The sequence below is a fragment of the Ovis canadensis genome, chromosome 3 (genome assembly GCF_042477335.2).
Source record: "Ovis canadensis isolate MfBH-ARS-UI-01 breed Bighorn chromosome 3, ARS-UI_OviCan_v2, whole genome shotgun sequence".
NCBI lineage: Eukaryota > Metazoa > Chordata > Mammalia > Artiodactyla > Bovidae > Ovis > Ovis canadensis.
This window is the reverse complement of record NC_091247.1, coordinates 61,280,687-61,352,274: the sequence shown is the minus strand read 5'-3', so window position 1 is coordinate 61,352,274 and position 71,588 is coordinate 61,280,687. Positions and strand designations below refer to the sequence as shown.

Sequence of the window (71,588 nt, the reverse complement as noted above, 5' to 3'; positions counted from 1 at the left end):
ACCTTCTGTTTGCCATTCAGTTGCCTTTACTCTCACATTTGTCTCCTTGTGGCTGCAGGAAAGCTGAGCAGATCTGGGCTGTCTTCACAGAGCAACATCCAATACCTGGGGAGAGAACGGTCCCCCTCTGCACGACTTTCTAATAAAGAGGAAAACCTTTTTACAGATCCTCTGCCGCCACCACCATCACCACCAATGGTGAATTTTGCTCAAAACTTTGGCCCATTTTTAACTGGATTCTTTTTTTTCTTATCATTATATTTTCAAAGGTCATTGAATATTCACAATGCCAGGTCTTTATCAGATATTTGTTTTGCAGAGATTTTCCACCAAGTGTCTTTTCTACAAAGCTTTACAAAATACTGATGGCAGAGCCTCGTCCCCTAAGATTTTGATTTTACTGGTCTAACATGTGCTCTCAGCATACAGATGTTTAAAAGCCCCCCAAGTGATAAGAAGCTCCAGATAATAGCAATTAAGACATACATCCTTGGGGCTGGAGAAGAGCCCTGGAGACACAGGACATCCTGATGCCAGAACAAAATTGAGTCAGCAAGATTCCAGTTGAATATGAGGTGGCCCTAATGGTAAAGAATCCACCTGCCAATGCAGGAGATGCCAGAGACGCAGGTTCTATCTCTGGTACTATCCTTGGGTCAGAAAGATCCGCTGGAGAAGGAAATGGCAGCCCATTCCAGTATTCTTGCCTGGAGAATCCCACAGACAGATGAGCCTGGGGTCGTAAAGAGTCAGACACAACAGAGCACATACATACATACTTTTAAAAAATAATGACATTTGTAAGCATCAGTAACAGGGGTAATGGGGTAAAGAGATGTCTTTTAAGGTGTTTGTCTGCCCCATTATAAATGACCCCTCTCTGCTGTCACCAGGGGCAGGGGTTGATCCAAAGGAGCCGTGTCTATGGAGTGTGACAGCACCAAGAAGACTCTAACTAAATGATTCCCCAGGAATTGTAAATGGAAGTGAGAAGCGTGAATCCTGAAGTCTGACCTGAACTGGAGACATTGGTTCCCCCATAGAAAGTGCACAAGACAAAGAAGACTGCAGCTGGAAGGCCAGCCCTCACCTTCACAGCTACACAGACCAGAGAATTGTCAGCCCCACTGCTGAGTTCTCTCTCCAGGGGCCAGTAGCATGGGAAGCCCAGTCATGAGATTCTGTTTTGCACGTGGCATCAGCATTATTCCTTGGAGACTGAAGTGGTAGCCTGGGGTGTCTACAGCCCCAGAAGGGAAGTATTATCAGGCTGTGTGGACATGACAAGGAAACAGGGTCTGGACACCTGGGAAACAAGAGTAGATCAAGTTGGGGAGTTTGGCTTTGGGTCCACGTGGAAAAGATTCTTCTCCTTTACGCTTCCTCTGGTAACTGACCTGTCCCTTCCCCTGGACCCCCTACCTGAGAACTGTGATCAGAAACTAGGGACACCCATCTTCTCCTTGCTCAGCATCCCGACTCACTCCACTGGGTCCTCAGAGCTTGTGGGGTGGTCATGTGACACCGGGCAGCCAATCAGCATTGAGGGGAATTAGCCGAGGCCTCACCTCCCAGGTCCTGACTCAGCACTGAGACCTTGCTCCCACCTCCTGGAAGATGCTTCCTGCACTAGCTGAGAACAGCAGACATTTGGAAACCTTGAGAGGGGTTCCTGGTTTAGTCCCTAAGTCTTGTCTGATGCTTTTGGGACCCCACAGACTGTAGTCTGCCAGGCTCCTCTGTCCATGGGATTTTCCAGGCAAGAATACTGGAGTGGGTTGCCATTTCCTTTTCCAGGGGATCTTCCTGACCCAGGGATCAAACCCAGGTCTCCTACACTGCAGGCAGATTCTTTACCATCTGAATCACCAGGGAAGCCCCAGTGGATTGAACAGTGGTCCTTAAAAAGTTATGTCCAAGTCCTAATATCCGGAATCTATGAATGTGGCCTTGTTTGAGAAGAGGGTCTTTGCAGATATAATTAAGCTAAAGATCTCAAGGTCATCCTGGATGACCTGGATGGGCCCTACATTCAATGGCCAGTGTCAAGAGAAGTGCAGAGATCAGAGTGACGCAGCCACAGAAAAGACTACCTGGATTCTGCAGAAATGAGAGAGGTGAGGAGCGACCCTCCACCAGAGCCTTCAGAAAGAGGGAAGCCCTTCTCAACCTTGATCCCAGACTTCTGCTTCCAGAACTGGGAAAGAATAAATTTCTATCATGAAAGTCACAATGTTTGTAGTCTTTTTTTTACAGCAGCTCTGGGAAACTACTATAAAAGCTAAATAAAAAACATAGTTTGCAAAATCATTCAAAATTTGGGCTATAGGAGGTATATATTAATACCTAAACCCAATTTCTTGTTTGCATTAAAGCTTGGTCTGACATTAAAAGAATATTCAGCAAAAGGCTTGGTGCTCATCCAAAAATATTTTCTTTCAAGCAAAGCCAGATTTGGGGAAAGAATTGGCCTGGTTTCCCAAACTAGCTTCGAATCCTATTTTTTAAATCAAAAGCGATGTCATTTTTGACTGCCACTAGAAGGGGTAGAGGAAGATCATTTCAAAAGGAACTTTTATCTTCAAATGGATTTCAGATTTCTTATGTGGGATCTCCAACCATGTGAGTATTTTGACAGACGAACTTAAGGCATTTAAAAGTATTTTCATTGTTTGGTTTTCATATTCTTACCTTACAGGCCAAGATAAAACATGGAGAAAGGGTGAAATTGCTATTATCTTTCAGGAAACAAGGGACAGAGTCTCCTCCACACGTTTAAATTAGCTTCATACTTTTGCATTTTTCTAAGGCTTCCAGCAACCAAAGAGCAGAAGTGACACTTCCCTCTTACAAAGCATCATGTGCTTCCCAGCTCAGAAAGCATCCTATGTGATTATAGGGAAAATTAAACAATTATATTTTCAGCTGATCCATACAATGCCAAAGTGTGGCAGTCAATATCATTCCCCCAAAACATTCAGTGGCTCAGAAAAGGACAGAATAGCATTCTGCATTCGAACACCAGGTCCTGCACTTCCCTGGTGGTTGAGTGGTAAAGAATCTGCCTGCCGATGCAGAGGACACAGGTTTGATTCCTAGTCCGAGAAGATCCCACACGCAGCAGAGCAACTAAGACAGTGCGCCACAACTGAGTCTGCACTCTAGAGCCCACACATTGCAACTACTGAAGCCAGCAAACCCTTGAGCCCCTGCTCCCCAACAAAAGGAGCCATCGCAATGAGAAGCCCAAGCACCACAACTAGAGAGGAGGGCCTCCTCGCCGCAACTACAGAAAAGCCTGAGCAGCAACAGAGACCCCATGCAACCAAAAGTAAATAAATAAATAAAACGCATTTGTTAAAAAATAAAACAGAACACCAGGTCCAGGTGTGAGTTTACTCATCCGCATGGCGCCCTCATCAGGTTGAATCCTCTCCCTTTCAAGGTAAATCTTCAGAGGGGCTCTGCTTGTCCTTCAGCGGAAGCCAGGAGACCAGTTCAAGAACAGTCGTAGGAGGGGACACCTCTGTGATGACTAGAGACCCCAACCCCACCCGGCAGTGGCTCCAGGTCGTGGCTTTGTCTGAAGGTGCCTCAGAGAGAGGAGACTTGGGTCACTAGAGAGCATGGGGGCCTGTCCTTGAAGAAGATAGGAACAGGGAGCGTTCTCACCAAGGGCAATGGAGGTGCTGAAACGAGACCCAAGGGAGATAAGAACCCTCCTGAACCTTGTTCTTGCAACAAATACAGGATCACAGAGGGAGGGCTCCAGTTAAAAGGGGCAGTTTTCTCATTGAGTATTTCAGATTGTGCTTAAATGTGCCCGGGGGCTTTTCTGTGCCTGCTGGACTGGTGGTACTGATGCTATCATGATGGTGCTCTGCCCATCCCCCATCAGACCTGGCCATGCAGCGTGCCAAGCTGACCTCCAGCTGCTGCCACTTGATCCCCATGCCTGGGGGCTTCCTCTGGCAGCTGGAGTCCCTCTGGGCAGTATCAAGGAACTAACACTGCCCGCCACCCACACCCACCCCTCAACGCATTCCTTGAAGGGAGACTGGCACATCAGACACCCCAGCTCCACTCTGAGCTCAGTGTTCTCTGCTGTTGCCAGGGACCCCACAAGATGGATTGTGGGGGCCCACTCTGGTTATCTGCTTCATGATGCTCTTTTTATCAGCTGTCTCTGCTTACGGGCCTTCCTTCCCCAGGCTCCCTCCGAACGGATGTTTCCTGGGGTCACCTCCACTTGCACTTGTCTGCTTCTGGGGAAACCAAACCACAACAGCTGGCAGAGTTCTCTGCAAGCAGAGCCTCTCCTCTGTCTAACGGCTGCTGGCTCTGCATCCACAAAGGCTGTCTCTGTTCATGGCACTATCTTATTCCCGCAGGAAAAGAATCAGCCAGAACAGTTATTTGGTCTAAATACATCATTCCCCACCCAGCTTGTGAGTTTATTGGTGACAGAGAAATACTTTTAGATCTATTATTTTTAATACACTAAGAAAGAACAGTATATCAGGTGCCAAGGTGGTGCCAGCAGAGTGCCAGGGGAGTCACCTAAATCTCCACCTCCACCTAGAAATTCAAGGAGTCCCACAGTGCCCCCAAGGAGGTCACACGGAGACTCTAGACCACCACCTGGGAGTCCCAGGGTGACATCCGCTTTCTCCCACTGGAGAGGGGTCAGAGGAACCCTACCAAGACATTTAAATAAGACCCTGAATCATATACTGTCCCAAATATCCAGGTTTTAATTTTAAAAATCACTTGTCATACAAAACATCAGGAATATCTCCAACTAAATGAGAAAAGACAGCCAGTAGACATCAACCAACACCAAGAGGACATTCAAATGTTAGAATTCTCTGACACAAGCTTAAAGCAGCCATCACAGACATGCTTCACTGGCCAAATATGGAAAACAAATTTTAAAAATAGAAAATCTCAGAAAAGATGGAGAAGATACAAAGAAGAATCAAGTAAAAAGTTTAAAAGTGAAAAGTGGACTAGCCAAAATAAAATGCTCATCAGTGATGAGATCATCAAGAGAATGGAGAGGAAATAAGAAAGAGTCAGTGAACCTGAAGACAGAAGAATAAAAAGGACCACATCTGAATGATACAGAAAATAGATGGAAAAATAATTGAATAGAGTCTCAAGGACAAGTGGGGTTATACCAAAATGTTTAACTTCCATGTTGTCAGAATCCCAGGAGATCAAAAAAGAGGATGGAAATTAAAGATCCTTAAAAAAAGACTGGGGACTTCCCTTCTGGGCCAGTGTTTAAGACCTGGTGCTCCTGACTCAGGGGGCATGCGTTCCATCCCTGGTCAGGGAAGCGTGCCCCAAAGCATGACCAAAAATAAAAAATAAACAAACAATATTTAAAAGTTAGAACTGAACACTTCTTAAACTTGCCAAAAAGTGTAAACCTACAGAGCAAGCAATGAACAATCTTCAAACAGAAAAAAAAACAAAGAAACACACGCTAAGACATATTATGGGCAAACTATAAACACGTGTGTGAGACACTGTTTCCTTCAGGCATGTCCCGATGCACACGGTTGTGATTCAGTGTTAATGGGTCTACAGTACATTTTAAACCAGATGTCTTTAAAGAGAAACACATTTAAAAGGTTATCAATCGATCACCTCATGAAAAAGCTACAATCAAGAGCCTACAGGAACTAATCCTGTACTTCACCTGGAGCTGTGATTCAGCATTATTAATCCACCCCAAAATATTATGACGGCAAATAATGGGAACTGACTGTAGCTATAAAAGAATACTTATGAATCAGAGAGAAAAACTCTTTTAGTTTGTTCCTAAATGTCCACAAAGCTATGACAAAACTAGACAGTGTATTAAAAAGCAGGGATGTCGCTTTGCTGACAAAGGTCCATATAGTCAAAGGTATGGTTTTGCCTGTAGTCACGTGTGGATGTGAATGCTGAACCATAAAGAAGGCTGAGCCCTGAAAAATTGATGCTTTCGAATTGTGGTGCTGGAGAAGACTCTTGAGAGTCCCTTGGACAGCAAGGAGAACAAATCTTGCAAACCTAAAGGAAATCAGTCCTTAATATTCACTGGAAGGACTGATGCTGAAGCTGAAGCTCCAATATTTTGGGCACCTGATTCTAAGAGCTGACTCATTACAAAAGACCCAGATGCTGGGAAATATTGGGGGCAGGAGGAGGTGGGAGTGGCAGAGGATGAGATGGTTGTATCACTGACTCAATGGACATGAATTTGAGCAAACTCTGGGAAGAGAAAGAAGCCTGGTGTGCTGCAGTCCATGGGGTGGCAAAGAATCAGACACCACTTAGTGACAGAACAACAAAATTGGAATATAATTAGTGGATTTACAATGTTGTGTTAATTTCTGCTGTAAAGCAAAGTGATTCAGTCCTAACCTATACATTCTTTTTCATATTGTTTTCCATACTCCCAAAGACAGTCTATGAAATCAACATCATTCTGATACTAAAACCAAAGACACCACCGAAAAAAAAAAATTACAGACAAATATCAGTGACAAATATAAATGTAAGTATTGATCTTAAACTGTGTTAAAGGAGACTTAGAAATATGTTGGAAAGAATAGGTTTAATTGAACAAGAGAAGTATCAGACAACTTAGTACTTCTTTAAAAAAAATAGGGTTGGATTGAAAAAAAAAATGGTCCACAGGGAAAGAGACACAGATGTGTATAAGGGACTTTTGGACTCAGAGGGAGAGGGAGAGGGTGGGATGATTTGGGAGAATGACATTCTAACATGTATACTATCATGTGAATTGAATCGCCAGTCTATGTCTGACGCAGGATGCAGCATGCTTGGGGCTGGTGCATGGGGATGACCCAGAAAGATGTTATGGGGAGGGAGGTGGGAGGGGGGTTCATGTTTGGGAATGCATGTAAGAATTAAAGATTTTAAAATTTAAAAAATAAAAAACTAAAAAAAAAAAAAATGGTCCAAAGTTTCTACTACATATTCATGCTTCTGCTGTCTCCTGAAAACCTGAAAGTACGTTGTTCAGTCATGTCTGGCTCTTTGTGACCCCATGGACTGTAGCCCACCAGGCTCCTCTGTCCATGGGATTCTCCATGAAAGAATACTAGAGTGGGTTGCCATGCCCTCCTCCAGGGGATCTTCCCCACCCAGGGATCAAACCCAGGTCTCCAGCATCTCAGGCAGATTCTTAACCATCTGAGCCACATCTTTCAGCATCTGCTATCTCTTAAATTCCTGCAATTATTACCCATTAGTTTCTATAACTAAAGCTATTTTGTACCATTTCTATCACTGACTGAAAAAATGTTAAATGAATGTAGGATTTTGACTTCTGAAATAGAATGCTGTTTTTAACTCGGTGGTAATTGTGTTCGGTGCAGCCTGCTTCAACCTAAAATGATGAGTGTTTTGTGAAAGACAGATAACAAATTGCAGAGCTAATCAATGGGAAAATTAGCCAGCAGCAGAGGTAGGTTCTAATTAATGATACTGCTCGCTTGTTTGGAAAGGTCTCTGAAAAGGTAATCAAAGAAACATCACATATGGGCCGTTTGTTCTCTGAGGACTATTTTTAAAAAGGAAATTTCTCGACTAGTTTTCAGTCCTTTGTCAAATCCTTCTAAGGATCGAGGATGGAATTACATGTCCTTGGCAACTTTCTGATGGGTCTCCCCTCTCCCTATGTGGAAACAGATGAAGACCACCCAAATGAGGACCAGTTAAGGCTATTTATTCAGAGCTGGTGATAGTAAGGGAGTCAGCAACCATCAGGCTGCCCTGATAGCTCAGTAGTAAAGAAACTGCCTGCCAACGCCGGAGACACAAGAGACGTGGGATGGGTCCATGGGTTGGGACCATCCCCCAGAAAAGGAAATGGCAACCCCTCCAATATTCTTGCCTGGGAAATCTCATGGACAGAGGAGCCTGGCAGGCTACAGTTCATGGGGTCGCAAAGTGTTGGACACCTACGGAGCAACTGAGCCCATTTAGCTTGCAGCCCTGGGCTAACTGGTAATCAGGCATCTTATGTGGCTGATTAGGGGACCATACTTGGCTTCCTAAGGACAGTGTGCGTCAGAAGTAGGGAAAACACTTGAGAAGCTAGCCGTTATGAACCCTGACTGTGGGGCCTGAGTGTCCACAGGCCGTGGTTTGGCTTCGTGGCCCAGCTGCTGTGAATGGTGGGGCGGAGTGTTACTGTCAGATGCTGTCTGATGTCATGGGTCTGTACATTCAGTCTCCATGGAAACACAGAAGCCCCTGTCTTGTCATTGGCATCTGTGTCTGCAGGACCCTGGGAGAGTGCTGGCACTCAACAGTGGCTGAATGAGAGGGCTCATAGTCAGAAGGCTCCCTGTAACATGCATCCTTCTCACTCCCTGTACCTGTGTCTTCATATCTACAAACCAGCACACTTCCACCCTCTAAGAGCAGCCGTTTATTGAACAAATTGCTGGACGTGCAATTAGGGTAGGCACTTGAAAGTCACATGGAGCAGCCCTCTGACTTGGCTGACTGCTCTCATTTCACAGATGAGGAAATGGTTTCCAAGTTATCATCTTGCCCAAGTTGCGGCTGATCACTGGCCGTGTGACCCAGGACAGTCTGCTCTCTCTGTCTGTGACCTTTCTGTTTCCTCTTTTGAAAGAGGGAGACAAAAACACTGACATAAAAAGCTTGTTATGAAATCAAGAAATGGGGGAAAAAAGAAAAAGCTCTTCCATGTGGCAAAATGCCAACCACACCATGTAAATGATGGATGGGATTAGGAAAGCATCATCCTTGCAGGGGAGAATCTAAATCAGAGGCCTAAACAGGAGAGGAAAAGTTTGAGGAGAAACAGAATATTTACATATCCTCAAAGCATCTCGACACAAATTACTTTTAATGATAAAGGAAGGAATAGTAACTTCACTATGGAGAAAACTTGCACACCCCACCTTAAGCAAGTAACAAAAGTTAAGTTCATTGTTACTGGAACGAATGAGCACAGTATGCAGTTTCCAAACGGATGCTCTGTCACACTGGGGTGTTTCTGGCCAAAAAGAAAAAAAGCATAATCTGAAGCTAATCTGAATTTGATTGTGAGGAAGCATCAGACAAGCCCACCTGGAGGGCACTTAACACTAGAAATGATCTGAACTGTGCAAAACATGGGAAAGTTAAGGGAACTGTTTCAGATGAAAGAGACCAAAGAGATGATACAATGAAATACAACAGATGATTCATGATGGGCTCCTGGGCCCTGTTGTTTATTATTATTATAAAAGACATTATTATTATTATGTTTATTATAATAAAATGTATATTATGTAATAACATATTATTATATTGCTTATTATTATTATAAAGGACTTCCTCAGGACAATTAGTGAAATGTGAATAGAGTCCGAGATGAGATCACAGTATAATAATATCGTTTCCCTAATTATGTAAGACAATGTCTCTGTTGTTGGAAAAATAAAATATAGATTTGCCCCAACTACGTGAAAGTAGCTCATCGCCAGGGATGCTTTCACAAGTGGAAACAGTGTAAAGCGAGGAAATCACTTACGATGGGTCTTGCTAGCAGTCTCGATATAAATGAAGAAGCACATAGATGTTCCCAGACAGGGTTCACAGCCCTGGGGACCAGATGCTGAGATGCTCAGTGTGGTTCCAGGAAGGAGCCTGGGGAGGCCACTCGTGCAAAGCACATGCCAGACACAACTTTCACTTTTGGCCCTTTTTCATAAAAGTGAAAAATGCTCCTAAGACTTCTTTCTGTTTGCAAAGACAGATACTTGTATTTTTTTCTAAAAGCAAAGTGGCTTAAAGCCACTTCAGAGTACCTGCATTTGAGGGGATGGAAAGGGCACGATGGATGCAACTTGCTCTAGGGAGAAAACATTTCAGGACAAAACAGAAACAATGGGGGATGTGACAACCCCAGTCAAGTGCCAAAGTCTGGGGAATCTGGGGTAGGGTATTAGTTCTCTAATTTTTCTTTAAGTTTGAAATTATTCCAAAATAAAGTTTTTTAAATCCTTGTTATTAATATTAAGTGAGTCAATATGTATAAAGGGCTTTGTATGCAGGCCTTAAAACATCAGTGTTAGCAATGATTATGATGCCCCAATTCAGAAGTAACAGGGCCATCTCTAGATGGCCTTATTAATCCCCCACTTCTTCACTTCCTACTTCAGAGTTGAGGGGAGAGAAGCCTTTACATAAACTGTGAAGTGCAGTACACTTGTGGATGTCTGTGAGCTTGTGCAGTGAGCTCCCCCTCCTGCAGGTATTTGTGAAGTGGGTTTAGTTTGCATCACTGACCAGGTCGTGGAGGCTCAGAAGGTTCAAACAGCTTCATGAAGGTGACAGGGTTGGTGGAAAACCCAGATCTCTCTGATGAGTCTTGTCCTTAAAAAAAAATTTTTTTTAATTTATTTTTAATTGAAGAATAACTGCTTTACAATGTTGTGTTGGTTTCTGCCACACATCAGCATGAATAAGCCACAAGTACACATATGTCCCCTCCCTCCTGAACCTCCCTCCCAACCCCCAATCCCACCCCATCCCACTCTAAGTTGTCATTTCTGAGTTAGTTCTAATACAGTGAATGAACCTAGAGCCTGTTACACACAGTGAAGTAAGACAGAAAGAGAAAAACAAACATCGTATATTAACGCATATATATGGAATCTAGAAAGAGAGTGCTGACAAACTCATCTGCAAGGAGAGGCAGACACAGAGAACAGACTTGTGGACATGGGGTTGTGGGCCAAGGGAAGGAGACGGTGGGGTGAATAGAAAGAATAGCCTAGAGACATATACTTTACCATGTGTAAAACAGACGGCCAGCGGGAATTTGCTGTATGATGCAGGGGACTCAAACCCTGGGCTCTGAGTCCTGTCCTTTTAAATTTTAGGCCGTGGATTATACGGAAAAGTTTGCAAAAGGGAAAATTCTTTCACATCCTGACTTGTTTTCACCTAGGTTAGTTCTGCAGGTGTGGCTGCGACCCCCTGACCCTGCCCAAGGCTGCTCCATTTCCAGTTGGAGTTCCAGGATAGGGAGATGCAAGCTGGATGGCGGCAAGAGACAACCATGCCTCAGTGTCTTCCCGTACAGGCTTCTTATCTACTGAAGTAAAGTGTTAGTCATTCAGTTGTGTCCGACTCTTTATGACCCCATAGGCTGTAGTCTGCCAGACTCCTCTGCCCATGGGATTCTCCAGGCAAGAATACTGCAGTGGGTTGCCATTCCCTTCTCCAAGGGATCTTTCCAACCCAAGGATTGAACCCAGGTCTCCTACATTGCAGGTGGATTCTTTACCATCTGAGCCACTAGGGAAGCTCACAACTGATGAAAAGAAAGATCTTTTTCTCCCCATCTGAAAATATGGAAGGGTCACTGATGTTAGCTCCTGCATGTCCGGGATTCTAACCACAACATCCATCCAAAATCCTAAGCCTGCTTCTTCTTAATGGTGGTCGTCTTCCTATTAATATTTCTAAGACTAAATGACAATTAGAAGAAAACAAAAAAAATAGCTTGGTTAGGAAAAGAATGTTTTCCTGATCCTAGCATGGTTTGCACGCTTGCTAAGTGTTTTCCCAGTCCGGGGATCGAACCCACGTCTTCTGCATTGGCAGGAGAGTTCTTTATCACTGAGCTACCTGGGAAGTCCTAGCAGTACTTAATGGACCCCAAACAAGTGAGTAGCCAAAACTCATTTTTGCATGGCCCACACACACGTTTGTCTCACTGATTAAATATGAAGAACATGTCTGTAAGTTATTTTCTTCCCTGAGGTACTAATTTCATTTACAGAGTGAAAATTTCAGAACTGAAGACATAATGCTTAAAGAAAATGATCCTAGAAAAAAAAACCTGTCAGCCTCAGTTTCCACATCTGTCAGATAATCTGTGGGTTTATTGTAAGAATGAATGGCATAATAGGACAGCAATTTTTTTCTACAAACAGTAGTTAAGTGGAAACAAGTCCCCCAAATTCAACAATGATACAGTTAGAAAATATTTACCCATTTCCTATCCAAACCCAGATACTTCTCAGATGGGAGTTCACGGAACTTCTGGATTTGACTGCTAATCAAGGACAAGTTTCAAAAGAGGGAAGGAATGTTTCCTGTGAACACATCCGTCATCTGACAACTTTGGATAAGAAAAAGGATAGTGGGACCCTGAATTTAAAAACAGAAAAGGACATTCAGCTTATTAGGAGGAAATGGGTATTACCAAATGGGTTTTTGATGCTTAAGAATAAATTTATTCTGGCTTATTTTTTTAAGGAATGGAATATTAAAATGCCAGAAGAGCCAGTGAATTTTTCGCAAATCTGTAGACTAATAAAAAAAACACTAAATAATCTGTTCCTACTTGAGATGCCTCTTAGCAATTAAAGCATGTCAAAATATTTTATTTACCATACACTTGGACAGAAACGATCATCAGTTGATACCTTTACGTCTATCAACTAGCTTTCTGATTTCCTTAGGAAACAATAATTAAGTCAATTTAGCCCCACTTCATTGATTAACCCAACCATAAATAATAAGTGCACTTAAAATTTTACAATGATTTGCATATTTGCCTGCAGGTGATAATTTTTCTACAAGCATAAAGTTAATTGTTATTTGGCTACTCTTATTTAACTTCTCATTAAAATTTCCTTAAGGTAATCAAGGCACTAACTTCTGCAGCATTTAAGTATGTATACACTATAGGAAGAGTATATAAATTATTTTATATTTCATGGTTAAGGGATTTTAATAATGGCTACTATTATATATTAATTACTACAATTATTAGACATACCATTTCAGGCACTAGGGAGACATTTCAATACCTGATCTCTACTCTTTTATTTTTTGGCTGTCTGTGTCTTGGTTGCTGCCCGTGGGCTTTCTCTAGTTGTGGGAGCAGGGGCTGTTCTCCAGTTGTGGGAGCAGGGGCTTCTCACTGCTGTGCTTTTCTTGTTGCAGAGCACAGACTGCAGGGCAGGTGGGCTTCAGTGACTGCAGCTTCCTGGCTGTAGGACTCACAGGCTTCAGTTTCACACCTGGGCTTTTAGTTTCACACCTGGGCTAGGTAGTTTCTGCTCACTTAGTTGCCCTGTGGCATGTGGGGTCTTCCCTGTCCAGGGATCAAACCCGTGTTCCCTGCACTGGCAGGCAGTTATCCACTGCGCCACGAGGGAGGTCCCTGAGCTCTACTCTCAATGATAAACCTGGAAGGTAGGTACCCTTCAGTGCACTATGCAGAAGAGAAAATCAAGGCCCATAGAGTCTGTGACCTGCCAGGGTCCCTCAGAGCAGTGGTCCCCAATCTTTCTAGCACCAGGAACTAGTTTCCCGGTTCCCGAAAGGCAATTTTCCTATGGATTGGAGTAGGGGATGGTTCATGAGGATTCAAGCGTGTTACATTTATTGAGCACTTTATTTATACTGCCTTACACCAGCTCCACCTCAGACAGTCGGGCACGAGACCCCGGAGGTTGGGGACCCCTCTGTCAGGGAACAAGGGGTGGATTTTTCTGCATTACTCCCATCCCCACCAGGCCCAGGACCCCATCAGGTCACTTTCTTGCAGCCATATTGTCGGTGGTTCACATTCATGGCTCTTTTCTAAGCCCATGTGACGCACGATCCCGTCACCGCAGCTCCTCCCAACTCCAGGGGTCAGAAACCATCACCACAACTGGGGAAACACAGGGGGAGCGTTTTTGGCCCCCACTGTTGATTGAGGGCAGCGCGTCTTGCCCAGTCGGTTTTAGTTGAACACGTGGTGACGGTTTAAATTTCCGCAAACTCCCTGAAGGCAGGAAAGAGGTGCTACTCAGCTTGCTTGTCTACTGCCCCTTCTCCAGCCCGGAGTCCCGGAACACAGCAGTCACTCAGTAAATATTGAATGGATTGGATATCCAGTTCATTGTTTTCGTCTAAAAATCCTGAATTAGGTCAATGAATGTACATACGAATTTTAAAATAGTGTTAGTGATGGATTTGTGTCTCCAAACTGTCAGCTCCTGCTGGGACCTAGGATGGAGGGCTGGGGGGTAACCTGTCCCTCTGAGACGGCCACTACCAGGTGGCTCCCCCACCCCCACCCCAACAGCCCTCTGGGGCCGCCGGAGGACGACAGGGTAGGGAGCTGCCTACCGCCTCCGTCGCGCACGCGGGGAGCGCGTTGAAGTTCAAAGGAGCGTGTTTACCAGCAAAGCGTGTGGTGGTCCTGGTCCCAGACCAGCTGCGGTCCCCTCAGAAGGAACGAGGGCCGTGGCGACAAATGGACATTCCGCACGCTGGCAGAGGGACATCCGATCTGTTGCCCCACTCCCGGCTCCAGCGCCTGTTCGCGCGCGGGGCCAGCAGCCTGGGGGCCGCAGTCCTCCGAACTTTGCCGGCCGGGCGGGGATGGCCGGGCAGAGGGTGCATTAGGGAATTCCCAGGGGCAGGTGGCCACTCCCGCTACAACCCCGATCCCTGGCGCCTCCGAGGAGTTTCCGGGAGCGAGGGCCCGGTGGTGGCCCGGAGCCGGCCGAGCGGGCGAAACAAAGGGAGCCTGCGGGCCAGGAGGATGCTGCGCTCACTCCCCTGCGCCCCACCCGGCCCGCTCCCGGGCGCTGCCTCGCGCGCAGGTAGCCCGGCCTTCGGCGCCGCGGGAGGGTGTGTCGCAGCGGGGCCGCACCAAGACTCACTTCCGCGGAGTCTGGGGCCCCGACCCCGGCTCCGCAGCTCACAGCAGGTCCTAGTCCCTGCATCCCCGCCGTCGGCCAGGCCCGAGTGCCCGCAGCTGCGGCGCGCGGTGCCGGGCGGAGCCTGTGCAGGTGACCCTCGGTGGACCGGGGCAGGCTGGCAGCGGTGGCGCGGAAAGGCGTGCCTTTACAGGCCGCCGCGACTCCCCAGTCTACAATCACTCTGTGCCACCAGCGGGGCTCGGCTCGCAGCCGGGGAGCGCCCACCTTGTACCCTTTGCGCCGCAGCCGCCAGGCAGCGGGGCCCGGCAGTGGGGAGTGGTCGCGGAACTTCCCGAGGCCAGCTGCCGCCCGCTAGGTGAGCGAGGCAGCGAAGGGAGGCCGGAGGAAGCCTCGGAGGCAGAGGGGCGGGGGGCAAGGGGTGGGCGCTGGGGAGCGCGGGGCGGGGCGCGGCGCAGGCTCTGCGCGGGGGCTGGGAGCAGGGAGCCGCCTGGAACAATGAGGCGCGCAGCGCTGGCTGAGCGCAACACCGCGCCGGCCCGGAGGCCGAGTCCCCCGCGCTCGTTTTCGCCGCCCAGCACCGAGCGATCAGCACCGGAGCAAACCCCTCCGGCCGCCCTGGACGCGAGCGCGGACCGCCGGGTCTCTGGGGCGGCGCCAGGAGGCTGCTCAGCGGAGGCGGGCTGCTGCTGCGGGAGCCGCTGAGCCGCGCGCGCGTCTGGCGCCAGGGCCCCGGCTCTCTGCTCCAGTCGGTGAGATTGTGGGAGCGCGTGGCGCGCGCCCGAGCGGCCGCGGGAGAAGAAGATGTGACACGCTCGTCCCCGACTCCACGCCGCGGGGTCGGGCGCAGGGAGGCGCGGCGTACGGAAAAGGTGGGCGACCAAAGGCTCGGGGTCGGGCGGTGCCAGACGGCTGCCGCTGGGTCGCCGGAGCCTGGGCGCAGCTCGGCACCGAGTTAGACTCGGCGACCCGCTCCCAGACCTGAGGTGGGGTGTAGGGGGAGCGCTGAGGACAGTTTTTGGGGGGGAGAAGCAGGAATTCCTCGAGAGGTGAGACCACCGGAAGACTTGCGCTTCTGGGATAAGAGGACACAGTGTGCCCCGGTGACTCAGTGACCCTGATCTTTAATTTTGGCTCTGGAAGGGGCTCGATGTCTTTAATTGTCTTCTCGACCCCATCCGCAGGCACAACTGCGCTTCTTAAAGTCTAAAGTGCGTTGCACTGATCTCTAGTTTTCTGTAGCTGAAACGTTTGGGGCAGAAGGATCTTGTGAATCTTGAGCAGTGGGGTGTTCGTTCTTGCACACTGGCGCGAGGAGGGCGGCTTCGGAGTTGTCCCACTTTCCACCGTGTACCGAAAGGAGATTTGATGCATTCGGGGGTACGGAATGCAACGTCCATCTCCTTCGGATTTTGCGATGCAGGGGGATGGAGCGGAGTGAAACTCCTGGCTGGAGCGAAGCGGCTACTGCCTCCTTCCAGAGCGATCCGAATAGCTGTTTGAGAAGCCGTGCTTTCCAGGAATTTAAATGAGACTTTTTGCAAACGCCTTCCAGGTCTCTCCCCCGGTACCGTGTTTGTTTTGTCAGGCTGAACTTTCAAAGCTGTTTTATAATCCGAGAAGCACTTTGGGAGAAGAGTAATGCTTGGCTGGATTGGTTGTGAACGTATTTTTAGTGAGCAGGCTGAAAAATTGAGGAGAGGCAAACCATATTTGGTCGGAATCTTTGCTTTGTGTGCGGTTGGCGTTCTGACCGGGAAGGGGCCAGCTGATCCCCAGCTCTGTCGGCTCTATGCTTGGTGAGGACATTGCTGGGGGACTCGAAAGCATTTTAAGTACTTTCTGCACATTTTAAACGCCTCGGGCAGGTTGCTCGATAGTTACTTTTTTTTTTTCCAATTTTGGTCGACATACTTTGCCATATTGAAATAAAATTCATGACCCGTGGGTTTCAAAAATTGAAATGCTGTTGTTGCAAACTTGGGGTTGACGTTTTCTTCTAAAAGGAGAAATGATGTGTGGCCTTGAGCTTATTTTTACCCTGCTATTTTTCTGAAACTGGCAACCAAAATTTTTCCAACCCTTGAAGGCTCGCATTTCCCACTAATGCATCAGGAAAACTGTTGGCAGTAGGGAGTGGGGAATGCTGGAAATTAATGGAAGAACTGCCTTGAATTTTACAGCTGAGTTTAAGAAAAGTCACTCAAACATGTTGGAATTCTTGATAAAATTTTTTTTGTGAGTGAGGTAAACTGGGGTATTCCTTTCTGCTTGGTGTAGGTGAAGGTTCTGAAGCTTTGTGTTAAATCTAGGAAGTAAAGATAAAGAACTGAGGATATTTAGACTGGAGGATTCAAAGCTGATATAATTTCACATCTGAAAATATATGAATGGATTTATTATGTGGAGAAGAACAGGCAGCTCTGCTCCGTCTCTGATGAGGATAATTAAGAGAGAAAGGTTTACTCATGGGGTGAATATGTCAGCTGGGTCTGGGGAAGGATGTGCGGCCAGCCTGTGAGATTAGTTGAACAGTGAAGTGGTTGCTGAGAAATTCCTGTAGATGTTTCTTTCTGGAGCTCTTTTTTTCTGAGATTCTCCTTTTCCTGAGATGATGAAGTATGTGAATGCTTATACTAACTGGAGTTTTATCCTCTGTGTCTACAGTTTATCCAAGTGTTTCTCAGTGCTTAAGTCTTTCTATAAATACCAATTTATTTCTATACTTTTGTACCTATTGCTTAGGTAAGCCAATGACAAGTTCCTTTCCAGAAACTTGGAGCTATTTGACCTTTGAGAAACTTTTAATTAATGTCTGGATTTGGTGTATCATTCTTGATGCTTTGCATAAAAAAATGTTTTATAAAAAAATGTTTTATGCATTAATAATTGGGACAGCCTTTGTTTTAATATTCACCTAAGTATACAGTGTTTTTTCTCCCTCTTGGATCTTCTATTATATCATCTTAATTTTTAATTGCTTAAATTAAGTGAACTACTTTACTTTTCTTGCTTGAATGTCTTAGCAAAGATAGTGCCTTCAAGGTAGGGGTATGTCAAGCTTTGCAATTTTAATCATTGGACACGCCTTTAAAAAGAACTAGGGGATTAAATTGACAACTGACAGTAAGAGAAATAATTACATAGAATCAGATACTAATTTTGGAGTCAGGACTGTGCAGGTGTAATTTACACAGCAGTGTGCAATGTTCTTAACGGGTTGGTGTCAAGTCCAAACCCTGAGTGTGCTGGAAGAGGTGACCAGCTACTCTTATGCATAAACATCGGCCTGTGGATTACTACATCTGCCATTTTTCTACTTTTGAGCAATTTATGTGTAAACATGGGGCTTGGGCAGAAGCATGGATTTATTATGACTCTTAAAAAATGCTATCCTATCTTTGACAAAGGAGGCAAGAATATACAATGGAGTAAAGACAATCTCTTTAACAAGTGGTGCTGGGAAAACTGGTCAACCACTTGTAAAAGAATGAAACTAGATCACTTTCTAACACCGCACACAAAAATAAACTCAAAATGGATTAAAGATCTAAATGTAAGATCAGAAACTATAAAACTCCTAGAGGAGAACATAGGCAAAACACTCTCAGACATAAATCACAGCAGGATCCTCTATGATCCACCTCCCAGAATTCTGGAAATAAAAGCAAAAATAAACAAATGGGATCTAATTAAAATTAAAAGCTTCTGCACAACAAAGGAAAATATAAGCAAGGTGAAAAGACAGCCTTCTGAATGGGAGAAAATAATAGCAAATGAAGCAACTGACAAACAACTAATCTCAAAAATATACAAGCAACTTATGCAGCTCAACTCCAGAAAAATAAACGACCCAATCAAAAAATGGGCCAAAGAACTAAATAGACATTTCTCCAAAGAAGACATACGGATGGCTAACAAACACATGAAAAGATGCTCAACATCACTCATTATTAGAGAAATGCAAATCAAAACCACAATGAGGTACCACTTCACACCAGTCAGAATGGCTGCGATCCAAAAATCTGCAAGCAATAAATGCTGGAGAGGGTGTGGAGAAAAGGGAACCCTCCTACACTGTTGGTGGGAATGCAAACTAGTACAGCCACTATGGAGAACAGTGTGGAGATTCCTTAAAAAATTGCAAATAGAACTACCTTATGACCCAGCAATCCCACTGCTGGGCATACACACCGAGGAAACCAGAATAGAAAGAGACACATGTACCCCAATGTTCATCGCAGCACTGTTTATAATAGCCAGGACATGGAAACAACCTAGATGTCCATCAGCAGATGAATGGATAAGAAAGCTGTGGTACATATACACAATGGAGTATTACTCAGCAGTTAAAAAGAATTCATTTGAATCAGTTCTGATGAGATGGATGAAACTGGAGCCGATTATACAGAGTGAAGTAAGCCAGAAAGAAAAACACCAATACAGTATACTAACACATATATATGGAATTTAGGAAGATGGCAATGACGACCCTGTATGCAAGACAGGGAAAGAGACACAGATGTGTATAACGGACTTTTGGACTCAGAGGGAGAGGGAGAGGGTGGGATGATTTGGGAGAATGACATTCTAACATGTATACTATCATTTGAATCGAATCGCCAGTCTATGTCTGACGCAGGATGCAGCATGCTTGGGGCTGGTGCATGGGGATGACCCAGAAAGATGTTATGGGGAGGGAGGTGGGAGGGGGGTTCATGTTTGGGAATGCATGTAAGAATTAAAGATTTTAAAATTTAAAAAATAAAAAACTAAAATTAAAAAAAAAAATGCTATCCTGATCTTAAATTCGAAGCCCCGTCGCGCCCCCCTAAATTGATGGGGCAGAAATGCAATTCAAAATGCATGGAACACACCTGGCCTGTGGGTGAAGTGGTGGCCCTAATGTAAAGGGTGTGAAACTGGCCCAATCAGTCCTCAGCCGGTAGTTTGGTCCAGCCCTCACATCCAAGGTCTAGACCTGCCACTTGGTAAAAGCTGGGTTTCCTGCAGTGGTCTGCCTACTGTCTTCCATTGGCCCTAGGCAGGTTCTGGTCTGCCTCACAGCGCCAAGTCCCTCCTGCTTTGACGTGGAATTGCCCTTTGGATGGAATGACATCAGAGCACCGCCACCCACTCTCAGGGACTTGTCTGAATAGACCTGTCCATACCCCTCCTGCTTTCCGCTGCCCACTGTGGTTTTCTCCAGGAAAGAATCCCCAGTTCCAGGCAGATGTTTCTAACAAGTGTGAGGACTGGGTAGCAGTTTTGCACTGGACTTTCTCAGAGAATGAAGCAGCAGGGAGACCTCTCGGTCCCGAGTCCTGCACAGAGCTGCGTGGTTTTCAGGGCTGCCAGATGAAGACTCTGCTTATCTCCAAGGTGTCTTCCAGCATGGGGATTGCGTGGAATGGATAATTGTGTTTTCTGGCATATTGGAAAGCTGATTCCCCTGCTCAGAAGAGAAGGAACCTTTAGTTATCCATACTGGACATCCCTTCCAACAGCCCACAGTCCTGGGGAGAGCAGTGATGCCAAGAATAATCAGAGCCTCTGCTTTGAGACTTTTCATGCCCCACCCTGCTATTATGTCTGCACAGGGCATCAAGGGGCACCTTGGCCATAACCTGAGCCATGCTATGAGACTGAGCTCAGAAGCAGGAAGTGGCTGCCTCAAGAGTGAGAACAGAGCCGGGTCTGAACTTGGGCTTGGGTGTCTCCAAATGCAGATGACACCACTCTGATGGCAGAAAGGAACTGAGGAACCTCTTGATGAAAGTGAAAGAGGAGAGTGAAAAAGTTGGCTTAAAATTCAACATTCAAAAAACTAAGATCATGGCATCTGGTCCCATCACTTCATGGCAAATAGATGGAGAAACAATGGAAACAGTGACAGAGTTTATTCTCTTGGGCTCCAAAATCACTGCAGATGGTGACTGAAGCCATGAAATTAAAAGACACTTGCTCCTTGGAAGAAAAGCTATGATCAACCTTGACAACATATTGAAAAGCAGAGACATTACTTTGCCAACAAGGTCCATCCAGCTTAGTCAAAGCTATGGTTTTTACAGTAGTCATGTATGGATGTGAGATTTGGACCGTAAAGAAAGGTGAGCACCAAAGAAATGATGCTTTTGAACTGTGGTGAAGAAGACTCATGAGAACAGACTGCAGGAGATCAAACCAGTCAATCGTAAAGGAAATTGGTCCTGAAGATTCATTGGAAGGACTGATGCTGAAGCTGAAGCTTCAATACTTTGGCCACCGGATGCGAAGAACTGACTCATTGGAAAAGACTCTGATGCTGGGCAAGATTGAAGGCAGGAGGAAAAGGGGGTGACAGGATGAGATGGTTGGATGGCATCACTGACTTGATGTGTGTGAATTTGAGCAGGTTTTGGGAGTTGGTCAGGGACCAGGAAGCCTGGTGTGCTGCAGTCCATGGGGTCGCAAAGAGTCATACCTGACTGAGCGACTGAAGTGAACTGAACTTGGGTGTCTCCAAAGGCCATGCAGCAACATGAGATACCACTCTGAAGAAGAAGGGCACTGACTGGGAGCTCTCAGCCCCACCCGGGCATGCTGGCTCTGGAAGGTTGTCCAGGCTGCAAGCGCAGGGCCTGGAGCTCGTGTCTTTTGGAACCTGGAGGCAGACAGAAGCTTGAGTTACAGCTGAAAGGTGGCCCAGGCCATTTGGGATATCTGCTCATGCAGTAGTAGGATGAAATTCAGGCTCACAGGGTGTGACAGCAGTGACATTTCCAAAGAAAAATATAAGCTAAGATTCAAGACAATTACCCCTGTGCTTTGAGGCCTCCCCCATGGCTCAGACAGTAAAGAATCTGTCTGCAATGCCGGAGACCTGGGTTCGATCCCTAAGTTGGAAAGATCCCCTGGAGAAGGGAATGACAACCAGCTCCAGTATTCTTGCCTGGAAAATCCCCTGGGCAGAAGAGCCTGCCAGGCTACAGTCCATGGGCTCACAAAGAGTCAGAAATGCCTGAGCAACTAACACACTTTTGAGTTATTGAGTCAAAGAGTGCAAGCCTAGAAAGTAGTCTCTTGGGATGTTTAGAAATATATTGGCTAAAGCATTAGAGAATACATCGTAAAGAAAAATCCTGCAGTGTCTTGATCAGAAGCCTTTGTTTTTAGAAATTTAAAATTCACATACTTAGTCCTATGCTAGGCTGCTTCTAAGATTTGAGCCTGAGAGAAGAATGCTGTATTAACTTTAGAACAATTGGTTTTCTGCGTTCAAATTATACAAATTTTTCAAGTACAGGTTCTTGCATGTTGTTAATTATTGTGGCTTCTAGAATGTCTTTCCTAGATAGCATATTGAAAAGCAGAGACATTACTTTGCCAACAAAGGTCTGTCTAGTCCAGGCTATGGTTTTTCCTGTGGTCATGTATGGATGTGAGAGTTGGACTGCGAAGAAAGCTGAGCGCCGAAGAATTGATGCTTTTGAACTGTGGTATTGGAGAAGACTCTTGAGAGTCCCTTGGACTGCAAGGAGATCCAACCAGTCCATTCTGAAGGAGATCAGCCCTGGGATTTCTTTGGAAGGAATGATCCTAAAGCTGAAACTCCAGTACTTTGGCCACCTCATGCGAAGAGTTGACTCATTGGAAAAGACTCTGATGCTGGGAGGGATTGGGGGCAGGAGGAGAAGGGGACGACAGAGGATGAGATGGCTGGATGGCTGGATCACTGACTCGATGGACGTGAGTCTGAGTGAACTCCGGGAGTTGGTGATGGACAGGGAGGCCTGGCGTGCTGCGATTCATGGGGTCTCAAAGAGTCGGACACGACTGAGGAACTGAACTGAACTGAGAATGACTTTCTGGAGTAGGAAATGGCAAACCACTCTGGTATTCTTGCCTGGGAAATCCTATGGACAGAGGCGCCTGAAAGGCTACAGTCCATGGGGTCACAAAAGAGTTGGCCATGACTGAGTGACTGAGCATAGAATGAGTTGGCTCTAAATTACATTTGGGAAAAGGTAAATCTTGTAGGTACCCCAATAGCTTTCATGAATCAGAAATTAATGTGAAAAGTAGCTTCCTTGAAAGTCTATTGATGGCTTTTTTGCAGTGTGTTAAAACCTGTATATGTACCTCTGGCCACAGATGGGTAGGAAAAAGTGCAATTAATACGGAATTTGTTTTCTAAATGATACAGTTTATCCAATAGGTGCATGATTAAACAAATGAATTCGCTTTTCTTATTAGAAGAAGGGTCTTACTATGTAAATTATATTTTACAATTGGGAAAACTATACCCCTGAGAAGTCCCAGCGCCAAAAAAAAAAAAAAAGAGGACTATCTTTTAAAAGACGATGCAAGCACACACACACATTGGCACACCCTCACACACACTCACACTTAAATATGGGAGGAACACATCCGAGGACTGATGTGACTTTATGTCAGATATGAGGAGAGAGAATGTGAATTGTGACAAGTAAACATTCCTGGCTGGGATTCACGGCCACTGAGAAACAAACTCAGGATCAGAACCCTGGCCATCTGACTGAGAGAACACTCTTCTTCCTGTATCAGTGATCTCTGCAGAATTCCACACTGTCAGTGGAGTAGGAAGATCTCAAAAATGTTTAGGGTTTGAACTGCACTCTTAGTTTATTATAAGTAGACCATGTCTTAGGGAAAGAAATGGCAATTCACCCCAGTATTCTTGCCTGGAGAATCCCCTAGACAGAGGAGCCTGGTGGGCTACAGTCCAGGGGGCATCACAGAAGAGTTGGACATGACCGAGTGACTGCACAGCAACAAAGACTGCATGTGGGAACACGCGCTTTTTTCTCTCTGTGTGTAGTGTGAGGGTTCTTACAGCATCAACATCTTCGGGTACCCGGGTAGGTGCAGGATGTGTTTCATCCTTGGGACCAGATCCTGCAGTGGCATCTCCAGCAGGGCATCTAGGGTGCTGGGCTGGGCCAGGTGACTGGACTCCTGGTATCAAAACTCAAGTTCCCTGCAGGGGGAGGTAGATTCAGAACAGGATTAGAGGAGGAAGGTCAGGTGTGTGCGTGTGTGTGCTTGCTTTATACTTTATTTTTATATGGTGGATGAAAGCAGGACTGAGGGTTGCAGTTAGATGTTTCAACATTCCCCTTGTTTATCCTGTGTGCTTGCCAAGGACATTTTTGCTTAAAGTCAAGTACCTTGGGATGTCCAGTCACCTGTGTACCTCAAAACCAAGTGTCCCTCCTTTAGTGTCTGGCAGTTTGTAGGGAGAACAGAACGCAGGGGCTGTCACAGGCCCCCTTGCCTGTGTGGGGAGAACAGAGGACAGATGGTAAAGTTCACACCAAGATACACAAAAGTGAGTGTCAGTCGCTCAGTTGTGTCCTACTGCTTGTGATCCCATGGACTGCAGCCCGCCAGGCTCCTCTGTCCATGGGATTCTCCAGGCCAGAATACTGGAGTGGGTTGCCATTCCCTTCTCCAGGGGATCTTCCCCACCCAGGGACTGAACCTGGGTCTCCTGTATTACAGACAATTCTTTACCAACTGAGCAAAACCTTGAGCATCTGATGATCTCCAGGTGCCAGGGCAGTGACATCATGGAACATATTGGGTCTGGAGCAGGCCTTCCTTTTCTCACATTTTGTTAGCTACTTTAGGAAGTCAGACTTAAACCATTCAACCCTGTTATTTGTATGCCTCCCTGAATCTCACAGAGAACACCTGAAAAGTGCCTCTCTTTTCATAATGATCCCAGATGTGGTTGGGCATCTTTGTTCCTTTCTTTAACAGAGCATTCAGAAGTGAGGGACATGTGTAGTCTGCCGGTAATTAGTAAATAAATTGGGTAGGACCTTCCCAGGGAGAGTTTACAAAAGCACTCATCTCGGATTCATAAACGTATCAAATCCTAACAATCAGAGCACACACATTAGCAGCCCCTGGTGGGATAATAAGGCTGGTCCCCAGGGATGAGCTGGCAGTGGTTGTGGTTGGGCTGCATTTTTTTCCTGCTTGCCCATGAATCATCTGTGAACAGATATTAAAATTTGGGAAAGGTCCCTGGGCAGGAGAGTATCAAGTCTCAGCTGACCACAAGGAATTGCAAGTGCGGTGCTTTGATTCTGAGTTCTGGCCTTCCCGGTGCAGGTGGAGAAGGTGACACACACCTCTGGTGGGAAGCCGGAGACGGTACTGTGCTCTGTCCCCACCCGTGTGTCACACCTGGCCTGAGTGTCACACATGGCCCTTACACGTTCTGCCAGCACTCCCTGCAGGAGACAGCAACCCAGACTAAGGGCATCTTCCCGGGACAGAGGGTCAGCTGCATGTGGAGTCATGAGAGTTCATATGGCGCTTCCTGTATTTTCCAAGCATCTTCCCAGACTACGTCCTCTATGTGCTAAGCGCTCTGCATTGCTTTCCCTAAAGGTCGAGTGAGGGCTCAGGGCAGCCCTGGGTGAGTCAGTTAATTAAAGGAACTCTTTCCATTACTCTGAACTCAAAAAATAAAGTCTGACACTGTTTCCACTGTTTCCCCATCTATTTCCCATGAAGTGATGGGACCAGATGCCATGATCTTCGTTTTCTGAACATTGAGCTTTAAGCCAACTTTTTCACTCTCCACTTTCATTCAGTTCAGTTCAGTTCAGTTCAGTCGCTCAGTCGTGTCCGACTCTTTGCGACCCCATGAATCACAGCACGCCAGGCCTCCCTGTCCATCACCATCTCCCGAAGTTCACTCAGACTCACGTCCATCGAGTCCGTGATGCCATCCAGCCATCTCATCCTCGGTCGTCCCCTTCTCCTCCTGCCCCCAATCCCTCCCAGCATCAGTCTTTTCCAATGGAAAATAAAGACTGTCGTCAGTGGTTGAAGTTAGGGACTTCAAGTGATTCTATGTGGTAAATAGAACATTGCAGGAGTTTAATGAAAGCACGTGGAGTTTTTTTAAAAAATACATGGAGCATTTGAATAAACTGTTCTTGCTCCATTAAAGTATACGTAAGATACAAGGGATGACTTGCAAATGAACGGAGAGGTACCTAAGCGTGGCTTTCCTCTCACCCAAGGAAGTCATTTTAAATCGCTTTCATAATCCAGTTAAGCGGATTTTAATGACAACATGTGTGTTGGTCGTTAGCAGCCACGTTGCTGCCTGTGGCACTGCGGCAGCTCCATCCCTTGACAACCCCCAGCACCACCAACACTCGGCATCTCCACAAAGTCTCACAGACCCAGGTCTGTTCTGGACATACACACCTGGCAAAGGAAGCTCTTTGGAGGAACCTCCATCCACTTTGGGCTTCCCAGGTGGTGCTAGTGGTAAAGAACCCACCTGCCAGGGCAGGAGATGTAAGAGACGTGGGTTCAGTCCCTGGGTTGGGAAGATGCCCTGGAGGAGGGCATGGCAAATCACTCCAGTATTCTTGCCTGGAGATTCCCATAAACAGAGGAGCCTAGCAGACTATAGTCCACGGGGTCACAGAGAGTCAGATACGACTCAGCACTGCACCATCCACTGTCACAGGCCTGGGTTGACTCCCACAGCATTCAGTGCTACTGCCATTTGTGGTAATATATTAAAATTGAAAATCTGTGAAAACGGCTCCATTTTGTGAAGGACCTTAGCTCTCTGCACACCCTTGAGCCCTTTTAATTTTCCTCATGAGTCACGCTGTGCCAACTTAATGAGGTTTGCACTACCAGTTGGTTTCTCTGCACTTTTTAATTATGTTGTTGTCCTGGACAAGGTCTTTGATAACTGAAAGTGGGTAGAAAATTCTCTTACTGGGTTCTGAAATTCTGATGCCAGTCAGGAAGGCCTAAGCCTGTGATCAGACTAGCTCACCAACTTGTGCTGTGTTCTTCTGGGAATTCAGAACCATGGGTTATTGAAGCTGGTTTCCAGTGGATCCCAACATTTCAGGAGAGGGTGTGAACTCAGCCTTGACCTTTGCAGTGGGCTGAGTGTTTTGCTTGTTTGTTTGGTTTTCGTCTTTCCAACTGCTTTAGACTGCTTGAGAAGATTTACTCTCTGGCAGGGAACCTCAAAGTCAAGACAATTTTGTGGCCTCCTAGAAACTGATGATGAATAATTCAGATCTTACAAGAGGTCCTGCCTTTCCCTTGTTTGTGCTGTGTGTCTGCTCAGTTGTGTCAGACTCTTTGCAACCCCATAAACTATAGCCCCCCAGGCTCCTCTGTCCATGGGATTCTCCAGGCAAGAATACTGGAGTGGGTTGCCATGCCCTTCTCCAGGGGATCTTCCTGACCCAGCAATTGAACAGGCCTCCTGCACTGTAGGCAGATTCCTTACTGTCTGAAACACAAGCAAACCTGACAAACAGGTAAATAAAGATGATCTGTCTCCCAGGTGTAGAGGCCAGGCACCTGCTCTGTCCCTCTGAGCTGTGTATTAGGATGGGTGAGGGGCAGCTGACAGGGGAGGGGGTCCCCTCGGAGTTCGGGGGGTCTTCACTTTCAGCCTCATAGAGAGGATAATAGGAAAAGCAAGAGAGTTCCAAAAAAAACATCTACTTCTGCTTTATTGACTATGCCAAAGCCTTTGACTATGTGGATCACAGCAAACTGTGGAAAATTCTTCAAGAGGTGGGAATACGAGACCATCTGACCTGCCTCCTGAGAAATCTGTATGCAGGTCAAGAATCAACAGTTAGAACCGGACATGGAACAATGGACTGGTTCCAAATTGGGAAAGGAGTACCTCAAGGCTGTATATTGTCACCTTGCTTATTTAACTTCTATGAAGAGTACATCATGTGAAATGCCAGGCTGGATGAAGCACAAGCTGGAATCAAGATTGCTGGGAGAAATATCAATTACCTCAGATATGCAGATGACACCACCTTTATGGCAGGAAGCAAAGAGGAACTGAAGAGGTTTTTGACGAAAGTGAAAGAGGAGAGTAAAAAAGCTAGCTTAAAACACAACATTCAAAAAACTAAGATCATGATGTCCAGTCCCATCACTTCATGGCAAATAGATGGGGAAACAGTGGAAACAGTGACCGACTTTATTTTCTTGGGCTCCAAAATCACTGCAGATGGTGACTGCAGCCATGAAATTAAAAGACAGTTGTTCCTTGGAAGAAAAGCTATGACCAACCTAGACAGCATATTAAAAAGCAGAGACATTACTTTGCCAACAAAGGTCCATCTATTCAAAGCTATGGTTTTTCCAGTGGTCATGTATGGATGTGAAAGTTGGACTATAAAGAAAGCTGAGCACCAAAGAATTGATACTTTTGAACAGTGATGTTGGAGAAGACTCCTGAGAGTCTCCTGGACTGCAAGGAGATCAAACCAGTCAATCATAAAGGAAATCAGTCCTGAATATTCACTGGAAGGACTGATGCTGCAGCTGAAACTTCAATACCTTGGCCACCTGATGCGAAGAATTTACTCATTGGAAAACACCCTGATGCTGGGAAAGATTGAAGGCGGGAGGAGAAGAGGACGACAGAGGATGAGATGGTTGGACGGCATTACCGACTTGATGGGCATGAGTTTGAGCAGGCTCTGGGAGCTGGTGATGGTCCGGGAAGCCAGGCGTGCTGCAGTCCATGGGGTCACAAAGAGTTGGACACAACTGAGAAACTGAACTGAACTGAACGATGGTCCTACATGTAGGGCAGCAAAGGAGACACAGACATAAAGAACACTGGACTCTGTGGGAGGGGTCAAGGGTGGGATGATTTGAGAGAATCTCAGTGAAACATGTATATTACCATATGTAAGACAGATGACCAGCGCAAGTTCAATGCGTGAAGCAGGGCACCCATAGCCAGTGCTCTGGGACAACCCGGAGGGATGAGGTGGGAGGCGGGTTCAGGATGGGGGGACACATGTGCACCCGTGGCTGATTCATGTCAATGTATAGCAAGATTATCACAGTATTGTAAGGTAATTATCCCCCATCAAATAAATTAATTGAAAAAAAAAGACTCTGAGATGTGGGAACTTATCTAGTCTGCCTTTGTGTCGCCATCTCAAACATTCCTCCTGCAGATCCTGTAGATATTTGTTGAGTAAAAGTCGCTCCTTTCATGGCAGACTTGGGCTTGTTGCCATCAAGCAGTGGAATTCCACCCACTGCCTCTTTATCCTCAGGGCTGGGGAGTCAAGGAGAGGAGCCGAGGACACTCCTTCCATGAATTGTGCATCTCACAGGGTTGTTATTGTACTCGGTCCCTGGTTCACGCTCTTTGGCCACAGTTAACAAGTCTGGGAACAGGAACGTGCCTAGGCTAGACATTTCCTTCTTAGGAAGAGAACTAAGTTGGCTTCTTGTCATAGTCTCCGCAGCCCCCAGACTCTCCCCTGAGGGAGGGCGGATGAGGTTTCTTGTGCTGGATTCCGTGCTTCCTGCCATCAGCCTCCGTCTCCATCTCTTTCTCCGACACACACCTCATTGCATCCATACCTACAAGAGCACTGTGGGGGCGCGGCAGGGGATTTCAGTCCCTGACCTCTGCTTGGAAACTTGAACACTGATGCTTACTTTATTATAGCAGGTGCTAACGATTTATGAGCTGTGAAAAGTTTCTTTTCAGTGCACCGGAGGTCAGAACTGGACATTTAATTTGAAACCCATATGGCACGGACTTGACAGTATGGGGAGACCCTTTATAAACTGTAGAGGGCAGTCGCTGTGAGAGACATGATCTCTGGAGCCAACAGACTAAGTTTCAGATTCCAGGCCTCCACTTTGGAGGAACTTGTGGTCGTTATTCTTTTTTCTTTTCTTCTTTCTGTTCTACTTTAAAAAAAAAAAATTCAGACTTTTAGAGCAGCTTAAGGTTCCCAGCAAAATTGAGCAGAACATATGAAGACTTCCTGCCTCACACATGCACGGCGTCCCCTATTATCCGCATACCCCCAAATGGTATATTTGTTGCAATCCGATGAACCTACATTGATGCATCATAATGTCCCAAAGTCCATAGTTAACCTTTGGGTTCACTCTGGGGTTTATACATTCTATGTTCTTGATGTTGCTGTTGTAGTTGCTAAACTGTGCCTGACTCTTTTTTTACCGCATGGGCTGTAGCCCGCCAGGCTCCTCTGTCCATGGGATTCTCCAGGCAAGAATCCTGGAGTGGATTGCCATTTACTTCTCCAAGGGATCTTTCCAACCCAGGATCAAACATGAGTCTCCTGCACTGCAGGCAGACTTCTTAGCATCTGAGCTGCCAGGAAAGTTGAAAACTTATGTCCACACAAAAACTCAGCTGCTGGATGTGGATGAGTAGCAAGGACTGGTGGTCGCACAGGGGGCCCGCATATTCTCCACCTCTGTTCTGCTGGAGCACACGTTCCATGGTCCTGGTCTCCCTTTCAGCTTCACTTAGAATACACAGAATCAAAGACACAACTCTGGAGACCTTCAAGACACAGACAGGGGAGCAGGAAACCAAGGCTGGCCCTTTGCACGCGGGTTCCTGTAGGGTTCCCGGCTGTGTACCTTTGAAGTTGGCCCAACTGATGTCCCATGGACTCTTAACTTCGGTTTCTCATCATGAAACTGAGGCACTCATAGCACACAGCACACAGGTCATTCTTAGGTTTATCACTGACACAGCAGCACACTTGGAGCCTGTGAGCTCTACCCCTTCTACCACCGGGCGAGGCTTAAACACAGGCAGCTGGTCAGATGCAGCCAGTGTCACCTCCAGAACTGAACAGGCTGCCCAGAGGTTTCCATAAGTCACGGAAGATGAATCTTATTCAGTTCAGTTCAGTTCAGTTCAGTTGCTCAGTTGTGTCTGACTCTGCAACCCCATGAATCACAGCACGCCAGGCCTCCCTGTCCATCACCAACTCCTGGAGTTCACTCAGACTCACATCCATCGCGTCAGTGATCCAGCCATCCAGCCATCTCATCCTCTGTCGCCCCTTCTCCTCCTGCCCCCAATCCCTCCCAGCATCAGAATCTTTTCCAATGAGTCAACTCTTCGCATGAGGTGGCCAAAGTACTGGAGTTTCAGCTTTAGCATCATTCCTTCCAAAGAAATCCCACGGTTGATCTCCTTTAGAATGGACTGGTTGGATCTCCTTGCAGTCCAAGGGACTCTGAGGAGTCTTCTCCAACACCACAGTTCAAAAGCATCAATTCTTCAGCGCTCAGCTTTCTTCACAGTCCAACTCTCACATCCATACATGACCACTGGAGAAACCATAGCCTTGACTAGACGGACCTTTGTTGGCAAAGTAATGTCTCTGCTTTTGAATATGCTGTCTATGTTGGTCATAACTTTTCTTCCAAGGAGTAAGCGTCTTTTAATTTCATGGCTGCAGTCACCATCTGCAGTGATTTTGGAGCCCCCACAAATAAAGTCTGACACTGTTTCCCATGAAGTGATGGGACCAGATGCCATGATCTTCGTTCTCTGAATGTTGAGCTTTAAGCCAACTTTCTCACTCTCCTTTTCACCCTGGCATGAATACCCTTGCAGAATAGCCTTCTGGGAGGGGTGCGGTGCCCCAGTTTCTGCAGCTCTCTTGCCAGCGTTCAGGAACTCTGTGCTGGGTGCTCAGTCTCTTAGTCATACCTGACTCTTTTGTGACCCCATGAACTGAACCTGCCCAGCTCCTCTGTCTATGAGATTTTCCAGGCAAGAATACTGGAGTGGATTGCCATTTCCTCCTCCAGGGGATCTTCCTGACCCAGGGATTGAATCCACATGTTCTGTGTCTCCTACACTGGTAGGCGGGTTCTTTAACACTGAGCCACCTGAGAAGCCCCCAGGAATTTTGTGAGCTGATTATTAAATTATATTAAAAACAAAGATGGTCAGCTCTCAAAACTCATTGATTCCTAACAGTTTCATCACACCTTCTGCCTTTTCTCTTTCAGGAGTCCTCTGCATCTATTGCCTCTGTGTAGTAAAAATACTGAGATGAGCTTCTGTGTCTGTTCCCACCTCTGAGTTCAATAAGGACACATAAGTAGATTGAAATTGGCCGTGGTGGGAATATTTACACCATAGAAAGGCCAATGCTAAAAATCAGGTCTCCTCCCTACTCCCCTTGCCTGAGAGCCAATTTAAAAACTTTTATCTGTTCATTGCTGAGCAGGGATGGCATTTAGAGAAGTTCCTTTTGAAAGGTTTGTTACAAGCTGTAGTTATCATAGACCATTCCAGAATCCAGTAGAAAGTGTGGAAAAGGGAAAAAGGAAGAAGGGGTTACCATTCTGGGAGCACCCGTGCCTGGAAGCACATGGACTGTATAGAATCTAATAAAAATCCTCTGGAAGACCGGCTGAGCTGTGTGATGGCACTCAGCCTTTCAGAGGAGAGAGAATTGGTGTTTATGACTTAGCTCTTTAACATCTTCCTTATGTAGAATGGGAATCTGGGTATGATTTGCAAAGACAGTAGTGTTCAACGCTATGGGAAAGTTTTTGTAAGTATAATTACACTCTGCTGTTTCTTTTATTCATGTATCTGTGCCTCAGGTGTTAAAAGCCCCTTACCAGTGGGAGAAGCAGGCACAGACACAGGGCTGGGTAGCACAGGAAGCACCAGGGAAGGGTGCCCCAGCTGGTTCCTGAGGTGACAGCCCCCATTTTCCTGCAGAGGAAATGGCCCTCACAGAGGGAGCCTCAGCTGGGAGCCCAGTCTCGCTTGTGGGGTCCAGGGCTGCACAAGTCAAGGTGAGTGTGGCTGGTTTGGGGAGAGGTGAAGGGGATTAGGAAGCTGTGGTCACACAAGCATCTGTGGGTGGTTCTGTGGGTGGTTTGGGATTCCTGCCAAACCACCTCCTAACCGCATGGGAGGGCAGTGCCTGTTCTCTCTCTTGCCCTGAGGTTTTACTCACTTATGCAGCCATCCAAGGGCCAACATTCAATGCAGGCACGTGGCCCCTGCCTCTGGGATTTTGGTTCAAGTCTGGAGCAGATGCCAGGAGTTTTCATTTTTTTAATTAATTTTTGTTGGAGTATGGTTGCTTCACACTGTTTTGTCAATTTCTGCTGTATAGCAAAGCGAATATATATACATATGTTCCCTCTTTTTCGGATCTCCTTCCCATTTAGGTCACCACAGAACACTGAGTAGAGTTTTGTATGCAATGCAGTATAGGCTCTCATTCGCTTTCTATTTTATGGGCTACCTTGGTGGCTCAGACGGTAAAGAATCTGCCTGCAACGCAGGAGACTAGAGTTTGATCTCTGGGTTGGGAAGATCCCTTGGGGGAGGGAACGGCAACCCACTCCAGTATTCTTGACTGGAGAATCCCACAGACAGAGGAGCCGGGCGGGCCACAGTCCATGGGGTTGCAAAGACTAGGACACAACTGAGCGACTACAGCAAAGTGAATCAGCTGTATGTATACACAGATCCCCTCTTTTGGATTTCCTTCCCACTGAGGTCACCAGAGAGCGCTGAGTAGAGATCCCTGTGCTCTACAGTAGGTTCTCATTAGATATCTATTTTCTGTTTAGTATCAATAGTGTATCTATGTCGACCTCAATCTGCCAGTTAATCCCGCCCGGCCCTTTCCCCCTTGGTGTCCATCCATTGTTCTCTACGTCTTCATTGTCTCCCATGTGTCATCCCTTGTCTCATTTCTCATTTTTCACGTACATGTAGCACCACATACAGAAGTGTTGTTCTGTAACCTCTGTGTCTTCACCAAGAGAAGAGGATGCACAATAATAAGGCTCTTTCCGGCTCCACGACCCTCTGGCTCCCAGTCTCCATCTGTCCCCACGAACACCTTGTGAGACATTCAGAGCGGCTGTCTCCTAATTTTCCAGCTAAGAGAACAGAGACAGCACAGGTTGACTGAGGAGCGCAGGTCCCACCATAGCACGTGGGGCACCCATGCTTCTCTCCACTTGCCGGGGGTTTCTCTCGGGAACACAGACCCTGGAGGTCCTCCCTGGGAGCCCTGGGAGCCACCTTGTGGTCATCTGCTCCAGGGCCAACCTCAGACCCATCCTGCGATGAACAAGGGAGCACCAGTGTTCCCCAAGATACCTTGAGCTCTGCGAGGATGACTCGGTAGACTTTACAGCATAGTCATTCTATTCTTAATTTTCCTCCTGTTCAATTTCTGCAGCACTCTGTTCAGCTGCGGGACTTTATCAGATTGTGGATGTAAAATATGGTTCAGCCTATTTAGTGTCATTAGATGACAAGGAATGTGTTGCAGTAGGAGAGATTTTTGTGGGTTTTTAGATATTTCCATCTCCTTCCATTTCTTAATGACAGGAGAAGACAGAACAAGGGCGTGCACTTCAGCCCTGGGACCCCTGTTCTCATTGTGACCACGTCCAGCTTTGTATCCACAGGTAGCGTGCCGCATTTCCCTAGACCATGGGTTCCTCTCACTGGGGAGAAGAGGGGCTGAGTGGGTGAGGGGTGGGGGTGGAGAGATCATAGAAGCAGTACCACCGTCACAACCCCCCATTGATGCAGCATCTTCAAAATGCAGCTTTATCTCAACTCCGCAGAAGCTGTAATTTGAGTGTCTCACTCTCCTGTTTCAGTTCCCCTTCTCCTTTCCATCAGCCTGTGTGTGTTACTCACTCAGTCGTGTCTGACGCTTTGTGACCCCATGGGCTGTACCCGCCAGGCTCCTCTGCCCATGGGATTTCCCAGGCAAAAATACTGGAGTGTTTTGCCATTCCCTTCTCCAGGGGATCTTCCTGACCCAAGGATCAGAAAGGGTTTCCTGCATGCAGGCAGACTCTTTACCATCTGAGCCACCAGGGATAGTTTTTACCTCCCTTTGGGCAAGGGAAAACCGGCTCAGAAAGTATTCTTCCAAATTTTTGTCCTCCCCTCCACAGTCCTTGGAATACAGCTTTTGAACCTAAAAGCTGAGAATTAACATAAAGTGCTGCTAGCTCTTCTGTGACAGTCATCCTGGGTCAGAGGTCTGCTCTTTGTCCCTGTGAATTCAGGAAGGTACAGCAAAAGGGGAAAGAAAAAAAATCAGTCAGGATGCCTAGCATCCTGCCAGACTTGTGAACTTGGTTCTCCTTCCCACATTACTTTAGGCCTGGGGCGGGGGGTGGGGGTGTGTTTGATGTGTTCAGCATCGCATACCTGGACCAGCGCGTGTCAGGTGTGCGGGTATCTGTGGAGTTTATGAATGAATGAAGCAATGGAAAATCAGCACCGTGCTTGTGCGCACACACACCAGATGCAAGAACAATTGTGCAGCTCTCAGCCGGGGCACAGTGACCCAGTGACCGGCAGTGACCAGAGGCGGGTAGGAGCTAGAGTACGTTATCACGGGTGGCCGAAACTCAGAGAACCTTCAGAAACTATTTCATAACCTGGAAACATTTTACTGGTTCTGAAACTGAAAACTGGAGAAGCAGGCTAGACCAAAAACATCCAGACCTCGTTGGATTTTCCTGAGGTCCACTGAGTCCACCCTAGCCCCTCGCACCTTTGCTGAGGTGAGGTCTGCAGATGGAAGACTTGGCTTTGAAGCTCAGGGCAGAGTTGAAAGCTCCACACAGAGAAGTGTCTTTAAGGTCTCATGCTTTATATTAAATCCTCAAGTTGATTTCCTGTTTGACTCCATGATAAGTGTGTATGTGTGTTTTAAAACAAAAATTAATGTTTTTCTCACAGCCTGCTGTGAGCTCAGAGCTCGTTCACGTTTCCATAAATCATTTTAGCTTTGAGCTTTTCTCTTCCAGACTGATAACGTTGTCACATGAAAGTCCTCACCAAAGCTGGAATTCACTGTCAGATTTATATTTTGTGCTGATGTATTGGCAGGAATTATGACCCAAAGAGATCGGGAAACAGAAACATAAATATAAACACAATTAACGAGTTCTTATTCTTATTTTTACAACTTTCAGGACAAGTTTTATCTTAACAAATTTTGTTATGTTTGAAATCGTAAATACTTGAAATCTGTGTAAAACAGAAATAGTGTTTCCAAACTCAGACTGCACGGTTGTGAATATTTTGCCGTTTTACTTCAGACATGCTTGAGTGGTGACTTAAGGCCCCTCCTCCTCTCACCCAGGCCCTTCCCTCCCTCTTCAAAGGAGTTCTATCTGCCATTTGTATTGGAGTTGTCAGATTTTATATAAACAGTAGCATGTGCTGGGTTTGCTTTGCAGCTTCACTTTTGCCTCAGTGCTTCCGACATTTATTCGCACTCTTCTGTGCAGACAGAGCTAGAGCAGTGAGCTTGGAGTCTGAGGAAGTGGCTTTTGCCCACATGCACTCTGATGGAGTGCACATGCCTCGTGGGGTGTTTGAAGACTCTTGAGAGGGGGTCTCCGAAGCCCCCTCTTCTCTGGGCTCTTGGACGAGTGTTGCGTGCTCAGTCGTGTCTGACTCTTTGCAACCCTATGGACCATAGCCCACCAGGTTCCTCTCTTCATGGGATTACCCAGGCAAGAATACTGGAGTGGGTGGCCATTCCCTTCTTCAGGGGAATCTTCCCGACCCAGGGATCAAACTCAGGTCTCCCCCATTGCAGGTGGATTCTTTATCATCTGAACCACCAGGATATGTATAACCCCTCCCTCCTGAATCTCTCTCTCAACCCCCACCCATCCTTCTAGGTTATCAGAGCATGAGCTGAGCTCCCTTATACAGCTTCCCACTAGCTATCTACACATAATAGTGTATATATGTCTATGCGACTCTCTCAGTTTGTCCCACACTCCTTCCTCCCACTGTGTGCACAAGTCTATTCTCTATGTCTGCGCGGTGTTACTTCTTTACTTTTACACAATACCAAACCTGAGCTGAAAACTACTGTGTCTTGAACTCTCACTGTGGGCCAGGTACTGTGGTGAGTCTTGTAGACCAATGAGGGTTAGGACACATATGGTGCATGTTGAATGAAGAAGCTGAGGCTTAACGGATTTATCTAACATGACAAGAAGGCTCAGAACAGGCTGTCCGACCTCAGGGCCTTCTGGTCAGCTACACACTGTAGAGTCGTGGGTCTCACTGTCCAACCTACAGTCTGGACTCTGGGGCAGTGTCCCTGAGCTGCCCCTGGGTGGTGCCAGCATCCCCCACCACTGCATCCCGTCTCCTGCCTGTGATGCTCCGGACCCTCTCAGACGAGGAAGGGAGGCCTGCACTTCTTGAGGAAGTAGGGTTCCTGCTGGCTGGAGGCCTCCTCGTGAGGACCACCTGCCAGCCACTGATGGTTTCACCGCGAATCTGGGAGAAACATTACATCCCCATGCAGTATGCCATTTCCCATCCTTCCCATCACTGTGAATGTTGGAGCTACTTCAGCCATGAGCCTTGGCACATTACTGGTATAAAGTGTAAATATCTGAATGCTGATTATCATAAAACAAACAGACCACTGTGTCCGAAGCAGATTCAGGCAGCCAGAGACCCCAGCTGGCAGGCAGCTTGTGCATCTCTGAACAGCCAGAAACAGGTTTCCCAACCCCTCTGCCCTGCCACCACCTGCCACCCGCCTTGCAGAAAGTTCTGAGAGCTAAAACTGCCCAGTGCCACTTGCCCATGTGAACCTTTGCCTCTTATTTTTAAACTTTTTATTTTCTATTGGGTATAACTGATTAAAAGTGTTGTGATAGTTTCAGGTATTCAGCCAGCTATACATATGTATCCATTCTCCCCTAAACTCCCCTCCCATCCAGGCTGCCATATAACATTGAGCAGAGTTCCCTCTGCTGTACAGTAGGTCCTTGTTGCTTATCCATTTTAAATCCAACAAGTCTCTGCCTTTTCAACCATTTTCCATCTGCCCTGCTGCCAGAGGACAGATCTTGAACTGCTGAGGAAGATGGTCCCAATGAGAGGGGCATCCCACCACTCCTGGTCGCCTGTGTGCATACCAGACAGCCAGGCTCACCACCCTGGCCAGAAGGGTCTGAGCCCCGCCCCCACTCCACTCTGTCCCTCAGGGTCCACCTCTGGTCCCTTCCTCTTGGAAGCAACCAGGATGACTTCAATCCCAGTCGCTCTTCTGTCCACTCACCCATCTTGGGACAGTGAAGGCAGTCAGAATCATCACCTTGTCTTCCTACTGAGAGAGCAAACCACCTGGGATCAGGGACCTCCACACCTGGAGCTCCTCCAAAAGTGTTGGGAGCTGGCCTCCCCTTCTGATGGGCGGAATTCATGTGGTTGGCCAGCCGGGTGAGGCTCTCTAGTGGCTGCCAGCTCAGAGCTCTGTGGATTCTGTAAACATAAAAAAGGATGTTAGGGGAAACAGGATTTTAGGGGACCACGTGATCCCACCAGTGCAGGGACATAGGCTAGAATTCAGCATGGTATTTGTGGCAAAGAGAGGAAAAAAATTTCATTAAATTTTAAGCAAGGTGCACCATCTCCAGCTTTGAGATGTAATAGTAAAAGATGGGACTCTGGAACGGTGTAGAGGAAGGGAAACATTCAGAGCCAAATGAGATTAATAACGTTTGTAAGGAGTTTGTTATAAACATTGTGTGTGTTCAGTCACTCATTTGTGTCCGACTCTTTGCAGCCCCATGGACTGTAGCCCGCCAGGCTCCTCTGTCCATGGGATTTCCCAGGTAAGAATACTGGAGTGGGTAAAACAGAATGAAGAATTAAAATGAAACGGTATAGATACAGTGACTGGTTTGTAGGGGCATCTGCTGATAGCAGTGAGTGATGCTGGTCTGGTCCACCCCCCTGACATCTGCTGTTCATAATCCCCCCTGCCCCTGCCTGACCTAACGTGACCCCATGACATGGGTTTCCTTTGCTGGGAGCCGCTCATAGGATATCAAGTGGATCACGCTCTTCGTACTGACACTGCCCCAGCAGCCACATTTTGCTCTGAGGGGAAGCCTGGTGCTAAGGTTTGTAACTTACACGTTTGCCCAGCGAGCTCCCTCCGGTGGTCCAGCCCCTGGTAGCATCCTTCCTCCCGTCAGGGACTGCGGCATCCTTTTGAGGGCCTGGGATCACTGACCAGAAGCCGCCAGCAGTGGGGTGCCCTTCCTTCTGAGGATGAATTGCCCTCCTGCTGGTAAGAGAGAGACAGAGCAGGGGCTATCCTCCCACCAGGAGTTCTGCTCGACCTGGCTGACCTTTTCCTTTCTATTCTTCCGACATTAGCCTAAGAATGGGCTGAGATGAGAGAGGATGCCCTAAGGAGTGGACTGTTACTGGCCTTGAGGATTCCTCACATTTATAAACAATGAAAAAGAGGAAGCGGGTCCTCTGTGAAGGGAAGGCCTGAGGTGCTGAAGAAACAGGAGCACTCCCTCCAGGGCAGCCCCCTCCTGTGCTTGGCAGGCTGAGTGTTTTCTTGAAGATGTGATGATAGCTAATTTTAGAAAAATGGTTCTTGAAAGAAAATGACTCCTGAAGGCTGTTAAGATGCACGAGTGCCTCGCTGTAGCTCATACACCACGCCTTCTTTACTATCATCTCAGTGTTAAAACAAATACTTAGGTTTTAGACAACTACACACACACACACACAAAGGGCACAAGAGTTTCTCAAACCGAGAGAAAACCTGGCCAAACGGCAGCTGTGGCAGAGGCATCATCCATCAACGTGTGTGTTAAAAAAAAGAAAAGAAACTCTCCATTCAAGAAAACCAGCAACCAAGCTTGTCAACCTCAGGGGGTAGGTAGGACAGTGTTCAAGAAGCAAAACCCAGGAGTAACTTCTCTTTCATTGTTGTCATTGTTTAATCACTGAGTTGTGTCCTACTCTTGCAACCCCATGGACTGTAGCCCACCAGGCTTCTCTCTCCATGGGATTCTCCAGGCAAGAATACTGGAGTGGTCACCATTTCCTTCTCCAGGAGATCTTCCTGACCCAGGGATCAAACCCACATCTCCGACATTTGTAGGTGGGTTCTTTACCACTGAGCCACCAGGGAAGCCCTAATTTCTCTTTAGCCTTAATAAGATGGTATTAACCCTCGGCTCCCTCAGCTGCTGGAGAATCCCATGGACAGAGGTGCTTGGTGGGCTACAGTCCATAGAGTTACAAAGAGCTGGACACGACTGGAGTGACTGAGCACAAACGCACGCAATCCTCAGCTGCGTCGTGGTGTTGGTCTGGGCCGGCGCTTACATTGCATAATTTAATCAGACAACTTATCACAAATTGTGCCTTTTTGAGAATGTGATTTCTTTCTGAATGACTTGAAGGAGCATTTGAATACTCTGTGCACTTGTGGAACATCCATGCAGAAATGGGACTCATTTCTCTGAGATTAGTACATAAGATTTGGGCATCAGAATTCCAGAGCAGGTAGAAGCATCAAAATGATTTCTCGCAGAGGGTCACTTTTTTTGTTTTGTCTCTAATCCTTGTCCACATGTTACGTTTCCCAGAAGCTTGGCTACAAAGGTGACAGAAAGTGGGCAAAAGATAAGAACAAAGAAAATTGGTTGAAATAGGCAGAGAGCACCCAATTGGAACTTATGCCCTAGCACGGCCAGATGCTGATGTTGGAATCCTAAAAGGAAAAGAGAGAAATCCACACAGCGCAGGCCATGCTCCTCAACCTGGCCAGCAGGACCTCAACAGCCTCAGTCAAAGACACCATTCCAGAAAAGGCTGTGTGTGCTCCATCAAGGAGCCCCTTTTCATCACTGCCCAGGGACCAGTGATTTGTATGATGAGCCTCTATTCGTATGTCCCTGGTGCCATTCATGTCCCCCTGCTGATGAGGAAATAGGTCAGTGAGTTACAGACACTATCCATTTGAGCTGTATCATCACAGCATTTCAGGTGTACTATACTAATGGGGGGAAAATGTTTTTTCTATCATTTATCCAACATTTCTTCCTATTAGGCCATGTGCTCAGTTACTCAGTCATGTCCAAGTCTTTGCGACCCCTGTGGACTGTAGCCCTCCAGGCTTCCCTATCCATGGGTTTCTCCAGGCAGGAATACTTGGGTGGGTTGCCATTTTCTATTCCATTTTCTATTCGACCCTTGACACAGGGGGTCGAACCCACATCTCCTGCATTGGCAGGCAGACTGTTTATCACTGAGCCACCTGGGAAACCCTATTAGGCTGTATGGTTATTTTAAGGCAAAAACTGATCCAGGCTCTGACACTGATAGCATCCTCCACCTGTGTGTCCTGAATCTTTGCAAAAGTACCAGTAACTGGTACCATGACACATGAAATGATTTCTGCAGTCTGTTGCTAGTAGAGGATCTGCACCACCTTGAGATTTCATCATTTGGAGGACATTTCCTTCACTGGCAGCAGAGATTTGCAGCGACAGAGGCTGCAGGCACAGCTGCAGTTTATTAACAGTTGAAGCCTCACCCAGAGCGGAGGCAGCGAACCCATGCCTTCAGGTTATTACCAAGCATCAGGCATGGAAGTCTCAGCTGATGAGAAGTCATCCTGTACCTTAGGATGATGTTTGTTTCTCCACATCCAAGGCCTCACAGACCCGCACTTTCACCTCCCAGAGACCTGTGGAGGGAACCCCACATCCTCTAGGGTCCTGGCCTCTTGCAGCTCCGTCCGTCCTGCAGGGCTTCTCCTTTCCTCCTTTCGAGTCCCCAGACAGCCTCTCATCACATCCCTCCCTTTCACATCTCTCACCTCGCCATGAGGGAAAGGGTTTCTCGAGTCTTCTGCTGGGAGTCAGGCATATCCATATAAAGCAGGCTGTGCGTGTGATGCCCTGAGTGTGCCATGGGATGTGGCAGGTCCCCTCCCAGCTCAGTTCCCATGGCTTCCTGACCCTGCTGAATGGAGGCACCCTGCTGAATGGTGTTGTGCCGGCCCCCAGCTCCTCCTCAGGAAGTCAAGGGTTTGCCAATGCCAGCCCTGTGCACACCCCTCACTTTGACTCTGAAGCAAATGCTGAAATAAGAAGCTTCTGTTTCCTATTCTTTTTTTTTTTTTTTTACTTTACAATACTGTATTGGTTTTGCCATACATCAACATGAATCCACCACAGGTGTACATGAGTTCCCAATCCTGAACCCCCCTCCCACCTCCCTGTTTCCTATTCTTTAGTGACCTGCCAGGATTAGCTCAAAGCTATTCCCAGTGCAGCCAGCAGTAATGAGGATTTCCAGCCAGGAGCAGAAAGACTGCCTTTTAAATTAGCTACTACTGCCTTACTGTAGTACAAAGAATTGGTCTTTGTCCCAGGTCTAGAAATGGAGCTTCTAAAACCCTTGAAGTCTCCTGAGTTATAAGAGGGTCTTTGTTGTGCTAAAGAGGTGAGTCTTGGTGAATCTTCCAGGATGGGGGCAATTACCAGAAAGACCAATCCAATGATGAGATGGTGGGGGCTTTGGGCCAATCTGACCTCTGGAGATGGGAAGGCAACTGGAGTTTGAATTCAGTCACATGGCCAAGTATTCAATCAGTGCTGTCCACCTAATGAGACCCCAACTAAACTCGGGTCCAGGGCTCAGTGGAGCCTTGTGATTGGTCAACACATGCATGTCCCTCATGTGACATTCCTAGACCCCAGGTACAGAGAGCCTGAAACCTCTGCCCTTGGGACAACCCCCACCCAGCCCTCAAACTCTGTGTATCCCTTTCCCAGAGACTGTGATCACTGGTTTATATTAATATTAGTGCTTTCCTGAGTTCTGCCAGTCTTTTTAGCAAATCTGCAAACTTAAGGGTGTCCTGGGGAGCCCCCAGATCAATAGCCAAACTGCCAGAAGTGCAGGTGGCCTGGGGAGCCCACTCCAGGCTGGTGTCTGAAGTGGGGCCATCACGTGGGACTGAGTCTTTTCCCTGTGGGGGCCCTGCTAGCTGCGGTGGTTGGTGTCAGAGCAATGCGGCATGGCGCTCAGCTAGAGGAAACACAGGATAACTGTTATTAAGGGTAATTTTGTGATTGCTAATAGAAATGTTGAGATCCTAGAAACAGCTTTTCGATCATCAGGCTGGGGCATCACAGTTTGAAGCGCGGGCTCCTGAGTGGACAGGTTTTGTAAGATCATTTAGCAGTTTCTGCTTGGTGTGGTCCCTAGGCAGTGTCTGTCTGGGGACGCTGCTCATTGGCTGTCCCTCAGGAGTTACGGACAGAACTTGGTGGTGAGCCCTGAGAAGATTTTTCCAGCACCAGGACATTGCCAAGACTGTCAGGAATGGAAATGTATATTCAGAGTCCCACAATTTGGCATATTTAGTATAGACAGCCTCATCTGGTACCATCAGATGGAGTCAGAACTTAGCATTAAAAGTGTGAGCAGGTGGCTTTTTTGGTGCTGTCTACTGCGTGCTATCTCTGTAGCTTTGGGCAAGTTACTTAACCTCTCCAGGCTTCAACGCCCTCCTCTATAAAATGGACATAGCAGTGTTTCCTACTTACTAGGTGTGTGCTAAGTCACTTCAGTCATGTCTAACTCTGTGCAACCCCATGGACTGTAGCCCGCCAGCCTCTTCTGTCCATGGAATTTTCCAGGCAAGAATACTGGAGTGGGCTGCCATTTCCTCCTCCAGGGGCTCTTCCTAACCCAGGGATTGAACCTGCATCTCTTATGTCTCCTTCATTGGCAGGTGGATTCTTTACCACTAGCGCCACCTGTGAAGCCTGAGTAGGTGCTGGGAAGACCAAATAAGATAATGAAGGAAACACGTTAAGTGAGCACAGAGTCTGACAGAGGGCAAGTGCTGGCTCTATTTCTTGTACATTTGTTCGCTGGCATGAGTGTGTCTGGCTTGGTGAGACCATGCTCTATGTGTGGGTTTGATGTGTGGCTTCGAAGGAAATCTACAGCCTTGCTTTGATGTGTCAAGCAGACAGCAGCTGTTAGGAAGCCACAACTTAAAAAACACTTCAGTGAAAGTTTCTCTTCACATAATCCCTCTGAGAGGCTGGACTTGTCTCAAGGGTGCATGACTGTTGAGGCATCTGGGGAACTTCTCATCTGGCTTTTCTAGCAGAGCCTGTTCCAGTGATCGTTTCTGATGTAACGAATCAGCTCCAGACCTGTGGCTCATAAGAGCAACCTCTATCACTTTAAACCAGTGTCTTTATCACACCTGGTTCTGAGGGTTAACTGGCTCCACTGGGTTCCCGCTTGGGGTCTTACCTGCAGCTGCTGCCAGAGGCTGGACAGAACTGGAATCATCTGAACATTCCACTGGGCTGGAGTCCAGGATGGTAGTGGGCTGGGACAATTGGACACCCAGGGCTCAGCTGGGCATCTCTCAGTCCATGGAGAGATGTCTGCTTCTGCTGGTGACTACTTCCTCTCTCGTGAGCATTTTAAAGGCAGGACATGGAAGCTGCTGGACCTGAGCCTGGTAACTGGTCAGAGCACTCCCTCTGCTCAAATGGGAGAGACCCAGACTCACCTCTCTGTGGGAAGAGAGCGAAGGACCCATGTCCATCTGTAAGCTACAGGGCCATAAGGCGTGTGGGTTTCACACCCTGGCACATCATTTTTTCCACAAGAGACTCTGTGTAGCTTCCTCAGGTGACCACACTGATCTAGGGATCGCCCACTTGGTTTCAGTTCTTAACTAAGTAAAACCCTTGCCCTTGCATGAAAACCTCATCTGCTCCCATCTCCTCATATGCTCCCTTATTTAAAATTTCGATATTTTCCATCTTACTCTATCAGAGGCTGGTGATGAGGGTGAACATCTAGGGGTGTTTTGAGGTCCACAGACACCTTAACATAACCTTCCCCTGCAGCCTCAGTGGCTGGGTCATCACTTACTAGGGACTATCGGGGCACTGTACATACTGGGGACCATCGGGGCACTGTGGAGAAGTTTCCCTTAGAAGCACTTGGCCCTTTGTTATACAGGATCTTAGCTCTGAGCCAGTGTTCTGATGAGAGAGGGCGACCCGACTGAGGCCTGCTGCCAGCTTCCCCAAACTGAAACCTGGAACCAGCTGCGGGGAGGGATCGGGGAAGCCGGGCAGAGGGGAGAATTAGCCAGTCACGGTGGTGGGGAGGCAGACACATCACCAAGGTGCCTTGGGTAGTTCTCCAAGGTACACCGAGCTCACCTCCCCTCTCCCAAGACCCTGGGCTGAGGGGATGTGACTTCTTGTTCTGTAGGCATCCGGAGTGGGGCATATGAGTGCTGAATTTAGCCGGAGCTCCAGGCCATCCTGGTTTCTGATGCTCCCTCCAACCGTCCCCAGAGACCCTCTAGGATGGACTGTCCCCAGCGCTGTCCTGCGTGGCTCACTGTGACACCCTCTGTTTTCAGGTCCAGCCCGCCCCCTTGGGACACAAGCGCTGACCCCGTGGGCCTACCATGAAACCGCACCTGAAGCAATGGAGACAAGGAATGCTCTGCGGGGTGTTTGCGTGGGGGCTCCTCTTTGTGGTGATCTTCCTCTACTTCACGGACAGCAGCCCTGCCAAGCCCTCGCCCAGCTCCTTCTCCTTCCTGGAGACCCGGAGGCTGCTGCCCGTGCAAGGGAGGCAGCGGGCCATCATGGGGGCCTCAGAGGGCCTGCCCGACGGCGCGGACTCGCGGCGGGGGTCTCCCCGGGGACTCCCATCCGGTCCCCTGCGGACATGGGCCGGAGATGGCTTTGAACGTGAGCCAGAGTTTCTTTCGGCCCAGCCAGGGAGAATGTCCCTAAGCGCTTTCCCCCCGGAGGACTCCGCTCCGGGCACGTCGGGGCGCCTCTCCCCTGGAGACCCAGGCCCAGAAGGGGCTCGGCCGCCACGCACAGCCCCGGGACGGCGGGCGAAGCGGGGGCCCCGGAGGCAGAGCCGGAGCGCAGGGGGCGAGGACGGGGAGCGGCTGTACTCGTCCATGTCCCGGGCCCTGCTGAGACGGCTCTGGAAGGGCGACGCGTCGGCGCGCATGCTGCACCCGCGCCTGCAGAAGGCCATGGGTGCCTACCTGCGTGCCAACAAGCACGGCGTGCGCTTCCGGGGGCGCCGCGCGTCGGGGCGGAGCCGCACCGAGCTGCTGTGCGCGTTGCGGGGCCGCGTGCAGGTGCGCACCCTGGACGGCACTGAACCGCCCTTCTCTGCGCTTGGCTGGCGCGCGCTGGTCCCTCCGGTGCCACTCAGCCGGCTGCTCCCGCGCGGGCTCCGGACCTGCGCCGTGGTCACGTCGGCAGGCGCCATCCTCAACTCATCTCTGGGAGAGGAGATAGGTGGGTCCCCGCGGCCACCCGAGCGCCACCCCCAGGGTGGCCAGTCTGACACTGTGTTTCCGGAGAGTCTTGGGTCTCCTCCTTTCCCTGGGACCGAATGAACCCAGGTGGATCCCGCAGAGGTCTCCTTTTATTGTTGTTTACTCGCTAAGTCATATCGGACTCTTTCGGACCCCATGGATTGCAGGCAACGAGGCTCCTCTGTCCATGGGATTCGCCAAGCAAGAATAGTGGACTAGGTATTCTTACTGGAATACTGGAATGGTAGTCATTCCCTTCTCCAGGGATCGAACCTGTGTCTCCTGTGTCTCCTGCATTGCTGCAAAGAGAAAGGTTAATTTTAAGGCCTCCTCCCTGCCCTTGTGGGGGCTGGGAAGCCTGAAGGCCACTGGACAGGCAGGTAGGCTGGCTGGAAATGCATGTAAGGGTTGCTGTTGCAGCCTGGAGCCCCAAATTTGTGGGGCAGGCTGGTGGTGGGCAGTTCAGGAGGGTTCCCACATCTAGATACAGAGTCCCTTCTTCTCAAGAAACTGCGGTCTAGTTTCAGGCCCTCGACACCCCCAATGACCAGCCCAGCCAGCTGCAGCAGCGGTGACCCGGTAGCTCCTCCACTCCTTTGGCAGACACGAGGCCCCTCCTCTGGGCAGGTTTCTGTACCAGGTGCCAAGAAATCAAGTGCCTACTGGACGCAGCCTTGGCCTCGAGGCCAGATGTACAACCACAGCCCTGTAACTCCTCACAGCGGATGGTGTTAGCTCAGCCTCCCTGGACACAATCTGCAGGGGTCACTGCCCACTGGACAGAAAGGAGTCATTGCCATCTCTGGGGCCGGGGCATTTTCCATGTTCCCTAGGAGTGGCTGATGCCCCATCACTAGGCTCCACAGCCCAGACCTACTCCCACAGGGTCTTGGCAATGAGGCAGAATCTGAAATTTTTAAGAAGTTGAAAAAAAACAAAGCTCAAGCCTGGGCTTGTGGCCTGGAGTCCCAGAGTCCCCGTGCTAACATTAAGCAGGCTCATAATCACGTTGTCCGAGTGTCACAGAAACTTGCGGCCAGAGCTGAGCAGAGCGGCTGCTTCCAATTAGGAGGGAGCTCTGGCTCAGAGGCCCCTGGGGCGAAGTAAAGCCACACTTCCCTCTGGTTCCCAGGACATGATTAATCACGGAAGGAGGAATTTAACCAGCATGCTTTAAAGCAGGCGCCAACTTGCTCTTGGTTTTTTGGTTGTTTTTTGTTTTTTGGTTTTTTTTTTTGCTTTGCTTTAAGCCCCACTGCCTCCTACCTGTGGGTTTGCATTGTTTTCATCCATCAGGCAGAATTCCCTCACTCTTTATTCGGGCGTAAATATCCCCAACCAGAGTCTTGTAAATTCTCTTCTATTCGACCAGAGTCTTATAAATTCTTTTCTGTTCAGAATTCAGAAGAGAGTGTGAATGGGAATGGCACTGGGAATGTCATATTTCTGGGGAACACGATGTGTCAGTTATATCTTTCTTAGTTTCTAGCAACCAGATTTAATTGACAGCATCTGCGCTCACACAAAGGTTCATGATTAGAATCATAGAAAGGTACGTGAAGAACAAACACTTGGAAATTTTTTAAAATTCTCTATTGTTTTGCTTCACTTCCTTTGAATCCAGTTTTGTATCTGCCTTTTTAAGAATATATAATATAGCACAATTCCATTTGTAAAGACAAGAAAGAAGCCTTTCCTTTTCATAAGCTGGCATCTCTCAGCATCGGCCCTCGTGATGCCAGGTGCTGACATGAACTGAATGTACACACACTTATCAGCACACAGTTGTTAGCACCTCTCTTGATGAGAACAAAGTCACAGAGCCAATTTCCTCAGGAAGCTTGGAGTTGGGCGTGCTGTGTGTTAGTGGCTCGGTCGTGTCTGACTCTCTGCAACCCCATGGACTGTAGCCCACCAGGCTTCCTTGTCCTTGGAATTCACCAGGCAGGAATATAAGAGTGATAACCATTCTCTTCTCCAGGGGAGCTTCCTGACCCAGGGATTGAACCTGTGTCTCCCTCATTGCAGGCAGATTCTCTACCATCTGAGCCACCAATAGGGCATGCTGTACTGTTTAACTAAATTCATCTTAACCCCTAAGCATCTATTGTACTTGTGAATTGGCTAAGTGAAGATCAGAAGACTTGCAGGAGGTTGTGGTCTTATGAGGGCAGAGCTAGAAAATCTCCCCAAGCCCCCTCCCCAAGGGAACCAGGGGTGCCCCAGGGTTGCCTGCAGCTGTCCCCTCAGCAGCTCCCGCTCCTGGCTGCTGCGATACCATGGCGTTTCCCCAGTTCTGTTGCACTGAGTCATACCTTGTCATTGTTTTTGAGAACAGTGTAGCAGCTGTAAACACCTCCACTTTGAATATGTTACTAAAAAGCAAAGTGAACTGTTTTGGAAACATGGAACACCCATTGCTAGAGTCATGAGATGATCTTGTTTCACCTGTTCTGTAAATAACAATTATTCGTGAGCTCACTAGCAGCCATCCTGGGGAAGCACGCTCTAGACAAGAAACGCCTGCCCTAAGCTAACAGGCATCGCCTCGAATGCGAGATCAAGACTGTTCCTTGAAACTCAGATTCCGGCCAGTGTGTGGGAAATGGGAGGATGGAGAGAAGCCTTGCAGAGAGGGGACATCTTCCTGGGTGAACTTGGAATTTGGCATCCTGTTACCATTGCTTTAAAAGGCAAGAAAGCTGGTCATATAGTCATTCAACAACCATGGTCCCCAACTCTTCACCAGCTACTGTGCTCACCACCAGTAATGGAAAGATGGATGAGGCCCAGCCCTAACCCTCAAATCTTCTGCTGTCTGATGGGAAAGACAGACTATAAAGAGACACTTCTGGTATCACAATTAGAAGGACAGAGAGACGCGTAGACAGACAGGGAAGAAATGACCTTGGGATCTGGCCACCCCTCGAGGGCTGATGTCTGAGGAGGTAAATCCAGGCTGAAGGCCGGCAGAGCATGTGGACAAGAAAAGTAGTTCAGTGTGTGGGTGATGAGGGACAGCACAAGGGGCTGGGGGTGAAGAGCCAATAGATAAGCTGGACCACTGGCAGGTCAGCCCCATGCTTTCGTATGTCATTCTCCAGAAGTTAAACTTCACATAATGATCATAATAGTAGGTACCACATATAGTTGGATGGCATCATCGGCTTAATGGATATGAGTCTCAACAAACTCTGAGAGATAATGAAGTACAGGGAAGCTGCAGTCCTTGGGGCCACAAAGAGTTGGACACGACTTAGTGACTGAACAACAGCAATGTGTAGGGTCTTCCCTGTTACTGCAGGGAAGTTCCCATCCTCCATGCTTTTATGTGTTAACCAGCCTTGTGATGCCGAGTGACAGAGAAGATTATTCCCATTTTGTAGATAAAGGAAACTGATGCGCCTAGAGACACAGAGGATGGAACCAGGTTTGAACTCCAGTCTGGGTCTCAGAAATTCCGACTCCATCCCTGGCTTCCTGGTGCAGAGCTCTGAAATCTTAAAGTGGAGGAGTGATGGATCAGGGTCTCATTAGGGAAAGATTGCTCCAGAGCCAAGATGGGAGCAAGCACATTGTGAAAGTCACAATGAGGTGAGAAAGACCTGAGTGGCAGGTTTGGGAGGAAGAAGAACTGTCTCTTTGGCAGGCTGTTCCCCAGAGGCTGGGGCGTGGGCTCCCTCTGCAGATTCCCGCCCCCAGGCAGCGACCGGGGCTGGGGCTGGATTTCATGCTGCTGCGCCTTCTGTCCGGCTGCTCCCTGCAGGGTTTTCATCTTCCTCAGTGATGCGCTGAGCCTGGCTCTGTTCTCAAGGTCAACGTCAAGTGGTTCTTGCCTGGAAATGTGTCCTCCAGAAATGACTGACTCTATGTTCTCTTCTCCTGTCTCCTGTCTGATCCATTCCTCTCCCTCTAAATGTGAATGGACAGTTCAGTTTTTAAGGCGATTATCTGGGAGAGGCACAGCCAGGCAAGATCCGTCTGATGGATCTCACAGCTCGTCCTCTGCACACTCCCCCTCCCATCCTGGTCCCTTCTGCTCCCTGACAGCTGGAGGAGGTTCAGTTTCTGTCCCTGCCTCTTTATGTCCTCCACAAAATTGACCTCTTAACTCTTCAAACTCATGCCACTTCCAGAAGAGTGAAGCTAGATTACCTTTCTGTGCCCTGTGCCTTGTCAAGTCCTTCTGAGACTTAAAACACATCTCAGTGTAGAACAGGGTTTCCCTGGAATCCACCTGCAATGCAAGAGACCAGAGTTTGATCTCTGGGTTGGGAAAAATCCCATGGAGAAGGAAATGGCTACCCACTCCAGTATTCTTGCCTGGAGAATCCCATGGACAGAGAAGCCTGGTGGGTTACAGTCCATAGGGTTGCAAAGAGTCAGATATGACTGAGCAACTAACACTTTCAGTGTAGAACACCAGCTTTTAAAAACTGGGGCTTTTGCTGCAGTGATCGATTAATCTGAAGTTTCTACATAATCTGTTAGAAATGCACCCACTGTCTGGCCTCCTCAGTTTGTTCACCTTACCTCTAGATGGAGACTGTGTTGAGGGGGCATGGTTTAGAGAGAGAACTGGCCCAGGAGTGCTAGCATCCTACCTCTGGCCCTGGTGCCCACCCTGATTACCTCTCAGTGCCTGGAGCCCACCCCACTTTTGCCCCAGGTCAGCAGTTCATAGAGTGTGTGACCTTGCACTTGGAGTCCCCAAGACGCTTTCAGGGGTTCGCAAGGTGAGAACTATTTCCATTATAGTACTCACAGGTCCTTTTAGCTGTTGGCAGTTGAATAGGAAGATGCAGGAGCAGCAGTGGATAAAACAGATCAAAGCAGTGGTAACCAATGGTATTAGCCTTCATGCAATGCTTTGCTGCCAAGCTTAACAGTAACAGGAAAGGGTGCCAGTTCCAAATATGGATGTCCTTGATGAAGCAGTAAAAATGATTGGTTTTATTAGATTTCAGTCTTTGAAGTACATGTGTTTTTAAGACCAAATGGGAAATAACAATGAAAGCATTTCTGCAAACCAGCCCCCAGTGGAAAAGCACTTTTGTGATTGAGCTGTGAGTGGAACAAGCCCCTTTTGTCACGAAACACAGTTATACTTGGGACAGATGACTGATAGACAGATATACTTAATTTAGACTTGGACATTCGGCAGGTATTCTCTCAAAAAGAAAGTAAGTAAGCCTAGGAACATAACCGACAGTATTCATTGCCAGTGACAAAGCTTTCAACCATGAGCTTAGAAGCTTCCCAAAGTTAAAAAGTGATGATATCCATGGTGATATATATGATATTTGGTACTTTATAATGAAATGCATAGATATTTGAAAGATCTGCATGACTTAATGAGCTGATAGTTTCCAAATGACCCTTATACAGTGTTACAAACGATATATCATTTTTTAAAACTTGAAATACAGTTGATGTACAATTCTGTGTTAGTTTCTGGTGTACATCAAAGTGATTCAGTTATACATACATATATTCTTTTTCAGAGTCGTTTCCATTATAGGTTATTACAAGGTATTGAATATGGTTCCCTGTGCTATGCAGTAGGTCCTTATTAGTTATCTATTTTATATATAGTACTGTCTATCTGTTAATCTCAAACTCCTAATGTGTCCCTTCCCTACTCACTTTCCCTTTGGTAACCATAAGCTTGTTTTCCATGTCTGTGAGCCTGTTTGCATTTTATAAATAAGTTCATCTGTCATCATTTTTTAAGATTCCACATATAAATATCATAGATTTGTCTTTTTCTGTCTGACTTTCTTCACTTGGTATGATCTCTCAGTCCATCCATGTTGCTGCAAATGGCATTTTTCATTCCTTTTTATGGCTGAGGAGTATTCCGCTGTATAGATGTACCACGCCTTTTTCTCTTCATCTGTTGGTGGACACTCAGGTTGCTTCCATGTCTTGGCTGTTGTAAACAGTGCTGCTGTGAACACTGGGGTGCCTGTATCTTTTCAAATTAGAGTTTTCTCTGACATATGCCCGGGAGTGAGATTGCTGGGTCATATGGTAGCCCTGGTTTTAGTTTTTTAAGGAACCTCCATACTGTTTTGAAACTGGAGAAGACCCATAGAAATTCCCTATTGCTGATTAACTGTGGTTTCAGCCCTGTTTCTAGGAATCACATGAGACTCCACAGAGCAGTCTAGATACATACACGTATCTTGACATTTCCTGCGAACATAAAGCACGTCCTTAAAGACTGTGAATGCACACCAAGCATCTAAATATAACTTAGATGTTGCAGGACGACTTGTAATGGATTGATATGGTTTCACGTTTATTCGCCCCCAGCCAGGATCTCATTCTAAATAAACAGTATACCGAACAATGTGTGTGGGGAGGGGGGAGGAGTGTCTGAACTTTACTGGGGTCCAGTTAGTTTCAGGTTTGAAAGATTTGCTTTAAGATATTTTCCTAGATATTGCTGATTTTTATGCAGAGGCAAAAAAGTCATTTTATCACATGTGTGCCCTCAGATTCCCACGATGCGGTTTTGAGGTTTAACTCTGCTCCTACACGTGGCTACGAGAAAGATGTCGGAAATAAAACCACCGTCCGCATCATTAATTCCCAGGTAAGCTGGGTAGACTTTTCATGGATGTACATTTTACCGGTAAATAGCTCAACTGGGTGAATGAAGAGAAATCACCCAGCTCTCCATGACCATGATCTTGGGGTTTTGTAATAATAAAGAATTACTGAGAAAAAATGCAGAGACATGGGAATTCATGTGTGCCGCCGTGAAGAGGGGAAAAAGCGGTAAATAAGATCAAAAGGAAAAATCAGGGTAGAGGTAGAAATATATATAGGTAGCACACTGAGTTCTGTGAACTGTGAAAAAGGAAGTTAAACAGAATAAATCAGGGGTGGAGGGCAGAAAGGCAAAGATACAGAATTCAAGAGGCAGCAGAACACCTCAGAAATTTCACTTTGTCATTGTCATTTGAAAATTTTAAAAAGGAAGTTTCTTTTTTGCGTGTTCTTAAGAAGAATGTTTTCCAAAATTCATAACAAAATTATTCTCAGAACAAACCACAACAATTTCTAGCATTTCAAACTATATGTAAAAAATGGAGTGATGAGAAATTTATAGTGAGTTTCTTATCGGAAAAAAAGGTGTGTTTTCTGCATCAGGCCCTGGGCTCGCAGCCTGAGAGAGGTGAGAGTCAGGCCCTGCTTCCTGAATTCAGAGACACCACTGATTGAAGATTCCTCTTCTGTCTGACGACAGCTTTTCAAAGAGAAGAAGATAAGCTCCAGCAAATTAAGACACCTGTCACTGTGAGATACACCCTAACTTTAGAAATACTAAGATGTGAAGAAGAGTGTCTTAAAACTGAGACAAATCAATGCATCATTCCCCCCGCCCTCCCTCCCCCCCCACCCCACCCACCACCACCACCACCACCACCAAACTATAGTTTTAAAAAGGTGATGGGCAGATGAAATTGAAGGACTCCCCCAGGGCCAGAGAGGGCTCCAGTCTCCAGATCTCTGGGCTGTTTGTTCTGAGGCTGTTTGTCACAGGGAGGCACCTGAAGATTCTGGTTCTTCTAGGTCTGCAGCTCACCCTCAATGACCTGTGAAAGCCACTGAGGAAGAGGCTTTTGGGGTAGCCAAGGAGCCAGGGGATTCAATCCAGAGCTGCTATCTTTAGATGGGTCCATTGCAGGCTCTTTTCTTAAAAAAGGAACCCACTCCCCCTTTCTCCAGATATTTTCTAAATTTCTAGTATGTAAAGCCTGCCTCTCTCCCTCCCCCAGAAAATCTGAGGAACATTTTTTTCCAATTCCTCTTTTAAATGTTCACTTTTTGGGCTTCTGTGGTGACTCAGTGGTAAAGAATCCACCTGCCAATGCAGGAGACACAGGTTCGATCCCTGGTCCAGGAAGATCCCGCATGCTGCAGAGCAGCTGAGCCCGCATGCCACAACTACTGGGCCTGTGCTCTGGAGCCTGGGAGCTGCAATTACGGAGCCCAAGCGCCACGGCTACTGAAGCCTGCATGCCCTGGAGCCTGTGCTCTGCAGCAAGAGAAGCCTCCGCACTGAGAAGCCCGCACAGCACAGCTAGAGAAACGCCTGCACAGCAACCAAGACCCAGCACCGCCAAAAACAAATAAGATCATAAAAGACAAGTTTCCACCTTTTAAAAAATACTGATTCTGAAGACATAAGCCCTTACTTTGCAGTGATTTTTGTATATATTTGCAGATTCTAACCAACCCCAGCTATCACTTCATGGACAGTGCATTGTATAAAGATGTCATCTTGGTGGCCTGGGACCCAGCTCCTTATTCTGCAAATCTTAACCTGGTGAGTATTTCCTTGGTGCCCTGACCCTTGCAGGTCAGACGGTACCTTTGACTGATACATAACAGGAAGAAGTCAGGGACTGAACTTGGACAGGCAGAATGAAACTGATCATAGGCGCTAATTAAACTCATGTATGCTCATACTGGTTGACTCCCAGTTGCAGTAGCTCCATGGTGAGCATCAGCTCTCTGACGATCAAGTGTTTTTGTTCTGGAGGACTTAAAAAAAACAAAACGTACAACATCTAGATGCTAGGAAAGTCCTAGTCATACCGGAAATTGGCCTGCTTACATGCTGAATTTTTCCATTGTAGCACAATTACATCACCTTCCCATTTGTTAAAAGATATTTTGAAATAAATGGGAAGTTCTTGGCGGGACAGGCTAAGCTTTGTGACTCCACAACTTATTACTATTGAAATGGAGCCTGTCACAGTTTTTTCCTGAGTGTGCAGCTCTTTGGCTTCTGCCTCCAAACCTTCTTAATCTTATGCAAGAGAGGGTAAACAAGATTATTTAGTTCAGTTCAGTTACTCAGTCCTGCCTTTGTGACCCCTAGGGCACGCAGGCTTCCCTGTCCATCATCAACTCCCAGAACCTACTCAAACTCATGTCCATCCCATCTGTGATGCCATCCAACCATCTCATCCTCTGCCGTCCCCTTCCCTCCCGCCTTCAATCTTTCCCAGCATCAGGGTCTTTTCCAATGAGTTGGTTCTTCTCATCAGGTGGCCAAAGTAATGGAGTTTCAGCTTCAGCATCAGTCCTTCCAAAGAATATCCGGGGGAGGCGTGGGTCGGCAGTGGCCTGCTGCAGGGTCTGAAGCACTGAGTTCAGCAGTGCGTGCATGGAACCTTTTGAAGGAGGTCACCATTATCTTCATTACCTCCACCATTGTTTGGCTTCCCTGGTGGCTCAGATGGTAAAGCGTCTGTCTACAATGCGGGAGACCCGGGTTCAGTCCCTGGGTTGGGAAGATCCCCTGGAGAAGGAAATGGCAATCCACTCCAGTACTATTGCCTGGAAAATCCCATGGACAGAGGAGCCTGGTAGGCTACAGTCCATGGGGTCGAAAAGAGTTGGACAAGACTGAGCAACTTCACTTCACTTCATAGTTTGGCCTCAGGTCAAGCAACAGGGAGGGAACACAGCCCCACCCAGCAATAGAAAATTTGATTAAAGATTTACTGAACATGGCCCCACCCATCAGAACAAGACCTTCTTTTCTATCAGGAAGCTTCCATAAGCCTCTTATCCTTATCCATCAGAGGGCAGACAGAATGAAAACCACAATCACAGTCAACTAACCAAACTGGTCACATGGACCACAGGCTTGTCTAATTCAATGAAACTATGAGCTATGCTGTGTAGGGCCACCCAAGATGGACGGGTTGTGGCAGAGAGTTCTGACAAAATATGGTCCACTGGAGAAGGGAATGGCAAATCACTTCAGTATTCTTGCCTTGAGAACCCCATGAGCAGTATAAAAAGGCAAAAAAACAAGATTCTTGCCAGCCAGCAAACTATAAGGGAGTGGGTTTCCCAGGTGGCTCAGGGGTAAAGAATCCCCCTGCCAATGCAGAAGACATGGGTTTGATCCCTGATCCCAGAAGATGCCACAGAGCAGCTAAGCCCATGCACTGCAACTACTGGACTTGTGCTCTAGAGCCTGGGAGCCACAACTCCTGAGCCCAGGTGCTGCAGCTACTGAAGCCCAGGTGACCTAGAGCCTGTGCTCCACAAGGAAAGCCACCTGGATGAGAAGCCCGAGTACCACAGCTAGAGAGTAGCCCCTGCTCCCCGCAACTACAGAAAGCCTGTGCATAGCAACAAAGACCCAGTACAGCCAAAAGTAAGTTGTTGTTGCTCATTCGCTAAGTCACGTCCAACTCGTTGCTACCCCATGAACTGCGCACGCCAGGCTTCTCTGTCCTTCACCATTTCCCAGAGTTTGCTCAGACTGATTTCTATTGAGTCAGTGGTGCCATCCAACCATCTCATTCTCTGCCACCCCCTTCTCCTCCTGCCCTCAGTCTTTCCCAGCATCAGGGTCTTTTCCAATGAGTTGGGTCTTTTCCAGTGAGTCAGCTCTTTATTTGAAAAAAAAAAATACATATATAAGAGAATTACATTCACAGCCTCTGTACTTTGGGGAAGCCTGGTGTGAAAAGCCAGTCTACTTGTTCTGAAAGGGGGCTAGGAAGATAGGCTGCACTTTATCCCCATGAGCAATGCTATAAGCTGTGCCACTGGCTGTGGACTTGTTCTCCATGACCCCAGAGGATGCCAGCTTCCTCCAATGAAGATGGGAACAGATTTCAGCCCTATTGGGGGGCAACTTTCCAAAAGAGCCGCCCATGGTGGACTGTTCCCTCTGGAAGAAGCATTCTGTCACCGTGCATTCTGAGACAGAGGCTGGACACACACCTGGCATGGCTATAACTATTCTCACCCAGGAGTGTACATCAGCATCTCCTGAAGTCTTATCCCACACATCTCCAAAGCCCTGTTCCCAGGAATCCAGCCGTATCCAGCCTCCACCTGTGATTTTGAGATAGCTCTCTAATCAATTCTCACACACACCATCTACCGAGAACCAGCATCGAGTGGATGTTTGCACTTGTCAGCTTCCTTCCAGTCTGAGGTTCTGTGGTTTTAAGTTCTGACAGCTTTCTTGCTGTTTTGGACCCATGAGAGTCTCTGGCTATGGGCCTTGTTTCCTCCTGATTTGGAAGCTTCCCAGCTCAGGGCGTGAGCTGTCTGATCAATAGACACGGGCAGTGACTGTGCTGCTCTTGGGAGGCCAGGCTCTGCTTCTGCTCCATGAGGGTCTGGAGGAGGTGGAAAAGACCCTGAGCTTCTCTCTCACTGCCCCTGGGGTCTGGGGGCCACAGTTCAAATTATTCTTCCCAAAATGTTTAAAGCCACAGACCACATTCAACCAGGGACTGTTAACTAGGATCGTAATACAAGCCTGGGCTTCCTTGGTGGCTCAGAAGGTAAAAAATCTGCATGCAATGCAGGAGACCCAAGTTTGATCCCTGGGTTGGGATGATCTTCTGGAGGAGGGGATGGCTACCCACTCCAGTATTCTTGCCTGGAGAATCCCATGGACAGAGGAACCTCATGGGCTATGGTCCATGGGGTCGCAAAGTGTCAGACGCCATTGAGCAGAAACACCTGTACTTTGCCCGAGGTGTCTATTTGAAGGGACGGTCAGCCGGATGAGCCCCTCCCCACACACCTTCTCCAAACCCCGCTTCTTGGTGGCGCCTGAGATGCTTCTGAAGACTTTTTAAAAATCAACCTTAGTGTGTATGTTTTCATATAATTGTTGTTGTTCAGTTGCTAAGTTGTGTGCAACTCATTGCCACCCAATGGAGTGCATGGGCGAGCTCATCTTCTGATGCCTTATCTTTTCGACTTTTCATGCCCTTCCTGGGGTTCTTGAGGCAAGAATACTGGGACAGATTGCCATTCCCTTCTCTAGTGGACCACGTTTTGTCAGAAGTCTTTACTATGACCCATCAGTCTTGAGTGGCCCTGCACAGCATGGCTCATAGCTTCACTGAGTTACGTAAGCCCCTCCACCAACCCCTCCATGAAGAGGTTTCATACAATCATTTATGTGTAATCTTTGTACATGTATGTGTTGCTGGGCAGTAGTGAATGTATACAGTCCTGTATTCAGCACCACAACGAAGGAACAGAATCTCCCCATCATTGCAGAGTCCTGTGTGTCACTCATTCACCTCCCAGACCTGGCCCCAACCCAGGCAACAGCTGACATGTTTTTGCACTAGACATTAGATGGGGAAAGCATATTTCTGAAATACAGTGATTGAAACCATGGCCATGGGCCATCTGACCCTGTTTTTTGTTTTCATTTTTTTCCTTCTTTTTATTTTTGTTTTTCTTTACTTCTTTTTTGTTTGTTTGTTTGCCTCTGTTTTTGTAAATAAAGTTTTATTTAAACACAGCCACATATTGTACCATCTGTGGCTGCTTTGCATGTAAGTAAACAGTGGAGCCCAGGAGTTGCAGCAGAGACCCCATGGCCCCAAACCTCTTTTACTACCTGGCCCCTTTTAGAAAAGTCCACTGACCTTGCTCTAGCCCTTCTCTCTCATTTTACTAAAGAATAAGCACCAGTCCCCCAGGCTGGACCCCAGCCCCTATACTCACTCACCCCTCATCCAGTGTAGAAGTGCCTACAGAAGGGGCATCCTAACCCTCCTCCCAACCTGATCCTCAGCCTCTAAATACCCACAACCCCAGCACTTCCCGGTTTCCTTTCCACAGTGTGGACCTCTGCCTTGACTGTGTGTTTTTCTCTTAGTGGTACAAGAAGCCAGATTACAACCTGTTCACACCGTATGTCCAGCATCGTCAGAGAAATCCGAACCAGCCATTTTACATTCTTCACCCCAAGTTTATCTGGCAGCTTTGGGACATCATCCAGGAGAACACGAAGGAGAAGATCCAGCCCAACCCACCATCCTCTGGCTTTATCGGTATGTGACTGTCAGGCTGGGTGACTAGCCGCAGGTGAAGGTTCATGCTAAGTGAATGTACATTCATGCTATATAAGAACATCTAGAGGGTGTCTTTAGAGGGGGGATAGATTCACTAAAAAGAGTGCAAAGACTCTGTTTCAGTTTCTACGGGCAAGTAAGAAACTACCCCAACATTCCAAGGTCTGAAACGAACTGCTTCATTTTCTCTCATGATGGAGTGGGCCAGGAAGGGCCCAGCTGGGTGACCCCTTTGTTCCAGACTCATGGAGTCACTTGTGGCCATTCAGCTGCCCCATGGGGTGACCTTGCTCCCCTGTTGGGCCCATCTGCTGGAATGCCTTGGGGGTATAGCTCAGCTGGACTGATGACCATGTGCCTGCAGGTGGTGGCCTCATGGTAACTGGACTCCTGATGGAAGCTCAGGGCTCCTGGCAGGTGTTCCAGTGATAGGAAGTGGAAGCGGGCTTTCTCAGGGCAGAAGCCTGAGGACTCTCTGTGGGTCACAGCCATTAGAGGCCCCCAGACTCAAGGGGTGGAGACCCCAGGGCCTTCCAGAACCACCACCACTCGCATGCACGTTGTTGATGTGGGGCCAGATGGAGGATGGGATTTCATGGCCACTGGACCACCCCCTGAGGGTTGCAAGGTCACCAGTGGGTCTGGGCTTTGAGTAGCAGGATTCTCGGGCTGAGCTCCACTCTCTCCACCAGATAATAGACTTCATGTAACAAAGGCATCACACTTGGCCTAGTGTATTGTTTGCAGTCAGGTTTTTATCCTCAAATGTGGTCTTAACCCATTTCTTTTCCCATGTTTCAGCCTCTTGCCCTGTTATTGTCTTGGTGGTACCTGAATAGGGTGATATTAAGGAAGACCTTAGCTCCCCTTGGTGCATGAAAGCTGCAGTGGAACACAGGATAGGAATTTTGTCCATAAAACACTGATAGCAGTCTCTAACCTAATATTGATGAATTTACAACCTGCACGCTGACTTGGGCTGCACAGGTGGTAACCATGACTAAAGGAACGTTTATGGAAGTGACGTGGGTTAGTCAGCAATACATGCCCAAGAGGCATGCAAAGTGAGGCTTGTGGGTTTAGAGCAGTTTTGAGGTATTATAATAATATGAAATATTTTATGCAGAATTCAAGACAAAATTCATGACTGCATGTTATTTTCCTTAAGCAGAGCTCCCTCACCCACTTTATGTCATGCCTTTGATGCACTTCGTTTCCAAGGCACTTTGTCAGATTCTAAAGTGTTTTTTTTAAACATGTATTTATTTATTTTTAGCTGAGCTGGGTCTTCATTGCTGTATGCAGGTTTTCTCTAGTTGTGGAGAGAGGGGATACTTTCTAGTTGTGGTGCACAAGCTGCTCATTCCAGTGGCTTCTCTTGTTGTGGCGCACGGGCTTAGTTGCCCTGTGACATGTGGGATCTTCCTGGACCAGGGATCGAACCTGTGTCTCCTGCATTGGCAGGTGGATTCTTAGCCACTGTGCCACCAGGGAAGTCCATGTTGTGTTCTATTTTTTCTGTGAGTGAAAGATTACTCTGGGTATTCTGCTAGGAGACACTGCAAAATTCCCAGAGCAAAGGGTACAGATATGTAATTATATTATAACCACAAGTGGCACGTTAGATACAGTAATCCAAGCTACCACATAAGGATTCTGGAGCTCCAGTATGAGTGGAACAAACTACAAAGTGTCAGTCTTATGCGCAGACATCTGGGATTAGAATAGGTCAGAAAAACCAGGGTGGACTATGATTTGTCTTTCGTGTGGTGTCATGGAATCCTGCTGACCTAGGGAAGAACGTGGAACAGGATGGAATGATGCTGAGACAGCATAACAGAACATGGCCATCCGATCAAGTCTCCCTGGGAATTCCTGTGGCCGAAATCTGATCACAGCAAGAGCTTGGGAGCACAGTAGGGGCTCTCAGATGCACTTAACCACCGAAGCGAAGTTTGAAAGTTTCCTCTGACATAGTCATAGCAGGGGAACAACATTTCCCGTGTGTTTTCACTGTTGAAAGAAATCCTGCCACTTGTGGCCAGCTTCCTTTCACAGCTATGTGCTGAGCATTTAGAGTTTTCAGGGACACTGCTTGCCTGTGTGGCTTCTTTTCCAGGACAAGGGAACTGCAGTTGGGGGTCATTTCAGGAGTGGGGGCTGAGCTGAATGACAGTCCTCTGATGTTGCTAGCTTTCCAGTCGCAGGCGAGTCACTTGCTCCTGTGAATGTCCTCATGCTCCTGGGAGAAAGGAGAGTCATAGCAACACCTTTTTATGGGGCCAGTTCATACCTGTGGTCATTTTCTAGCTCCCTTCTGTCCAGGCTGGCAGCTCTTAGGCACCGGTGGCTGCTCAAGTGTAAGTTAATTAGGATTAAACAGGAGGAAAATGTCTTCCTCAGTGCTTGAGCCCCATTTCAGGCTCTTAAAGTCCCGTGCTCCCAGTGGCTATGGCCCTGGGCAGTGTGGATGGTGACCATCATCACCACAGGGAAAGGTACGAAGGACAGCACGAAGAAAAGGAACTTTTGGAGGAGCAACCAGTTCCTACTGGACGCTGTGCTCTGTGGGCAGGGACCTCTCTGACGGAAGACGTTTGATGTTATCCATCGTATTGATGCATTGTCACTACATCCACATGTCAATTCTAATACATACTATAATTTATTCTATATGTGAACATGCAGACTTTTCTTCCCTTTAAACTATTTCCTTAAGATAAATTCCCAGGTGTATATGAGTGCTGAGGAGAGGGTGTGGTATGTTGATCACTGTAGGAAGTGCCAACTTACTGCTTTTTCCCTGACTTCTGACCAGAGGCCGTATTTGTACTTCCGGGTCATAGATGGACATCCTTATGTGCGTCAGAGATGTACTCTGTGTACCATCCCCTTGTCCAGAGCAGCAGCAAAGAGATGCTTACCCCTCATGCATGGCACATGTATTTTTAAGAGTAGAATTTTGTTTTAGCTATATGTATATGTGTATCTCGGAGAAGGCAGTGGCACCCCACTCCAGTACTCTTGCCTAGAAAATCCCATGGATGGAGAAGCCTGGTAGGCTGCAGTCCACGCTAAGGGTCGGACACAACTGGGTGACTTCCCTTTCACTTTTCACTTTCATGCATTGGAGAAGGAAATGGCAACCCACTCCAGTGTTCTTGCCTAGAGAATCCCAGGGACGGGGGAGCCTGGTGGGCTGCCGTCTATGGGGTCGCACAGAGTCGGACACAACTGAAGTGACTTAGCAGCAGCAGCATCTGTGTATCTGGGCTTTCCTGGTGGCTCAGTAGTAAAGAATCTGCCTGTCAATGCAGGAGACCTGGGTTCAGTCCCTGGGTCAGGAAGATCCCCTGGAGAAGGAAATGGCAACCCACTTCAGTATGTTTGTCCATGGGAAATCCCATGGACAGAGGAGCCTGGTGGGCTACAATCCATGGGGTAACAAAGAGTCAGACACGACTGAGGGACAAAACAGCAACATACATGTATCCCCTCCCTCTTGGTTCTTCCTCCCGCCTGCTCTCTATCCCACTGTTCTCTGTCATCACAGAGCACCAACCTGAGTTTTTTGTGCTTTATATTTTTTTAATTAAAAGGAAGTAACATAGGACTTCCCTGGTGGTCCAGTGATGAAGACTTTGCCTTCCAGTGTAGGGGGTATGCTTTCAATCCCTGGTCAGTAGCTAAAATCCCACATGCCAGGTGGCAAAAATAAATAAATAAATAAATGAAACAGAAGCAATATTGTAACAAGTTCAGTAAGGACTTTAAAAATGGTCCACATTTAAAAAAATCTTTTTTTTATAGAAAGAAGTAGCATACATCCAGGTAATTTGGATGCTCCACAGGACCCATTTCTTTGGAACATTTGTTCCTCAGTGTCAGGACCCTTCCCCTCAGTCCACTGGGAGCCACTTGTTCACATGGCAAGAACATCTCTCTTTTTCATCCCTGTCTGGATGCTGGAGGCCTTCTCTCATTACCTGGTACTGGGAGGTGGTTCTGACAGCACTGAGGCCCGGCTGAGGATGGAGAGTCATTTCCTAGGAATTCCATGGTTTCCACATTGCCTTCATACACACTGATATGTGGGAGGTGTGTGAGTTCATCCGGAGTCCTGAAGCCTGGCTGGATGGTTCTGCTGTCTGATGCAGGAGGCCCTCCAGCTTCACCCCAGGGGGCTTCAGGCTGAGCATGTCAGGCAGACTAGCCTGGTGCACCAGCCTGACCAGCACTGACAGGGGACTTGGTTTAGCCTATGGTCGACAATGCTTTCATTGTACAAACCACCAACACCCCCTCACACCTTTGGAAAAGGCAGCCTCAATTGTTTATAGCATAAGTACTATTTCTAGACTTCACAGATGCAAATGCTGTAATTTCAGGCTATTGAATATACAGGCAAGAATAATATGCTTAAAAACAAGTCATAACTTTGTTTCTTTTCCACTTTATTTTGCATTCAGGACTCTAATTTTCCAATATATCATCCAAACTCAGATGGTAACACAAAATAATAACATGTTAACTCAAAATAATAAGCTGCTTAACATCTCTATACATGACTGTGTAAAACCAATCCTTATTATGTTGACAAGGAACAACTTTTTACATTTCCCTGTAAACAGTGAATCCTGAATGTATGTTACCATCAAATAATACAATATAAATGGGCTAAAAAATTGATTTTCAAGTATTATTCATGCATTACCTGATTTTACTTAATATAGTAGATGCTTGTTAAATTATTATTTTATTACATGAAATGCAAATTTCCAAACCACATTTTTTTACAATTTAAGTAACTCATTTTGTTGAGCTGCTATTGTGAATATTGTCTTTGATTTTTTTAAATTAATTTTTATTGGAGTATAATTGCCTTACAGCCTGTTAGTTTCTACCATACAACATATCCCCTCTTTTTTGTATTTCCTTCCCATTTCCTTCCCATTCACCACAGTCCCTATGTTACACAATAGGTTCTCATTAGTTATCTATTTTATAAATAGTATCAATAGTATATATACTCCAATTTCCCAATTCATCTCATCCGCATAGAAACCACATGTTAATTACAGATATCTTCTGGAAATGTTGCTTAAAATGTCATTTTTTTCTCCTTCAGTAATCTTAAGTACAGTTTTCATAATTTTCCATCTTATGATGAATTTATGGAGAAACCACAGAATAGCTACTACATTTCCATTAGACCAGCACATTCAGTACCCTTAACTTTTCACCCTCACCCCTCATTCAGAAACATGTTTTGCAGGGTTTATTGGATATTCTCAGAAAGTTCTCATTTACCTGACATGTGAATTATGTTCAAGTGTTAACCTGAAATTGATGAGAGCCTATATTTTTGCCATCACTTGCATTAGGTTCTATTTATGTCCATGGCTTATTTTGCCCCATGTTAAAAAGATACATTCATCAAAGAGAAAATTCTATTAACAATTTGGGGTATCATTTTAAATATTTTGCCAGATGCAAAGTAAGATAACTTGGTGTGATCACAATTAAAGTCTAAATGATTAAATTCTGTTAGACTCTAACACATCAAACACATCTTATGTATCTGCAAAGTAGAGGTTTGGGTTTCTTTTTTTGTTTGTTTGTTTGGTTACACTGGGCTGGGTCTTTGTTGCAGGGTGTGGGCTCTCTAGTTGTGGATGTGGAGTGGGTTTAGTTGCTTATGTGGACTCTTAGTTCCCCATGCAGGTGCTGAACCAGCGTCCCCTGCATTGGAAGGCAGATTGTCAACCACTGGACACCAAAGAAGCCCCAAAAGTAGAGTTTTTATAGGAGAACTTTGTTTATTCAGAATCTGTGGTCATCTGAACATAACATGCAAACATGCAGGTGGAAGTTTGCTTTTTATCCAGGTTTTGGAAAAATAAATAAGTGTACATACTGCTTGTTAAGCTGAGTCATAGACTATGACATTTTATTAAGACCAGTGGAAATGCTTTTTAATTGGTTAGATAATTATATTGAATTATACAATATTTTAAAACATATAATTTGACAAATGAATGGCTCTTGAGTCATAATTGCCCAGAAAAATTTGCACTTTTTTTTCTTCAAATGAATCCCTACTCATTTGTAAAACCTGGCCAAAAAACTTAACATGAATTATGTTCAAAGATTTTTTTAGGAACTGCCTGCATGCCCATTTGATTGGTTTGGAAAAATACATTAAAAAGTGTCTAAATATTGATCCACTTATCAAAAAGTCTGGCTCCACACTGAAAGCAGTAAAATTTTATTAGTGCTGAAAGCAGTTCCTTTTGGATAGTCCATAAATGAAATTATGTAACATAAAAGTTCCTTAAGTGATTTTTCTAAAAATTCTTTACTGAATAAAATAGCATGAGATGATTTGTATTCATTTTTGCTCTGGGGGTAATCCTGAGCAGTCCTAAGAAAGGAAATGAAAAAAAATTTTTTTAGTGTAGCCAGATGTGAATTCCCCATATGGGTCTGACTTGGGGGAATGATGAGGAACAATGTGATGCTGTGAGTTTAGACATACAGGGTATCTGTGCAGACAGGCTGCAGCCTCGCTGGCCTGCCTGCTGACCACCAGGGACCCCTGCCTGCAGGGTTGACCCTTGGCTGGCTTCTGGGAGCCTGGGTTTGGGGAGACCCTCCCTTCTGACAGGGTGGGTCACTGTGCCCAGATGCTTTTGCAGCAGTGGGGCCTCTCCCCAGCACCTGCATCCTTCTGGAGTCTGGACAGTGTGAGCCAGGTTCGTAATAAATCACTGACTCTCTGCTGGGTCCTGTAGGTCCCTCTGGCAAGTCATCAAACCTGGAGGCAGGCTGGGGAACTCAGACCTGGTCCCTGGTCAGCTTAGCACAGAGAAAATGTCTGTGGACCACGTGTTGTTGGCGTTGACGTCACCATGGTGATAGAGCAGCATCACCGCAGGTCAGAAGAGATGCTGCTGGCAGTGCAGGCGTCTGTCTCAGACCATAGTGAAGACACTCTCTTCAGTCATCCTCAGGATGGTAGGTCATGGGCCTGCCACCTGTTTTTAAATGTAAACATTCGTTCTTTAGTTTACTTTTTTTAAGATTTACGTAGTTATTTTTTGGCTGTGTGGGGTCTTCATTGCTGCACTCAGGCTTTTTCCAGTTGCAACGAGCGGGAGCCAGTCTCTAGTTGTGGCGCTCGGGCTTCTCATTGCAGGGGCTTCTCTTGTTGCAGCTCATAGGCTTTAGAGAACAGGCTCAATAGTTGTGGCGCACAGGCTTAGTTGCCCCCATGGTATGTGGGATCTTCCTGGACCAGGAATCAAACGTGTGTCACCTACACTGGCAGGCAGATTCTTAACCACTGGACCACCAGGGAAAACCCTACTTTTTTTTTCTTAAAGAAACTTTTTATAAATCCCAGTCCTCAGCCTGTGCCCAGTTGAATACAGAGTGAGTTTAACTGAAGAGGCTTCCAACAGTGCCTAACGGCCTGGTCCCTCCCAGTGTGGTCCCAACCCCACCTCCTGCAGTCTTTCTTCCTCACACCCCATCTCCCAACTCAAGCCCCCAGCTGTGCCAGGGCTGGTACGCACTCCAGACATCATGGTCCACCCACTTCCTCTTTGCAACACATGCAGAAGTTTCATTTCAGGATTTAATGTGTGGCTAAGTACTCTAAACTCCTGTGAAAAGTGATGTGCAGATTTAACCACATTTCATAATGATGTTCAACATTTATTATATGATAGAGTTTAAATTTAAACTCAAATTTATGTGTAGTATCGGCTTGGTAAATTAAAAAGCAGAGTATATGCTATGCTATGCTAAATGAAATGACCACGATGTCTGAAAATTTTTGAAATAATTAAAAATATTCTCCACTTGGTTTTCTAAATCTTGTCCACCCTTCACATGTACCCTACAAGTTGCAAACTGATTTTTTCCTCCCTTTGAAGGTGTAACCCTGACGATTTGATATCAGTGCTACAACTGCCTGTCATTTAAACACTTGGGGCAGAATCGGCCCTAACTTAAATTTTAGAATGCTCTGGACCAAGGCTTGTGGTTACAGGAACTCACAAGTTCATATGTGTATGTGTTAGTCACTCAGTCATGGCCGACTCTTTTGTGACCCCATGGACTACAGCCAGGCTCCTCTGTCCATGGAATTCTCCAGGAAAGAATACTGCAGTGGGTTGCTATTCCCTTCTCCAGGGGATCTTCCAGACCCAGGGACTGAACCTGGGTCTCCTGCATTGGAGGAGGATTGTTTACCACCTGAGCCACAAGGGAAGCAAGTTCATACAAGAACACAAAATGAGATGCAAAAACCAGGAGGAAGAATGCAGATAACTCAAGATAAGGACCCTACTTCTAAACCTCTGTCGGCCTTCAGTTGGGATGGCCATGAAATATGTAGCAAATTTCTGTAGTTCTGAAGCTCTAAGAGTTGTTTTGAAATATATTTATATATGAAGGCACTGGTTCTTGGTTCTCTCTGGCCCTACCTGGATCTGGGTCACACTGAGGGGCCGGTGGAAGGGGGCGGGGAGGAGGGAGCCAGCAGAGCTGGGAGGAAGGAGGGGTACTGAGCTGGGACTTGGTGTTTCCACATAGCTCTTGGGAACAGCTTGACTTCCTAGAAGCCGACCTGAAGAATCTCCGTGTCTCTTGTAAGGAGCACCGTTTACTTGCAGCCGCAAGCAGCTTCATGGCCGTCGAGGCCTGTCCTGATGTCTTCTGAACAGGACACCGGGTCCTCTCTGTCATCCTGTCTCCCCTCCCCCTCCACCCAGGTGGTGCCTACAGATTCAGCCCTCACCTCCCCCAGGAATCTTTCTCTGCATCCCCAAGCCCTTCCCACTGCTCTCTCAGACCCTTGTGCTGGACTTTGCCCAGTTGTGAGCATTGTCATGCTGCAAACACAGTTGATTACTTAGAAATACACTTGTCCTCTGCAGACCAGCCTTGTCTATAACAGGAACTCATTGTGTGATTTCATGTCTTTTTCATAACGAGGATTATCCTTTCCTAAAAGAGAGAAGGAAATGGCAACCTACTCCAGTATTCTTGCCTAGAGAATCCCATGCACCAAGGAGCCTTGCAGGCTACAGTCCATAGGGTCGCAGAATCAGACACAACTGAGCGACTTAGCACACACACATACATAATTTTAAGTTTAAAAGGTGTTACTACATCGCTTCTCACCCTTTCAGCTAAGATCAAGTGTAAAGAGTGTTAACAGAGGTGATGGGGAAAATAACAGAGCTCGGAAAATAACACCCTTTTAGCATAGATCCAGATGAGACTTCCTCTTATGATGATGCAGTTTTGTAGCTATTTGAAATATTAAAAATAAAAAAGAAATCAAAGAAACTTTAAAATGGATAGTTCCAGTGAGAAAGACACTTTTAATATGAATCTTGAACTCTGTATCTCCATCTCTTTCCTTTTAACAGTTTTATAATAATTTTCTTTCACATTACACACATTTCTTTGTTACATCACAGTCCTCCTGTTGTAAATCAGGTGGACCTGGGTGTGGAATGAGACAGTATATTCGGACTCGGGGATGCAGATCTGGCCCCAACTGTCCTCTGCTTAAGTCTGATTGCTTGGTCTTTTCTTCTCTCATTCCCAGGTCCCCAGGGTCAGCTGGATGGGTGAATGTGTAATAGCATCGTGTCTTAGCATGGCCCCGGTCCCCAGACCTCACACATGCCACTCACTGGAAGCTAGAGTCACAAGGTGAAGCTGACAAGGCAGGGGGCACAAAGCAGGTATCTCCTGCCCCAATTGTGACCCTCCACCCCATCTAAAAATGCCCCCCCCATTACTTCTCCTTAAGAAAGTAGGTCATATAGGACTCAGGGAACTCAAACCAAGACTGTGACAACCTAGAGAGGTGGTATGGGAAGGAAGGTGGGAGAGAAGTTCAAGAGAGAGGGGGCATATATATATTTATAGCTGACTCATGTTGATGTTGAGCAGAAACCAACACAATTCTGTAAGGCAAATTATCCTTCATTTAAAAAATAAATTTAAAATTAAAAAAAAGAAAGTAGGTCTTATAGTCATTCAACAAACATGGATCCTTAACTCTCCACCAATACTGTGCATGCTATTAATGACAAGAAGATGGATAAGTGACCCAGCCCTCACCCTCAAATCCTCTGCTGTCTGGTGGGAAAGAGACTCTAAGCAGATACATGGTTAGGACAGAGAGACACGTAGACAAGGAAGAAACAACGGAGGAATCCGCCACCCTTGAGGACTGATGCCTCCCCCTCCCCGAGTTGCTCATGGCTCTGCTTCCCCCTCCCCCACCAGGCATCCTGCTGATGATGAACCTGTGTGGCGAGGTGCACGTGTATGAATACGTCCCATCAGTGCGGCAGACAGACCTGTGTCACTACCACGAGCCCTACCATGACGCCGCCTGCACACTGGGCGCCTACCACCCGCTGCTCTACGAGAAGCTGCTGGTGCAGCGGCTCAACGTGGGCACCCATGGGGACCTGCACCGCAAAGGCAAGGTCGTGCTGCCCGGGTTGCAGGCCGTGCGCTGCCCACCAGGTGCCTGAGGGGCCAGCCGGGCTCTGCATCGCAGAGATGCTGGAGGCACCCTGGAGGCGGCATGACCCCGTGTCTGCAGCTGTGACTTTGTGCTAACCACAGGGATCCTTCCCTTTCTAAGCCATTGAGTGTGTCCGACTATTCAGAACATAGAAATGGAATTCAAAGAAACAGACTCCAGAAAGATACAAAAGAAAAATTTTCAAGGATAACTAGGGGGGAAGAAATGTGTAAGAAATGGATAACTAGCTCCAGAATGTTGGTCTTTCCTTCCAGCTGACACACCTAGTGGATGACGTGGTTTGTACCTGGAAGCAGCCTCGCTTCGGGACAGTGCCTGACACATCTGCGGTGTCATTTGTGTGTCATTTGTCGTGAAAGAGCCCAGAGCTGATGACGAACGTCTGGATTATCACTCAGACCTGTTTATAGGAACAGCAGACCCCACAGGATATCCTGTGAGGTGTTTTCTCCACCTCTGCTCCCAGCTGCCACCGAAGGCTTTGCGGTTTGTGTATCTGGACACATTTCTAAAAGCATGAAGCCCCCTTCCTGGATAGTCCAGGAAGAAGCCAGCTCCAGGCAGCACCCAGGGGAAGCACTTTGCTCTCCTGCAGCATTTCCTTGCTTGACTAGAATCTCCGGGCACGCAGGAACATCGCGGCAGGTGCGCAGGGAATGGGGCAGCAGGTGGCCGTGGGCAGCACGGCCCCAGGCCCCAGCCCTTCTGGCCTCAGCACCCGCCAGCCCTCCACGCAGCCTGCGTGTCTACAGGCACTGACAGTTAGGACTCCCCGAGGTGGGGGGGGGGTCCTTCCAGCCGAGAGCCGGCCCCCTGTGCTTCGAGGGCTGCACACCCATCTCTTCCATGTGTTTTCCTCACAGGTTCATATCATCTGTTGGGATCCTGACGGTGTTACACTGACTTCCGCTAATTCTTCCTACAGTCAGATGGTTAGGAATCCCACCGTCATCTTCACAGATCTGTTGTACGTCAGTAACGTAACAAAGCCATATAATTAAATACATTTGCGTGAAAGCACTGTTCTTTAACAACAACAACAAAAGTATATGATTCAAAGGGAAAGACAGTGAGAGGGGAGAGTCAGCCAATGTTAGCTGTAGCAGCTCATTTTGTTGTAATCCCAATTTTTGTCACAAAAGCATAAAATTTTTTTCTCCATACGTGTAGTAAACCAGAAGCATGGAATACCTTAGTTCAACGTAGAGTTTCAGTCCATACCCAACACCTATCTCAGCGGTCCAGTTACAACCTCTTGGCCAGAACAGGCACAGCTTCATTAATTGTGTTCTCCACAAGTGTGTCAACATCAGGAAAGTTTAGTACAGAAGGTTTTTTTGTTCCAGGATTTTTTTTTTTTTTCCTGAGCAAGAATGGTTGACAGAAACTGGCCTCTCTGGTCAGCCTACTCAGCAGAAATCGGGCCAAGTCCCAGACATCTCCTGTGGCTTATTGTCACAGTGAATTTGGGGTCATTGAAAAGCTTTGATTGTGACAATATCCACTATAAGCCTACTGTGAAAGCCTCACTTCCAGCTTTATGATAAGGGGTGGATAATTCTGTCCAGCCTGCCAACTAATATCCAAGCAGATATGAGCAGGCCACTTTTCTCCCTCGTTTCCTGAAGGGACACAGCCCTGTGCAGTGTCCAGTGAGTCCTGACGCTGGGAAGTGGCTGGTGCAGGGTGACCCTGGGCCCTTCCCACACTGTGCAGGCTCTGACCTCAGATGGCCGTGACACTGAAGTTTCTTTACTCATCTTCCTTCTGGGTTTCCCTCTGGGCCTCCTTGTGTCCAGAACAGCCCCTTCTGCTGGCATGAGATACTGGGCAAAAGGAAATTTGCTGGCGGGTCAGCATAGATAAAGTTCAGAAGCCCCAGAAAACACTTCAAACGCCTCCAAATACATTTTGTTGTAACCCATGCACTTTTAAAATGTACCTTTAGCTCACAGAGGTTATAAGAAAGACTGAAGAGGATAAAGAAAATTTAATTAAAGGTTTTGGATTTATTATGGCCTTAAAGACTCTTGGGAACCAGGGTCTGTTAAAAACACTGAGACAACGTGGTACAAGTATTCATACATTGCAGGCTGGGCATTCTTCTGCTTAAGAGTTTAAGTTGTTTAGCTCCTTGAAACTATTAGGCAGTTATAGTTGATGTGTTGACTCTTCATGTCTGCAGACAGTGATTAAGCCCTCTAAATACACAAATGGCAATAAGCAGCTGGCCTTTCCATGAAGGAATTAAAGGAAATGGTGCCCACTGCATTTCTTTCAGGCTTCACCCCTTCCAGACCTTCCACCCTTGCTGTAAAGAGATGCTCCATAAACTGAGGCGTTAGGTGGT

General features: G+C 47.1%; 1 protein-coding gene across 4 annotated transcripts; it reads left to right on the top strand.

Annotated features, from left to right (window-relative positions):
- Nucleotides 1-14,279: 14,279 nt before the first annotated feature.
- ST6GAL2 (ST6 beta-galactoside alpha-2,6-sialyltransferase 2) lies at nucleotides 14,280-70,255 on the top strand. Of its 4 annotated transcripts, none has more exons than XM_069580384.1 (6): nucleotides 14,280-15,072; nucleotides 44,855-45,761; nucleotides 52,285-52,382; nucleotides 54,021-54,122; nucleotides 58,461-58,635; nucleotides 68,971-70,255. In XM_069580384.1, the coding sequence occupies exons 2-6, from the start codon at nucleotides 44,903-44,905 to the stop codon at nucleotides 69,222-69,224; spliced, it is 1,488 nt and encodes a 495-aa protein (XP_069436485.1). In that variant the 5' UTR covers nucleotides 14,280-15,072; nucleotides 44,855-44,902; the 3' UTR covers nucleotides 69,225-70,255. The 4 variants fall into 4 exon arrangements, with proteins under 4 accessions (XP_069436485.1, XP_069436488.1, XP_069436484.1 ...); XM_069580387.1 differs by having other exon boundaries at nucleotides 14,526-14,657; nucleotides 68,971-70,235; XM_069580383.1 differs by lacking the exon at nucleotides 14,280-15,072 and adding an exon at nucleotides 15,145-15,586 and having other exon boundaries at nucleotides 68,971-70,235.
- The last annotated feature ends 1,333 nt before the right edge of the window (nucleotides 70,256-71,588 follow it).

Bases quoted from the DNA above. Each gene is read 5' to 3' on its own strand.
- ST6GAL2 (XM_069580384.1), top strand. From the start codon at position 44,903: ATGAAACCGCACCTGAAGCAATGGAGACAAGGAATGCTCTGCGGGGTG. The intron at 52,383-54,020 runs GTAAGCTGGGTA...ATATATTTGCAG, and splicing joins TCCGCATCATTAATTCCCAG to ATTCTAACCAACCCCAGCTA. The intron at 58,636-68,970 runs GTATGTGACTGT...CTCCCCCACCAG, and splicing joins ACCATCCTCTGGCTTTATCG to GCATCCTGCTGATGATGAAC.